The 70,715-nt window shown below is 34.3% G+C and overlaps 7 protein-coding genes and 2 pseudogenes across 10 annotated transcripts in view; 5 read left to right on the plus strand and 4 right to left on the minus strand.

Moving 5' to 3' along the window:
• LOC114757691 (ethylene-responsive transcription factor WRI1-like) overlaps positions 1–4,604 on the plus strand; it is a 7,706-nt gene extending 3,102 nt beyond the window's left edge. Inside the window, exon 7 of the mRNA XM_028946770.1 lies at positions 3,708–4,604. Within this exon, the coding sequence (XP_028802603.1) occupies positions 3,708–4,459 (752 nt within the window). The 3' untranslated portion in view covers positions 4,460–4,604. The remainder of the gene's footprint in view (positions 1–3,707) is intronic.
• Positions 4,605–8,203: 3,599 nt separating this feature from the next.
• Positions 8,204–15,797, plus strand: LOC114757689 (protein FAR1-RELATED SEQUENCE 3-like; annotated as a pseudogene).
• A 1,175-nt stretch (positions 15,798–16,972) lies between these two features.
• On the minus strand, positions 16,973–23,522 carry LOC114757686 (serrate RNA effector molecule). Its single transcript, XM_028946767.1, is given in 13 exon segments — positions 16,973–17,580; positions 17,987–18,172; positions 18,261–18,526; positions 18,770–18,792; positions 18,795–18,814; positions 18,893–19,696; positions 19,804–19,872; positions 20,245–20,292; positions 20,382–20,456; positions 20,561–20,635; positions 20,990–21,041; positions 21,597–21,721; positions 22,832–23,522. Coding segments are annotated over 13 exon segments (2,247 nt in total). The 5' UTR covers positions 23,275–23,522; the 3' UTR covers positions 16,973–17,519.
• Positions 23,523–26,158: 2,636 nt separating this feature from the next.
• Positions 26,159–30,728, minus strand: LOC114757687 (calcium and calcium/calmodulin-dependent serine/threonine-protein kinase-like). The gene is made up of 7 exons (XM_028946768.1): positions 29,927–30,728; positions 29,388–29,442; positions 29,030–29,140; positions 28,587–28,819; positions 27,941–28,148; positions 26,556–26,615; positions 26,159–26,478 (listed from the first exon to the last, which is right to left on the minus strand). Exons 1-7 carry the CDS (start codon positions 30,655–30,657, stop codon positions 26,302–26,304), a joined length of 1,575 nt encoding a protein of 524 aa, XP_028802601.1. The 5' UTR covers positions 30,658–30,728; the 3' UTR covers positions 26,159–26,301.
• Positions 30,729–39,874: 9,146 nt separating this feature from the next.
• Positions 39,875–44,578, plus strand: LOC114757688 (CTD small phosphatase-like protein 2). The gene is made up of 5 exons (XM_028946769.1): positions 39,875–40,045; positions 41,623–41,701; positions 42,156–42,683; positions 43,217–43,557; positions 44,077–44,578. Exons 2-5 carry the CDS (start codon positions 41,662–41,664, stop codon positions 44,236–44,238), a joined length of 1,071 nt encoding a protein of 356 aa, XP_028802602.1. The 5' UTR covers positions 39,875–40,045; positions 41,623–41,661; the 3' UTR covers positions 44,239–44,578.
• A 925-nt stretch (positions 44,579–45,503) lies between these two features.
• On the minus strand, positions 45,504–48,724 carry LOC114757682 (small nuclear ribonucleoprotein-associated proteins B and B' pseudogene; annotated as a pseudogene).
• A 745-nt stretch (positions 48,725–49,469) lies between these two features.
• Positions 49,470–55,517, minus strand: LOC114757683 (small nuclear ribonucleoprotein-associated proteins B and B'-like). 4 transcript variants are annotated; one of them, XM_028946763.1, is made up of 4 exons: positions 53,395–53,498; positions 52,217–52,296; positions 50,628–51,487; positions 49,470–49,823 (listed from the first exon to the last, which is right to left on the minus strand). In XM_028946763.1, the coding sequence occupies exon 3, from the start codon at positions 51,473–51,475 to the stop codon at positions 50,636–50,638; it is 840 nt and encodes a 279-aa protein (XP_028802596.1). In that variant the 5' UTR covers positions 51,476–51,487; positions 52,217–52,296; positions 53,395–53,498; the 3' UTR covers positions 49,470–49,823; positions 50,628–50,635. The 4 variants fall into 4 exon arrangements, with proteins under 4 accessions (XP_028802596.1, XP_028802597.1, XP_028802598.1 ...); XM_028946764.1 differs by lacking the exons at positions 52,217–52,296; positions 53,395–53,498 and adding an exon at positions 55,513–55,517 and having other exon boundaries at positions 50,628–51,509; XM_028946765.1 differs by lacking the exon at positions 52,217–52,296 and having other exon boundaries at positions 50,624–51,487; positions 53,395–53,500.
• A 1,698-nt stretch (positions 55,518–57,215) lies between these two features.
• Positions 57,216–63,877, plus strand: LOC114757692 (protein argonaute 4A-like). The gene is made up of 22 exons (XM_028946771.1): positions 57,216–57,353; positions 57,447–57,652; positions 57,827–58,012; positions 58,096–58,232; positions 58,316–58,413; positions 58,524–58,615; positions 58,712–58,877; positions 59,133–59,249; positions 59,362–59,469; positions 59,608–59,670; positions 59,755–59,868; positions 59,947–60,106; positions 60,212–60,339; positions 60,451–60,588; positions 61,145–61,275; positions 61,428–61,490; positions 62,078–62,141; positions 62,232–62,343; positions 62,510–62,583; positions 63,027–63,121; positions 63,503–63,534; positions 63,696–63,877. The coding sequence occupies exons 1-22, from the start codon at positions 57,216–57,218 to the stop codon at positions 63,875–63,877; spliced, it is 2,604 nt and encodes an 867-aa protein (XP_028802604.1).
• Positions 63,878–67,932: 4,055 nt separating this feature from the next.
• Positions 67,933–70,715, plus strand: part of LOC114757685 (protein argonaute 4A-like) — a 5,975-nt gene continuing 3,192 nt past the window's right edge. The window contains exons 1-11 of the mRNA XM_028946766.1: positions 67,933–68,175; positions 68,341–68,546; positions 68,717–68,932; positions 69,021–69,157; positions 69,241–69,338; positions 69,438–69,529; positions 69,626–69,791; positions 70,047–70,163; positions 70,287–70,394; positions 70,505–70,567; positions 70,651–70,715. The exon at positions 70,651–70,715 is cut by the window's right edge and continues 49 nt beyond it. Of these exons, the coding sequence (XP_028802599.1) occupies positions 67,933–68,175; positions 68,341–68,546; positions 68,717–68,932; positions 69,021–69,157; positions 69,241–69,338; positions 69,438–69,529; positions 69,626–69,791; positions 70,047–70,163; positions 70,287–70,394; positions 70,505–70,567; positions 70,651–70,715 (1,511 nt within the window). The remainder of the gene's footprint in view (positions 68,176–68,340; positions 68,547–68,716; positions 68,933–69,020; positions 69,158–69,240; positions 69,339–69,437; positions 69,530–69,625; positions 69,792–70,046; positions 70,164–70,286; positions 70,395–70,504; positions 70,568–70,650) is intronic.

Below are 70,715 nucleotides of genomic sequence, written 5' to 3' on the forward strand. Positions count from 1 at the left end.
CTTTTGTTTTTGCCCAACCACAAAGCTTCAAATTTTAATATTTTCTGATATCTCATTGAATCATACCTTCCTAGATTGGAATCCAACAATATCTTAGTTTATTAATAAGCATTTGGTCCCCCATCTCATTTAATAACATTTTCGACACAAATTAATGGAAACCTCAAACGCCATTAAATATTTTAGGTGCATGCACAGAATAACGCCTCAAGTCCGTTCCAATTATACTCCTCTAGTCTACTTATAAGGAGAATAGAAAATTTTTATTCCTATTTATAAGGTAATAAGAGACATTTTTTATATAAATATATAATTTTACTTTTTATTTATTATTATATTGACTTTGTTTTCATAAGATATACTATATATTAAATAGGTATAAAGTTGAAAAATTATTAAATTTTAAATGAGAGTTATAAAAGTTTAAAATTTTTCTTAATCCATATAAAACATATTGAAAGTGACTTATAGATTAGACAAGTACTATATATGAAACACAACATTTCAAAGACATTCACACAAAACACATTAACGACTCAAACTTTATTGCATCAATGTGTTGCACACACTATACAATCAATAATGTTTGGTGTATTAAAAATTTTGTGGGGACCACTTTGGTCCACATGCACAAATCTCTACTTTGACCAGATTGTAATTAATTTTTGGGGGGGGGGGTATGAGAGTTAATGCTGAAAGTAGCAAAATCATGTGCCTTCCCCCCCTTTTATTAATGGATCCAATGTGTTCAAAGTGGCCACCGCGAGGGAGTTATGTGTAGAGATCAGGATTTAATTAAAGCTATGGAATATTGATGCCAAATCTCAAATATTAAATTTTTTCTAAAGTATCTCTACATTTTTGGGTGTGAGATTAATCTTATTTGAGATATTAATACCTTCTTGCATGCAACCATTTTTTTTTTAAATTTTAATAAGCAGGTGAGAGTTTGGATTCTACTACTTCCGATTCTTAATATAAGAGTTAATTGAAGATTTAATTTAGTTCTAAATATAAAATTTCAATTTACTTTGTTTTCAATATTCATTCATTTTTCTTTTAAGTACTCTTTATGATAATTACTTTTCATCGGGTGGTAGTTCCATTATTGTAATACACATGATAAATAGGAGTTAAGAAAGGCAATATCAATTTATTACAAATAACTAAGTTTTTAATATCTATAAATTAGTTATTTAATTCTTATTTTTTACCCCCTTTGTCTTGGTGATTGGGTCATGGATCATTAGCACAAAAATAAAATTATTTATTGAATTTTTTTTGCTTCCCTATGATTCTATTGTCAATTGAGTTTTCTTGAAGACTTTTTTTCTATTATTTTGTTATTCGTAATTTTGATTTATTTGAATTTCATTAATATGTGCTTATTGAAATATTATATATTTTCCTTTGAATTTTAGAGCTACTGTTGCTGGTGTGAATTTTGTGATTCTTCCTACAAATTATTTCAAGCATGTAAAAGAAAATATGTTAAGTCGGTTCCCTTATTTATTTTCTTTCAAATAGTACCTTCTGAAAGATGAGTTTTTAAACTATTTTCTTCATATTTTAATCTTCAAATTATTTTCTGCAAAAATATATATTTATTTATGAAAACAATTTTTTATTAGAGTTAATCAAGATTGATGCCCTGTTAGTTGGCTTAACACCAACCCAACATTTGACAATTAGCCCTAAACCCATAAAAGCCGGTGGTTTTGCATATGTTGGAGGATACAACATATCCTTGACTTCTTACTTCTTTCTTGAAAATGCATGTTTCATAAAGATTGAGAAATGGATTATCTTCTTATTTTTTTTAATGGTGTTTATAATTCATAGCTATAATCTCTTATATTCGATAATTATATTGAGTATGATACAATTAAAAAAAATTAACTATTTAGTATGTATAGTTTTGATTTAATTACAACCCAATCCTTGATATTTAATCGAATCTTAACTACTAGTGACTAGATAATATTTTAAAGTTTAGGGATTAACAATTAACAAATTAACCATCAAAACTTGAAGGGTATGCTAAACTCCCAAAACTAAGTTATAACTTGTAATTGAATTAAAATTATAAAATTAAAAGACGATTTTTTTTTTAAAAAAATTAACAATATATGAAAGAAGAGAAATGTTGCGGAGCAAAATTTGAACTGGATTATACCCCATCCTCTCTCTCTCTCCCCCTCTATATATATGTGTGTGTGGGGCGGGGGAACAAGATCACAAGATTCAATTTTAATCTACACGCAGTCCACGGGGTGTTTGGAACACTCCATAATCACTTCTTAGAAGTACTTTTCCGTAAATCGAGACAAACTCCTTTACATATTTACTTCATATACTATAAAAACACTTCTGAAACTATGGTTTTGTTCTTACCTAAATATCCCTCTCTACGATATCCTTCCAAAGCGTCAGTCCAAAGGAATCTGTTCAGTATTTTTTTTTTGTAAAAAAAAGAAAATAATTGTGGGCCAGTCGGATCAATGGCGTATTTAACTGAAAGATACGGAGATTTTGAAGAAAAAGAGATTAGATCAACAACACTTGCCTCTAACAAACACACCCGGTGGGCACGTGATTTCTAATCCTTCCCATCGCACATAATGGTTTACTTTCTTTGATACTGCATCCTAAAGTCATCTTTTTTGTTCCTTTTTCTGTGCTTAATTTATTATATCAGTCTTTAACCACATATTTAATTACTACTTTTTGTTGCTGCTAATCTTTATCATTTTCTCTGCCATAGTACGTAAAGTTCAGCTTTCTCAGATACTTTTCTGTATATCTTATCTTTTTTCTTTAGTAGTTTATTTTTGGGTTTAACTAACTCATTAAATAGTCACAAATTATTATTTTTTTAAATTAATCTGTAAATTCCTATAGTTCCATATAATTTTTAATTAATTTTCTGTACTTTTTTTGTTAGATCCTCATACTAATATTTAATCAGGTCTATTCCTTTTAACGAGTTGCTTGATGGACCTGATTAAAAATCAAATAAAACTATACAAGAACCTCATAAAAAGAAGAAAAAATTATAAGAATTTGGGTAAAAATTAGTAAAATTATAAAACTTTGATAAAAAAAATAAAAACTATAGGGATCCAATTAAGAAATAAATAAAATTATAGAGATTTGCAGATTAAATTTTCTTTTTTTTCCCCTTCTTCTTTGATGTGTGACTTGATTGGAAAAAAACTATACATTAAAATGTAACGAAACTGTAAATACTTAGTTTAAAAAAACTCTATAAACTTGATTAAAAATTAGACAAAATTATAAAGACTTTCATATTAAACTTTAAAGGCTTTTTTTTCCCTCTTTTTCTTCTATTATATGTTGCCTTATTGTTACCCTCCCACGCTCACATACTGACCCACGCAGCTTTAACCCGTGACATCACAAAGGCCTTTTTATGAACCTTTGAGTTACTCCAAGAGTGATAATCACGTGACAGTGTATCAAAAATTGGCTAATCATGTGACATCTTTAGTAAACATGGAACATAAATTATGGGGTATAGATTCTGATGAGCTTTTCCCCCCTTAATTAATTATTTTGATACTGTTCATTGTTCATGAGGATATTGCATGTGATTAGCTAAGTTCATGTCCTAAATTAGGGAAAAAAAGAATTAATTAACTTAATCTAATTCTATTTAATTACTTTTGATTCCCAATAATCTTCAGGTACTCAAGAGGAAGCAGCCACAGCTTACGACTTGGCAGCTATCCAATACAGAGGCGCAAATGCGGTGACCAATTTCGACATTAGCAGATACATTGACAAGATCACCCTCATCAACCAGAACAACAATGGCGAATCCCAGCAAGTTCAAACTGTAATCACAATACCATCACAAGTGGAAGAAGATGAATATGAAGAAGAAGAAGAAGAAGAAGAAGCACCTCCCCATTCATCCTCTTCCCCCTGCTCCTCCTCCGAGTCAGAAAATCTGCAGAATCAGAAGCAACCACCACAACAGCAGCTACAAGACCAAGAAATCGAACCAGAAAATCCTCAAATTCACCCTATTCAGATCTCTCCACCGAACGAAGAATCCGTTCCGATTGCTCCTGTGGAGCCTACTACGACCACCGATGAACAGGAGCTTCCATGGATATTCATGGACGACGACGGATTCTCGCAGTTTAGGGTTCCAGATCTTCCTGACGTCGACCTACTGAGCGCGTTCGGTGATGGTGCACGAAGATTCGACGACGACATTGGATTTCTATTCAGGCCAGATCCCGAGGAGGCCGATTTCAACCTGGACGCGATTTTGAGCAGCCCGAGCTGTGGAGATCTGGCGATGGCGGATTCAAGGAGGATGATGGCGGAGGATTATGATTGTGGGCAAGAGAAGAAGTTGCTATGTTCCGCAAAATCTGCTTCTTGTTCACCAAACTCTTCGATTTCTTGTTCCGATTATACTTCATGATCGACCTTTGAGGTGGATGGATTGATGGAGACATTGTTGGATCTGCTTTGATTTGTTGTGTGCTTTTGTGATAGGTAGTTGGTGAATTGTGCAGCGTTCTTCATGGCTTTGCCTTAATCCATCCATACAAACTTTTTTTCGTTCTTTTTTTTTTTCTTTTTCCCTTTTTTTTAGTTTAAATTTTAAATTTATTGTCAACACAGGTAAACCAAATTAGTCATAAGAACTGTGAAGTTACTTACTTGAATGCAATGACATTCATTCATCTTTGGTTAACAACTTTGGTTTTGCTCTTATGGTTGCTTAATATTCGTGGGAAACTTTGAATTATTTAATTTGTGGAGATCTCAGTTTTTAAAAGAATAATTTTACCTTAACTGTCCTCAACCTGAAAAGATTAATCTTTTATTTTTTGGCCAAACAAACTCTTTTATTTAATAGATACTTTAAAAAATTAGGGGAAAAAAATCCTACTTTGATATAGAAGAATATAATAAATTAGCACTTTAATTTTAAAATTCTAAATAAAAAACCTACAAAAATGTTTTAAGTGTAGGTAATTGTTATTAAACTATAAAAAAAAAAAAACAAGACTCATTTGATGCTTTGAAATTTAAGTGGTGTGCAATTTTTCGAAATTTTCCCTAACTTTTATACTCTTCCAGTTCTTAATATAAGATGCAATTAAGAGTTGATGTTAGTCACATTTGTAAGTCCTATTCGACATATTTATCAATTTTTTTAAAACTAACCGTGTTAATATTTTTTCAACAATAATCAGGTAGGAGAAGAAAAAAAATTAAGGAAGATGTTTAGAATATTTTAGAAAAAATCTCATATTAACTAATTTAATTAACATTTAATTTACTTAAATTAATTAATTATGTTTTATATTAATAACTGAGGAATACTTGCCAATTACAGGTACTCCGCGAATTTTGTACACATATTTTGATGCAAATTTTTCCGCCAATATATATGCACACATATATATGAAAACTTTGAAAAACATGACAAAAAGACGCCAGATAACACGCACTACTGTTTTTGGATGACCATGCTCCCATAGGTGAGGAGAGACAAATAAGCCGCATAAAGAGAGAGAAGTCTGTTCCCCTCTGGTGGCGCTAGAGAGCAACTCATCATAGGCTGGTTTGTATTGAATAGAAAGTGATTTTGAAGAATGGATTTTCTCAAAAACTGATCAATCCAGTTTCTTTTCTCTCAAACTCATAATATTATTCTCATAATAGGGCTTGAGAAATAAAATGTTCTTTCATAAGGAGGAACTACGATGCCGATATAAATACCTTGTTGGTAAGCAATCTATAAAAAGTTTTATAAGTGCCATTTGAGCTTGGAAGCATGTTATGATCTTAATAAGCTTCCGGATCCCAACACATCTAAATTTTTTTATATAAAAAAAATCTTAAAATTATAGGTGCGATCGAATTCATGATCTCTTATTTATAAGAGTTTCTATATGGTTGGACTATAATGCCATTAACATCATTATTGTGTTTTGGACAAGTCTACAACCAAACTTAGCACATGGTTGGATCACCATCGGAGGGACCAAATGTGTCTTGAAATTGACAAAACTAAGATCCTGTTTGGTTCAATTACTAAGTGCTTATAGATGGTAACGTAATGCAATGGGATGTAATGTAATATTCCATACCATCAATATGTTTGATAAGTCATTAATAAGATTTGGCAAAGACAATTATCTTTCATATTTAATCAAATAAAAAAAAAATTAAAAGTCTAGAATACCCCCAATCACAAGTACAAATAGAGATGATGCTCCTACACCTCTTCTACAATTGTTGATCCCCCTTTGTCAAATCCTTGCAAGTCACAGCACCTCTTTAACAACTCGTAGCCCACCTCCATTTTTGCTTCAGCTTTGTCTTGAATTTTCCAATTTGAAACACTTTCAATTTTCTTCTCTCCATAATTAGACTATACTGAACAAGAAGGAAAGAACCAAATTAGCCTTGCTTTTCTCCATACAGATGCCTTCTTCGTTTTCAGCTCTTAGACGCAATGCCGTTCTCATATGTCATTTCAACATTCATTGTCACTCACTACGACGACCCTTGTGTATTGTCCATCTTCCACAACTTTGTGCTATGTTTACATTTGAGTTCTCTCACTGCCGACAACAATTCCCTTTCTTCATCAACTCTTTTAGCTATGGTCTACATGTGATGCACCCAAAACAGCACAGATCTGGAGAGAGGGGACAAGGATCGACATATTTGGAGGTAAAGGTGAAGTAGTATGAGGAGGTGATGATAATGGAGGAAAGAGACAAGGGAGAAGGAGAGGGAGTGATGATGGTAATGGAGTGAGGGAGATAAAAAGATAAAGTTTGGAGATGGATAACGTTTAAGAGCAAATATTGTGTTTTCACATTGATTACAGAGGATAAAATGGACATTTATGAGAGATTGCAACCCTGCAAAGATCATTCATAGCCCCTCGCATAGAAATAGATATTACAAAAAAATGTGCAATTGATATTACTGTTGTAATCTTTTTTACTGTTAGTAAGTTGAACCAAAATGTCATTTATGGTAATACAATAAGGATTATCATTGTAAACCTGCAATGGGGATGAACCAAACGGGCCCTAAAGTTTGCGGGTGAGTTAGAGTTTTTGAGTTGTTTGGATAAACTTTTTGTCCAACCAACTTTTGCTTGAAACGTTGAAATTTTGAGCTTTTGCAACTGTCATCATGGAGAGGGAAAGCAAATGAGAATGAAAAGAAAGATCAAGGCATTTAAGTGGGTCTACCTTAATCCAATAATTTAATTTGTTTTTACTAATAATTTAATTATTTTTGTTAAATTTATCAAATTATATATATGATATGTTGTCCAAGTTCTTAACATAAGGCTCAGTCGACTAATTTGAAAAGATTATAAAAGCTAAATAAATTACTTGATTACATTATATGTTATGTAATCCCTCTAAAATATTCATACATACTACTATATTATAAATAAATTTATAAGTTAGGTAAATTATCTTAGAAAAAATGATATTTTTTTCAGTCATTTTATATCTGAACTTACTTTCTATTACTAATCCAAACAAGTTTTAATTTATTAAACTAACTTTTATAAAAGTCAATCCAAACATAAATCACATTACACTAACTGACTTTTATCTTAACGTATGTTTGTAAAAGTCAGATGAAATAAAAACCACTTTTGCCATGCTAATTCAAACACACCCTTAAAGTTTTGCCGCCCAAAGAAAAAAACCTTGAGGCTTCTTGTTTTTTTGGGACTAAAGTATAGGTATCTTCTTATTGGAGACAATCCTATTTGAGGCATTGTCAGGTACTAAATATGAAAACTTCTCCCAATAAGAATTCAAATATTAATTTATTATGTTATGAGAGACTAACTCTTTCTATTAGATTTAACCTTCATTGGTCAAGCTTGAGGCTTCATGTCCACAAACCAATATGAAAAAATGGAAAAAGAAAACTCGAGGCTTGATCCAAACAGGCTCAATAAGGGGCCCATACTTGTGGTTATGTTTCGGCCCATGCTTATACAGGCCCAATTTGAAGACAAAAATTAAAAAAAAATCCATAATTTTTTTTTTTGGCCAACAAAAAAAAATCCATAATTATAAATCAGATTAAATTGACAAATATATGTCATCACTTTGATATTGTAAAACTAATCAATGAACGTGTCAACCCAAACGGAATTTATTTGACAGTAACAGACAAACCGAGTTGGTTTCTTCTGGCTCTTCGTTTCCGGTCTCGTACTCGTTCTGGTGACTCGGCCTCACTCAGCCTGTATCTCGCGTAATTCTAGCTTTTCCTTCTCTGAGCCAGGAAAACCCTAGCCATGAACGCGCGTGGATTCGCAAAACGTGCTTTTTGAAGGCGAAGTTGGTGCCAAAAGACACCGTTTTCGATAATTGAAAAATCTCAAGCTCTATGCCTGGTTCGACTCGACTCAGCTTGACTCTTGGCTCCAAGGTTGGTGAATTTTGCTCGCCGCATCTTGCTTCTGGTTTATTTTTTAACAACTAAATAGCACAACTTGGCGTTTTGAGAATGGAGGAGCATTTGTGTGTTATGACATTGCCTTTTATCCTTTTTCGGGGAAGTGTAGGACCTACTGATGAAATCATAATTTATAAGTTTTTAATTGTTGTGGTAACGTTATCTCTGGATTGTCAGGTATGAAACTATGCATGAGTTGGGTCAGTTGCGTTATGCCAAGTGTAGTTTTTGTGGGTTGTATTCTGAATGGTTTCTTTTGTCCAAAGAAAAGTTTGGTCCTCAAATTGAATTTTTGGTGCTTGTTTTTTGAAGCTACAATGGGCATGTATTGCTTTCAAAATTTCCTCTGAGGTCTATAAAAATAGGGTAGATCAATTACTTTGCATCCTGCAGATTGAGCACTGATTAGCATTTTCTTAGTACAATGTTGGTCTCAGCTTTCAACTCTTCCTGCATCTGTAATTAACGTTTTTCATTGTTTAAAAGAAATATTGTCATGAACTATCAGCAGTCAAGCTTTACCTATTGTGGCTCATTATTTTCGTTGATAACATTGTATTTTTTTAATATATTTTCTTAATTAGAAAATTGTTACCGGTGAGAAGGTTTACATGCCATTGAGCTCAGAACCTCCAAATTAAGCTTTCATGGGCCTGCCACGAAGGGTTTTTTTGTTTTTGTTCTAGTTGAACTTCAATTGTCTTTGGGAAATGCTCTTTTAATTAAAATTTCTGGATTTTTTACTTGTAAAATATTTGCTTCTTAAAGTTCTTGTTCAAGATTTTAATGGCATATTACTTGATTTTGTTTATTCCTTAGGTTTACTTATAAATTTGCCTATTAGACCACCTTTTTGTTGAGAAGAAAGGCTGCCCTTTTTGGGCTTGGAATACTTATAATATTAGGCTAATTTATGCATATATCATATATGTAATCCATGTCCGTTTTAGCCATAGGGCGGGAGACATATTGGTTTCCTAGCATTTAATACTTGTCAATTTATCAATCTACAATACTTCTGATGGCTCTCCCCATAGTCAATATTTGCTCTGCTTTCTTTCTTGTATTATATGAATGAAAAATAATCCGAGTTTTTAAGATAGTGATGTGCACTTCATCAATCTCCTGTACAGGCAAATAATTCAGGCAACTTCCATTATTCCTTCCGAAAGATGAGCATTAGGCCTATTTTGTAGTCCTCACAAGGAAAACCATAAAAGTGAGTTTATCATTCATTGTCTTGTCATGGATGTTGAAGCAGTGGATGATGGAGAAAGCAGTGATAGACTTGAACCTCATAGGGGCCGGAGACAGAACGCAACTGTAAATCTGGCTGGAAGAGAAATAATTAATCATAGTGGCGACGCAGATATGAAACCACAAGTGGGCATGTTGTTTGAAACAGAAGATGCTGCAAGATCATTTTATGATGCATATGCAAGGCGAGAGGGTTTTAGCACCCATGCAGGTCAGTTCAGCCGTACAAACCCTGATGGTCCAATTGTAACTTGGGACTTTTCTTGTACTAGGGAGGTATTTAAAAGGAAGAACATAGAAAGTTGCAATGCAATGCTTAGAATAGAGAGAAAAGATGCCAACAGCTGGATTGTCACAAAATTTGTTGAGGACCATAACCATTCCCTAGCCTCCCCTAGTAAGGTACGCCACCTTCGACCCCGTAGGCATTTTGCTGGTGCTACAAGGAATGCATCCGAGACATTCAATGCTACTAGTGATGCTTATATCTCAACAGATGGGAATCGTGTAGTTCATGAACCAACTCGTGTAGTCAGGAGTTCCTCTCCAGTAGATCTAAGTTACCGATCCAGAAACAATGGTCCTTTAACATATGTAAGACCTACTCGAAATAGGACCCTTGGAAGAGATGCTCAAAATCTTCTGAATTATTTTAAGAAAATGCAGGCAGAAAATCCTGGTTTTTATTATGCTATACAACTTGATGAGGAGAACCGTATGACGAATGTGTTTTGGGCTGATGCAAGGTCAAGAGCAGCCTATAACTACTTTGGTGATACTGTAGTTTTTGATACTATGTATAGACCAAATCAATACCAAGTCCCATTTGCTCCCTTTACAGGAATCAATCACCATGGTCAAATGGTTTTATTCGGTTGTGCATTACTTTTGGATGAATCTGAGTCTTCCTTTACCTGGCTATTCAAGACATGGCTATCTGCTATGAATGATCGACCTCCTGTTTCAATAACCACGGACCAAGATAGAGCTATTCAAGCTGCTGTTGCCCAGGCCTTTCCAGGAACTCGCCACTGTATTTGCAAGTGGCACATTTTGAGGGAAGGTCAAGAAAGATTAGCTCATGTTTACCTAGCTCATCCTTCTTTTTATGGAGAGCTGTATAGCTGCATCAATTTCTCCGAGACTGTTGAGGAATTTGAATCAACATGGAAATCTCTGCTAGATAAATATGAGCTTCAGAAAAATGAGTGGCTTCAGGCAGTGTTTAATGCTCGCAAACAGTGGGCCCCTGTTTATTTCCGTGGCACATTTTTTGCTGCTCTTATTTCAAGCCATGGGGTCAGTTCCTTTTTTGATGGCCATGTGAATCAACAGACAAACTTACCTTTATTCTTTAAGCAGTATGAAAGAGCTCTTGAACAGTCACTGGAAAAAGAAATAGAAGCCGATTATGATACAATTTGCACCACGCCTGTGTTGAAGACTCCATCACCAATGGAACAACAGGCTGCAAATCTATACACAAAGAAGATTTTCTTAAAGTTTCAAGAGGAACTGGTGGAAACTTTTGTGTATACTGCTGACAATATTGAGAGTGATGGTGTGGTCAGTAAATACAGGGTTGCAAAATATGAACATGATCACAAGGCATACATGGTAACTTTAGATGCTTCTGAATTGAAAGCAAATTGCAGCTGTCAGATGTTTGAATACTCGGGCCTTCTTTGCCGGCATATTTTGACTGTATTTACTGTCACAAATGTTCTTACGCTTCCACCGCACTACATATTGAAGCGATGGACAAGGAACGCTAAACTTAGTAGTCAATCAGATGATCAAATTGCAGATTCACACGCCATTGAAACTCTCACCCTGCGTTTCAACAGTATATTTCGTGAAGCCATTAAACTTGCTGAAGAAGGAGCAGTAGCAGCGGAAACTTATAATGCCGCAATGAATGCTCTAAGAGAGGGCGTGAAAAAGGTTTCTGGTGTGAAAAGAAACGTTGCAAAAGTCAGAACTCCAAGTGCTCAGGGTAATGGAAGTAGTCAGGAAGATTATAGCAAGAAGAGCCCTTTATCTATGTTGCAAGATCCAGTGTCGCATTGCTTTAACCTTAATGACATTGGGCTTCCTGTTGCTGATCTTAATCAACCTAGTATGGCTCCTGTTTCTATTTATCGCAATGGTGGTCCTCCTGATAACCCTGTATGAATCACTGGAGACCGTGATGCTTTAGTTTATTTACTTCAAAGATATACTGATATTTGCTATAACCGGATATCACTGGCTGATGTAGGTTGTTCTTATATATTTCAAATCTATGAGTTGGGTCATTGAAAATAAGATTCAATCTCAAGCAGTAAAGCAGCAATGATCAACTTGAAGGTACGCAAATAGGTGCTTTGTGTCCTCAATTGCAGTCTTTTCATATTTTCTATAGTGGCAGATACGAGAGACCTTAACTCATTTTCTGACGCTTTGACTACGTATAACATGGAATTAATGTATTTTATCGTTAGATGATAAGCATTTAGAACACAAAATTATGTTGTCGTTAGAAGATGATAAGCATTTGGAACACAAACTGGATTTTCATTAAGAAAACAGTCTACTAGAACTAGACAAGAATAAGAAAGAATCCCAGTTATCCACTTCTAATAGCCTGGGAGAATTTACAAACAATGCAAGGGAATTCAAAATACTTCATGAGCCACCGTAAACACCCAAGATGGCACTTTTATAAAACATGCGATAGATAATGGCTTAGTGGCTTGGGATTGTTGCTCCCTCTTCTTTTCAATTTTCCCCACTTCTGTAACTCAGTGGACTGATTGTAGTCCCCTTCCTTCACTCTCCTATTTGTATGCCTATTGTAAGTCATCAGTGGTCTTGGTCTCTTACCGAAAGAGGTTTTCACGTTCTAGATTCTCATTTAATGTTCATGCTCTCTGCATGAAGTCTTTTCCCTCTGTGGATCATCTCTATTAATATATGGCTTTCTATACCCATGTACCTGTAGTGGTTCTGTGAATATTCTTTTCTTGCTTATAATTTTTTTCCTACTGCAGCTACAAGATTATGGCAAGAACCCTCCAGCAGAGAATGAAGTACAATTCCGGGTAACAAGGGTCACTTTGGAGCCTATGATGAAATCTATGGCTTATATTGGTCAGCAACTCTCCACACCAGTCAATAAAGTTGCGGTCATCAATCTGAAGGTATACAAACTTGGATCCTGCCTCTTTCGAACCATTTTTACAATCTCAAGTTTTTTAGGCGCAATAATTTGCTCCTTTAGATGCTTTCACCTCCTATAAATTAAATCTCAAAATGGGAGATGGATGAGAATTCAAACTTTAGGGTTGAATTATGGTTGCCAGAACATAATTTAAGCATGTTTCAAAATATTGTAATTAAAGTAGCAGTCATTAAGCCGCTAGGGCATGGGTAGTTTCTTGGATGTCTCTTAAGTTCAAGCCTCCATGCTACATTGTGACGCAAACTTACATAATCATGAATAATAATTGGACATATGAAATTCAAAAACAAACCATATGTATGGATTGAATGATGCTGAATAATCAGGAACTCTCCCCCGCCCAACCAGGGGGGAAGAAAAAAAACCTCCCTCAAAAGGATTTGAACTGAATAATCTGTCTTGAACTTGATCATTACCTACTACAAGTTTAGAAACATACGTTCCTCTAGTAGAAGTCAAATGAATGTTTATTTGATCTTGATGCTTGTAGAGCCTTAAAAATTAAGGCCCTTTCTAAGGTAAAGGCTTTTGTTTGTACTTTGTACTGAACTACTGTGCTTGTTAACAGAATTAAATGTTACGTATGTACGTGTTGGTTAATTTGGTCGGGGAGTTATAGCTGTTGGAATCTGATGGAAACAAAATGAAAATGTGCTAAAATTGGAATAATTACACCAGTGTAAAGTCTGAACAGAATTCAACAAGGATGAAATTGAAAATGAAAAATAAACAGAAGACACTCTAGCACTTCAAGAGGCTAGTTTCTCGCAAATAACACTCACTAGTTGCTTACATTTCTCCTGTCCCCAAGACCTACATTATATGCTTCTCTCACGCACACATTCATCCCTCACAAGGCCCATGAGTTCGTTACCAGTCCAGCCATCAGTTACAGGTCCAACTGAATCAATATTTATTGTTTTGATATAATTGTTTGGAAGGAATAAAGATGACATAGTTCTGTGGTGATTTGCAGTTTTTGCTGTGTTCTTGTGTTTGGTTGAATGAGAGTGCTAGAATGTTTACTGGTGCTAGGCAACTCTAGATGACGTAGGGGGAAGTGTTACTTTTGCCTCTCTGTGACTTCTGGTCATGGTTGGTTAAATGGAATCCTTTTGACTGATAAATGTAAGATTGACCAGTATTGATATTTTCTTTCTTTTCTCCTTTCTCCTTCTCTGGCTTTATTCCTCTTTTAGGAGACTATGTTATCGTTCTCTCTTGTAAGTCTTGTCCTTCATAATAAAGCTTCTTTTTCTATCAAAAGCAAATATCCAACCATCCTATGTCCTATAATGGAGGCTTTTTTTTTTTTTTTTAATGATGTAAATAATTGTTCTTTTTATGCCCACACTTGGTCTTTCAATGTAAATAAAATTTGCAGATCATTTCTAATGAAGCAGATCCTTCTTTATCCTCTGCAACACGTTTAGTTTATTTTGTTACGAACTTGTACATGATAAGATGACCTTGATCTGAATTGGGAACGCTAGCAGTTTATAGGAGTAAAGGGCGGCTTGAAATGCTTTAATACATGGTTTCCCACTCAAACATCGTGGATGTGATCGAAATTTTTACAGTATAAGTACTTTAAGATGGTCGTTGTGCTTGTGTGTGACATGATCTTAGGCCTGTTTGAGATAGCACGAATTAGGATTAATTCTGTTCTTTTTCGTTTGTTTGAGACTCTGATCAATCCATAATGAAAGTAAGAAATTGGATTACATATTTCGAACATCTCCATTATTTCAGTAGTGATTTTTTATTTCTCATCTTTAGATAGTTAAATATGCTACTTAATAATGCAATCTGAACAAACATGTCTTTGGTGCAATTTAAGATTCTTGGCGTCTTAGCTTATGCATACTATTGTAGGCCCCCCGGAAAAAAAAAAAAAAAAAAGAAAGAGACTTACGCATACTATTGTCCTTTTTTCAGCTCCAGGACACAAAGACAACTACTGGGGAAACAGAAGTGAAATTCCAAGTTTCCAGGGATACACTAGGTTCCATGCTTAAATCTATGGCCTACATCCGCGACCAGCTATGAGAACTGTAAGAAGTATATTTTCAGCTTGTCATTTCTTGCCTCCTCCTTTCCCTTTTTCGGGGATTTTGAAACTCACAATCCCTGTGGCCAAAACCCAAAAAAAAAAAAAATGATAATAATAAGATAAAAAGAAAAAGAAAACAGCAAAAGATACAAACTTGCACCCCCACCTCCTCTAGTTTTTTCAAGTCATGGAAACTTCTTTCCGTAACGTAATTGACAACCTGATTCTATATCCTGTGAACTTCCTTGGAAATTCCTCGTAGCCAATTGAATGTAGTATATATTAAAGCTAGAGGAGTTGAATGCAAATTTTCATTTTTGAAAATCTTGGGGAGGCGAATGTAATTTACTCTAAAGATAATAATTGAATGTAATTTACTCTAAACCCTACAGGATTCTTTGTGCTGGTGGTTGTCTACAATTTTGATTCCTCTTTTTTTGGGAAAATACCACTTACGGACCTATGTGACTTTCCTTGCTATTTTCATTGCAGCAAATGAGTAATTTGGAAGATTGAATGGGAGACGAAGTGTCCAAATGGGATGGATGAAGGATACTCTCAGATCCATATGCTAAAAAACATGGTATTATTTGAGGGATTGCTGGTTGATCATCACTTCGCTGACCATTCAACATAATTATTAGGTGTAGTTTATGACTTACTGCATCCATTCCCATCAACCATGTCTATACTAGAATTAGGGGGTGTTTGGGTAAGAACAAAATTATGGTTTCAGAAATGCTTTTACGGTATACGAAGTAAATATGTGGAGGAATTTGTCTCGATTTGCAGAAAAGTACTTCTGAAAAGTGATTATGGGGTTATCCAAACACCCTTTTAGTTTTTTTCTTCTTTTTCTTCTTTTTTTTTCTGTTCCACCTGTCCATCCTTACGCACTTCCCTCTAAGCTTCCACATGTAGTACATTTGTAGATGAAATTCTGAAGATCTTGTATCCACTGCGGAGCTTTGTATATATCTCATTTTCTGGCTAAAGATGGCTACTTTTTGTCCCCTTGAGAATGAGGCCTTCCCACGTGTCAATGGCCAACGTTGACGCAATTACTACAGTAATCTTCTGTTTATATATTTTTTTTTGGGGGTTGGGAATACTGTTTATTTCTGGAGTTGTGATACCCTGCTTCGGTCATATAGATATTTCCCCTGTTTGAGAGTAGTGGTCAAAGAAGCAACCATTGAAAGAAGAGACAGCATATTCCATGCTCGAGGAATTGGCACGTTTGTAGTGTAATATTACAGTTATATCCATCCCTTATGTTGTTGGTTCCACGTAGGAGGGGCAAATTGGTGGATTTTGTAGATATGACAGTAATAGATGGCATATTCATTGATATTGTTTAAGATGATGCACATAATAAGTGCAAAACCAGAAAAGCAAGCTGTAAGTGATCTTTAACCCCTTGACACTGTGGAGTGAAGTATTCTATAATAAAAGAAGATGAGATAGTATTTTTGCCGTTGAAGTATTCCTCCGAAGCATTATTTATAATTCCATATAATGTCCTTGTTGAACTACAAAAGTTGTAGCACCGTGGTTCGTGCGGTAAACTTGAGTTGAATCTTAGGGACCAATAAAAGCTATAATTTTAAGTTCTCCTGAAAATAGCATAACTATTGTTGATAAAATTAGAGTTAATATAATTTTTAATTCCTAAAATTTACCTCCTAACTCTGATTTTCATCCTTAAATTTCAAACCATAAATTTTTATCTCTTAGTCAACAAAATAATCCAAGTTTCATTAAATTATAAGAATCAATGTTTTATTTTTTTAAAATTAAGGAGTAAAAAACTTTCGGTTTAAAACTTGAAAAATATAAACTTAAAGAATCAAAAATTAAATTAACCTATAAAATTGAGTAATTAACTATCAATCAACAAACCAAAACATTGAAACTGAGATGAAGACAGGATAATATAGTAGGAAAGCTAAAACCTTCACAGTATAACTGATGAGACAAATATAATCATAATAAACAAGTCCATGGGTCTATAATTGAACATCCCTACAACCGAAAAATGATTTCTTGAAGCATAGTGCTAATCGTACATAACAGGTCCCCATAGGCACCGCGCATGGTGTCAACAGAAAATAACATTTTATCCCTGCGATTTCTGCTTACAAATACAACCGCTCAGTCAATAAATGTGTGATGAAGATCAAACAAAGAGCCCACCAGGATTACACGTCAACTATCCTAATAAGACCAAAATGATGGCGTTTTCTCAAGAAATCTACAAACCTAAACTGGGAAAACAGTAAAGTAACCTCCTGAGGTCAAATTCCTCATATAAGATTCTTGAAACAGACCCAGAAAAAGAAAGTAGAGCAGACCAGGCCCCTCACTGAAAAGGCAAAAATATATTTGACAGGATCTTGCACTTCTGTGCTAAATGCCCCCATCTCGCCCTGAACAGCCTTCTACTGGCCAAATACGTTGAACTGTCAATCCAAAAGGAGATATGCTCTATAAACTCCGATAATCTATCACAGTGACTTCATCCTCTGGGGCATCTAGATCTTGATAACTGCACCACAATGACAAATTGGCAACCGTAAATACAAGACAAAGGTCAATCACAGACAACAAACCGTTGTATGCATATATACCCAAGCATATCATGATTTATTTGCGTTAATCAAATCTTAAGGCACAATCTTTTCCTCACTGGTCTACTTCCGACTAATGCTAAAACCCTCCCTCTCCCTCTCTATGTGGATATCTAAAACCTTCTCTCTTTTAAACGAGTTCCCTGATGATGGACAAATCCGGAGCCAAATAAGCATACTCAGGCCACTAAACTAGAAAGGGAAAAAAGGGCATAAAACATGGGAGGACTGAGGAAGTTCATAACAAGGATCATGGAAACAGAAGAATGTATAAAAAAATGCTATAAGCAAACATCTGAACAAGGTCCATCCAGGATATTTTACCTACGCATCCGCCGAGGATCTGGTCTAAAAGCTGGGGGAACGGCAATTATTGGTGCAGGACCACCCCCACCCATGTGAGGACCAGATCGCATCTTTCTTCCAGAGTTATCATATGATGATGGTCCTTGATCTCTTAACATCTGCATTGCAACTTCTGGGGGAGCAGGTACGAAAGGTCCTAAAGGTCTGTGAGTTACAAATACAGTAAGTCCTGCACTAAATCAAAATAAATACAAAGAGCATCAGAAATAAAAGAATAGGAAGAGCAACCAACCCTGCACCAGGTACAGGCATCAAGACTGGTGGAGGAGGGGGCATGTCTGCAGTAAATGGAGCAACAGCGGATCCTGGGTATGCATCATACATTGTTTCATCATGGTTTCCCATGTCAAGAGCTTTAGACTGCCGATCACGAGATGGGGAGTTCTCAGATCTATCCCCATCATTTATTCTGTCACTCCGATCATGGTCTCTTCGATTGCCACGATCATCTCTTAATCGACCTTCAAGGCCTAATCTACGCTTTAGTGGTTTGTCTCTCTACAAAAACATAGTTACCATAAGAAAATAAAAATATATCCATCATGACAAAGCTTGTTAATAAGAAATAAATTACTATGCTTAAGCTATAATTCCTCAGGTTTCACATCAGACATGCCCTCAAGAGAAAAAGTAGCAGATAATTAAAATTAAAAAATTTCACAAAATTTGTAAGTTGCTCATAAACTTTAGTCATACTTTCCCTCTTGGCATATAACCATGCGCAGAAAATATGATCAATACCTGAGGTTGCTGCATGACAGGTACCCGCCGGGAGCATTTGGATCGCTACAAACACAGGAAAGCCACTATAAGTAAATATTCCCAGCAACAATGGGTGGGAGAAAGAACCAAAAAAATGCTTACTTCATGTAGTTCTGAAAATAGAGATCCTCACGAACTTTTGAAGTTAATTCCATCACGAGGTCTGGGTGTTTAAGCTTGAGATGTTTGTGCACAAACTCAGCCGCATGAAAAAGCTTTGTGCAGCCCTTGGCCCCACAACCATACTTCCATCCATACTTTTCATCTCTAATTTTTCTAACATGTGGATCCAACACTTCAACTGCCGCAGCATCTATCTTCTCCTTAGCAGTCATAATTTCCAATGGATCCTGACCATTCAACCTTTGCTGCCAAAATGAGTCAACTTTCTTTTCCCACTCGGACCCAGACCCAGATTTATTTGTATCATCATGCCCTCCTTCAGGCCTCACATGCCTAAAACCCTTAGCCTCATTAGTCTCAATCATGCCATAATAATCCACGCCATGAATCCGCCAAAGATATGTAAGAAGCGTGTCCAGGAGTTCAATGCCTTCTAAGCCCTTGACAGATGTCAGGCCCCGTATGATTATTATGGGGCCAACAGATCCACTGTGACCCTTATCATCACTTCTATTGTGATCACTTGTGGATAAAATATTATCTTCGATTCCCTTTTCAGCATCAAGCTTGCGTACAAGGGCCTGAGCCTGTTCAATATCCATTTGTATCCGCCTAGGATCAGAACTGATTGGATGAGCTTTTGGAGCAGCTGAAAAATCATTATCTTTATTAGGTCCCCGGACATGTCTTCTTCGTTTACCGCCAGTGTCTGCTTCCTCCTCTGAATTGGGCTCACTTGCTTGACCTGATTTGCTGGCTGAAGTGGCATTCAGACCAGGATTTCTAAATTGGTAGTAATACAATGCATGCAACATTAGAAGATTAACAAAAACGGAAGAAAGGGCAGATACACAGGTGTGCATACAAAGAGTATGGGATCAAGAACATACAGATCTAGAGTTCCACTTTGCAAATCAAGCAAAAAATCCTTGGCCAGCCGTCGGGCATTTTCATTCCTCCTGAAAGATGCACCAGATAGGATTTTAACACATGAAATAAATAAGAGCAAAGTTTTTAATCACATCACCTTTGCCCTCTTTTTCTCTCTTTCAGAACTATCTGGGGGGGGGCGGGGGGGAAGACGCCCACATACAAAGGAAATAGCAATGCTCTTTAAATCATCAAGTCATGAAAATTATTGGCAAGTGTTTTTTATTTCTCATACGAAGTGAAAAATGTTAATTTAATAATGACCGGTTCTACTTTCATTGGACCAACAAACCTTGAAGCAATGCCTCCATAGGTTCATTGACTGGCCTAATCTTTCATGCACTTGTTGAAAAATACCAAGTTCAACTCCTCATAAGACAGTAAAGTCATTACAGTCTTACCTGTCGATCACTGTTAGTAAATTCATGGGATGATATTTATCTTTCAACCTGGAACAAAAATGAATACATAAATAAAATAAGATTTCTTGCACTTGTTGAGAAATATCAGCAAAATTTTGCTAGTCATAAAGCTGTACCATTCCTCATCCTTGTGAGCATTGAAATAAGCCCGTTTCTGTGTAGTGATGTACTCAGATTTGTACTCTTGATACCTAAAACAATGAAAAAGTAAATGCTAGTTAGTCAATGAATGTCCCATGAATTCTTCAGTAACAAAACAATTACAAATGAGGCAAAGGATATTCCAGAAACATACCTCCGCTCAGCTTCAGCTGGCAGTATATCATCCTCAAGCTCCTGAATGAATTGCTTATAAGACATCAAACCCTCCCTGGAAGAACTCACAGAATCATCATATGGACAGACTGAACTCTGTGTGTGTGTGTGTGTGTGTGTGTTTACGTATACACTGTCAAATAAACAGTAATCTGCAAGCAGTGCCCGCATTTGAAATCATCATTTCACAGTATAAAAATAAAATTCTTATACCAGATTATTTAAAAAATCCTCAACACTATAAGCTTTTGACATAAATTCCCAAGTCCTCAATGATTAATATACAAGTATATTTGCATGTTTGATGTGTTTCTTACCTAACCTACATTTCCATTGACAATATTCCTTAATCTCTCCGTGATGAAAAGTGTATAATAAGATGCATGACATGCAATGATATGAAGCTCACCTTTGTGCACTGCCACCTGGCAAATCTGCAAAACCGCGATTTGGTTCCATGTCTGCAGAAATCAGGCGTGCAAAACATATGAAAACAAACAATAATGAGTAGACTGTTTATGACCAACTAGCATAAGACAACAACCCTTATTCTAATTAAATTGGTCATACTTCATTGTGCAGTTAAATGTATAAAAGCCTACAAAGTAATTGAAAGTTAGAAAGAGAAAACCTTCAGTTGAAACATATATAACAGAGGAAAGAAAAGGAATATTAAAATTCCTCAGAAAGAGATATCAAATTTTTGTTTAGCAGAATGTTATGTAATCATAGAATATTGGATTGGGGTTATGGGGTGGTCACTAATTCAATAAGCCACGTGGTTATTAATGTGCTAACTAATCCAAATCACAGCATGATACATGTAGACATTGATTGTCACTTGAGTGCTTGGATATTACGTGTAACATGAGTTATTATGCTTGATGTGATATTGTATTCAGAGTGGACAGAATGATCAGCATAACTAAGCTAGATTCAGAACGAAGCAAGATACTTGATTAAAAATCATTTACATTACACAACATGAAAACCATGATTCAGTTCTGGTAACATACCTGACATCCCATTTTGATACCCTGGTACCGATCGGTGACCAAATCTGCCATAAGGCCTCTCATCAGCATAACCAGGTCTTCCACCTATTCCACGTTCATAGCCACTAAAATAATCATAGCCAAATCTGCTTTGTCCAAATAATAAGGTAATGTGAGGAAAATATCAAAACTTCAAAACTAAGTGTGATGAATAGCATAGGGTAGTAAAAGGTGGGAAGAGGATTCAGAAGGGCACAAATTTAAACAGGAGAAAGGAAACACAAAGAAGTCAAACATACTTGTACACACTTTTCTAAAGCAACAAACACGAAGGACAAAACCCTACCATCCAGTGCATCTACTGAATAAAAATATAACAGAGATAAAACAAAATCAATATAATGGTACATTGTTTCTTGTCATATACAACCCATGCTTTCGAAAAGCAAGATATTAGAAACGCGAGACTAGAGAAGTAGGCAGACACAAAGAGTCACCACAACTTTAGATGTAAATGACCGAGAAAACTCTGCAATTTCTTTAGGCAACTTACATGACTTATTGTGAAACATTCCAGAGAGAAACACTCAGTTGAAAAAAAAAAAAAAATCCCTGGTTACCACCTTGAAAAAAACACAATGAACTTTTTCTTTCCTCTTTCTAAATGACGACAACATATACACACATGCATAATTTTTAATGGAAATAACATGTGGCTAAAATAAGTCATGTAAGGCTGTAATAATAGCCTCATAAGGGCCACCAAAATGACCAAGGTATCGATGCATCTTGCTCCTACCCTAGTTAGCATGGCTAAGGAATTGATTAATTACTCAATAAATAAATGAGCAGCAAATTCAAACTAATAAACTCGAACAGCAACTGCAGGGGGAACTAAATAGAAGAGATATATCATAGCATTTCTTTTTCTCTTTTGAACCAGATTTGAAGTATAATTGATTTCCCACAATTGGCACTCTTTAGAAATGAGATAGAGAATACCTATTATATAGAGTTCAAACTTGTAGGAATGATTTACAATAATTTCTCTAGTTTTCAGTTCCATGCATTTATTTTAAACTTAACGACATAAGCAAATTGCTGTCTATGCCTGGAAGTAGACACCCATCAGCTCCATCAAGTACATTAGCAAGTAGCTCATTATTTCAATCCAATTCGCCTACTTACTAATCAATAAAACTACAGCAGTTTCAATTAAGTGTAGAAGCAATTAAACAGGCTAAAGCTCCCTTAACCTGTCATCAGGTCCATATCCGCCACGGGGACTCCCCCTTCGGGATCGCTTATAGGGTGGAGGGGAGCGCCGAGAAGGAGAATAACGTCGGTCACGATACGGGCTGGGGCTTCGACGGCGTTTGAAGTCCCTATCTCTGTCTCTCGGAGGCGGCGGGGGCGACATATTCCTGTCATAGAAATCACCCCCACGTCGATTCGGATGTCGATCATAATCCCTATCATCCCTTCTATCCCTGGGATCCCTATCCCTTCTCCGGGGCGCCGCTTGTGGAGGGGGATGCGACTGTGCTGAGGTGGTCGGCGGAGGCGGGGGTAGGTCATCATCCCCGGCCGCAGTGGCAGAAGGCGCCGGTGCCAAAGCAGTAGCCGGAGTAGCGGATGGCGAAGCCGAGGAAGGGGATTTGTCGAGAGAATCGGGAGGAATGTTCATTACATCCGCCATGTGAAGATAAGGAAGAGGAGAATGATAGCTCTAAAGGGATGAGCCCTAGAATACCCTAGAATACAGGGAAAGAGAGCGGAGAACAAGAATTGGAGAAAATTGGCAGAGAAAAGGGAGCTTCGAAACCCTAGAGAGAAAGGAGGACAGTATCCTTGTGGCAATCGTCGCCGTCGTCGTCGTCTTCTTATTCCTCTACGGTCCAGGGGGGTCACGTTGGAGCTTCGGACTTTGCCTTTCTAGCATATCCAGCGCATCAGGGTGCATAATAATAAGGATGATAAGTTAACATGTACGGGTTGATTTGATGTCACATCAATTGTTTATATTTATAGTTTTTTTAATTTATTTATATTTATATTTTCTTAATCATAATTATAATTAAGTAGGAAAGGAAAAATATTAAGAAAGATAAATATAATATTTTAAAAAATATCATAATTTTTATAATTAATTAATAATTTATTATTTAACTCTTTTTAATATAATTAAATTAATTAAATATGTCTTACATTAAAAATCGGAGAAGTATGTACATACAGACACACTGTGTTACATATGTGTGTGTATATATTTTGCCAACACACGGTATGTATATACACCATAGAAAAATAATGCTCTTTTTTTTAAAAAAATTAATTCCTTAGTTTTACTCAATATTTATAGTTCATGTTCCTTTTGGGTAGGTTGAAAAGATGAGAGAGAGAGAAAATGTGAAACAGAAAACTAGACATAAAATATTATCACCCTTTCTAATTAGATATACGAGAGAAAATATATTAAAAAAAAAGAGTAAACATCTAAATAATTAAAATACCCTTCTGTGTAAGCATATATCATCTTTAAAATTAAATCAGACATCACAATGCATCGTTCTAACCTTACTATCATCATGTCAATTTAAAACCAGATTATTTGGTAAAGATATATTTTCATGATATTCTATTTTAAAACCTAATTTTTCAAGATAAAAATAAAAAGAGATAATATTTTGAAATTAAATATAATAAAAGAAATAAACAAATTATATCTCATCTAACATTATTAACAAATATTAAAAATATAATATTAAAATGAATGGGTTAAAATGGACATGATAGCGTGAGTAATTGATTTGATGAAAAGTGTTAATTTTTTAAAGTAAAAATAAAATGTTGATAATTTTTTAAAATTAATTATAACAAAAATAAATTAATTAATTAATTAATAAAAAGGGGACAAAGACGGAAAAAGGAGAAAAATTATGAGGAACGAACATATCCCTGAAAGTATTTGAAGTTTTGATGAAAGCACACAGGAGAAAAATGAACAAGTAAGAAAAAGAATGCGTTCACACCGAAAAAAATAAAAAAGCAGAATATGATTGTGCCTCTGAGGGCCGATAATCCAAAACAACTTTTCATCCAATTTTCTACGAAAAAGTAAAAGAGAAAATGCGATAGCTCTTGTACTTTATTTTTTTCTCAATTTTTTTTCTCTCATCCAAATAAGAGAAAATACACATCTCCCCTCATTTTTTTTCTGCTTAGTTTTCTTTCCTTCTCCTTTTTCTCTTCATCCAAATAAGGTGTAAATTTTTGTAATTTTTATTGGTTTTGTATTTTTTAAGAGAAGAAGGGGTCAAGTTGTTTATATTTATTGGTTTAAGTTTTTGGAACAACATGGCAACACTTATTATTTTGACACTGTAAAACGTTAAAATACGTGTATGTGCTTGTAAGTTTACTTGTGATATTTTGAAAATTTTTGTATAAGTTTTTGTAATGTAAATTTTTATATAAACACTTACTACTTCGTTATTGTTAGTTATTAAAATGCGTAGATAGACTTGTAAATTTGATACAATGAATATAAATAATTTAACGTAAATTTTGACTGCTATTTTATTATATCCATTAATCTCTACGGCTAAAATCTGTTACTTTGAGCTCTCGTATTGAAAATGAGAGATTGAAATTGAGATTGTAATTAAAAAATTATGAAAATAGTATTTAGCATAAGTAATTGCTTATTATATGGATTAGACAAACCATGAAAATTGGACTGGGGAATATCACATCTCCCCATAGTATTCTCCAATCTACGTACATGGGTTTGGCTAATCCCACGTAATAAACAATCTCTTATAATAAACATTCTTTTAATATTTTTCTCAATTACAGTACAATCTCAATCCCTTATTTTTAATGCTTCTTACCAAACGCAACCTGAGAGTAAACAATGTTACCGGCTGCCGAGATAACTAACAAATTTAACTCTTGCGTATATTATAATAGCCACATATAGATTTTTTTTTCTGGAAAAAAAAAACATCAGAAGCTTTTAAAGGCGCCAAAGAAGGGAGAAGAACCAAATTGTTGCAGAAAAGCAAAAGCTTTCGAATAATAAGTTGAAGCAAAGAAAAATAATTTTTCCCCAAAAAAATTTAGATAATATGTTCAATGCATGATACATATTCTGCATGTTCAGCCTCTCACATATTAATATTTCTTCAAGCTGGAAACAAATATTTAGTCTCAATTTTTTCTGCATGCACTGAATTGTGCTGTCTGTTAGCTTGATAGGCACAGTAATTAAGATGGACTTGTAACTAGCTTTCAGCTACCACATAAGCGTTACAGCTAGGTCGCTTTAGTATGACATGTAGAGGTATAAGTTCCTAATTGTCATTTAAGAAATTGGGTTAAAATTATCTCTAATTTTTCAAGTTTGTCTTCGTTTTTTGTTTCACAAATTTTAAATTATAGGTTTTGGTTCCTCAAAAGACAAAATAGTCTTGATTTATAAGAATCAATATTTTAAATAAAAAGAAATTTAAAAAAAAACCAAAATCAAAATAAAAGCAATTTTGAGTAACTAAAAATTGTATTAACCCTTAAAAATTTCGTGGCACGAATTCTCCTAGTTTAGCAGTCGACTTTGTTTGCTCCTACGCTATGAAATCTAAAGAAAGCTTCTATCTTCCGTTCTAAATATAAGAACTAGTTTACTGTAAAGTATTACAAAAGCAGAACATGATTGTAGGGGAAACTACGATGGGCGGAGAGAGGAAAGGACTACGTCCTGCAGAGAGCTGTCTCTCTGCATGGCAGCTTTGAATTCTTCAAAGGTGACTTTTCCGTCACTGTTGGCATCCATGAGGTCAAATATCTCATCTAATTTGCCTGGTTCGAAGATGTCAGCTGGCAGGCAATCATCTGGCAAAGCCTGTTCGATAAAGTCAAATGTTAAAAAGAAGCAAGCTACAAAGGGAATATAGTTTTATTGAATGGAAGGTTCATTACCGTTAGCATGGATGCTACTTCTTCCTTGGTAATGCACCCGGATCGGTCTGCGTCATACATCTGTTGTCCAAAAGACAATGGGCAAATTACCACAAGAAAAGAAAAAAGAAGAAGAAGCAAGAGGCAAATTAAATCAGCTAGTTCAGTTCTTCTTCTTGTGCTATATAGGTTCTGTGAGGGCTTTTCAGTGATAGAAAGGTTTCTTTACTTTTTCATGTTATTTCAGGATGCATTTCCTGCGGAAAGCGGGTGTTAACTAACTCAAAATTAATGCTATAAACAGAATTTGACCACTATGTGGCCTCTAGTATTTTCAAAGAAAAGATTGCAATGAAATTTCAAGTAAAAAACATAATTACTAAAATGTTCTGTTAATAGCAAAATAACCTGTAATGACTAGTTTTATATTAGTAAATGTCAACCGTTCACTTTTTATTGAGACTTACTAATAATTATTTATTTTTTGTGGGGACCTCATTGTCATGGGGTATGTTAGAGGTTACAATGAAAACTACTCATAATCATTCCCTTTAGCATAAACTTTTTAGCTGAAATGGACTTTGACAACTATGAAATTGGTCAATGCGAAATCAAACTACTACCTCCGGTCTTAATTATAAGAGCCAGTTGACTAATTTGAGAAGATTAAGGAAGTAAGTTGAGTTAGTTATTTGCCCTAAATAGGTGTTGTTTTTCCTAAAATATCCTTATTAATCAAATGTATTGACTAAAACTATTATTGTTAGAAGGGCTACTTTGAAAAAAAAAATATAAATATAAAAGACAAAGTGGATTGGGGTCTTATATTTAGGACCAAAATAAAAGTCAAACAAAGTCTTATGTTAAGAGCCGAAGGTAGTACTTGTTTTTACTTGTTATAAAATTTATATGACTAGTTGAAACTAGGACAAGAGAACCTCAGCATGGTTAAGTAATGACAGAGCAAACAGTATAAGAGCTAGCGGTCAATTAGGATACCCCCTTATCTTTATTTGCGTGAAGCCGAAGTGGTTAATTAGGATATTCCCTTTTCCCTTTTCATCAAAAGTTTCACGTCATCATTGCATCTTATTAAAGATCACACTAACTCTGGTCCTAAATATAAGAGTTAGCTGACTAATTTGAGGAGATAAAAGAAGTTGCTACATTACTTAATTATAGCAATTTTTACATAATCTCTCTAAAATACTTATATGTATTATTAGATTATATATCAATTTATAAATAAAGCAAATTAGTCTGAGAAAAAATTATAAATATAAATACTTTAAAATAATTTAATAACTTTCTTGACCTCCTCAAATTAGTTAATTGGGTCTTACATTAAGGATCCAAGGTAGTATTTGCTACATGTATTTGAATTAGATAGAGCATGAAAGGGTCACCTGGAAGCAGAGACGGAGAGCATCATCACCCTTTGAATTCTTAAGGCTGGAAAATCCACAGAGTATTTCACGCATGTCAACTGTTCCATCTTGATTGTTGTCAAATATGTCAAATATGCGTGGTGCCAGAGGGATGAGTGATGGCATATTCATTGCTTTTAGCACCTCCTCAAATTCTGGGAGAGTGGCATGGTCTCTATCTGCACAACTACCAAATACCAAAACCATTTGAAAAAAAAATGTCAAATAGCAGTTAGACTATTGGAGGGCTCATGTCAGCTTCATCAATAGCAGGTTAAGCATTATAGTTCAGAAATCTAAAATCCTATTTGGTACAAAGCATTGAGAATTAGAAATGAGAATTGAGTTGGCAATTGAGAAAACTCATTAAAAAAGTGTTTCATATGAGTGATTGCTTATTACTTGAGATTTGGCAAACCCATTCCCCTATGTAGGTTTGTCCAATCCTAAGTAGTAAGTAGTCTTTAATATTAAACACTCTTTTGATATGTCTTTTCAATCTCAGTCCTAATTTTTACTTATCATTCTCAATGCTTCGTACCTAAGTAGTAAGCAGTCTCTAAGGGTCCTTTCCAAAGTGCTGGGCTATATCAGGGAAATCCTATTTCCAATTCTGAGTACTTACATTTTCTTGAAGTGTATCTTGAGATTTTCAATTTCCTCTTGTGTAAGATCATAGGTTCCCAACAAGGATTTCAAATTTTTAATTCTCAAGAATACTGTACTGCTCCATAAACTAGCAATTGCAGCAGCACGGAGTTTGCGGCGAGCATTAAATTTTTGCAATCTGTCAACAATCTCAGGATCCATCTGGTCACCTTTAGCTATTTCTCCTCTGACCCATGGATGAGTGAGAAGCTGTTCAAAGAAATAGCACAGGAGGCATGCAGTGTTTAGAATTCTCATCCACTCTGTTAATGAACTGTTATAAGTTTAATGGCATGTCAGATTTATTTACTTATGATGTTTGAAATTGATTGTGGGGAGCAAAATTGGCTTGTCTACGACAATCATTTGAGATAAAAACATGGAGAAACTACTGCTTTGTTGAATAGGAAAAAAGATTACCTCCAGAGCACTAGGTCTCTTATGAGGATCAACGGCTAGGAGACTTGAAATCAAATGCTTTGCTGATGAGGAAATGGTCTTCCAAGTCTTCTCATAGAAACTGAAACTCCCCTGATGGAATATATATACATATATATAAATATACATATATATATATTTCATTTTTAATCACAATGAACTATGAAGGAACAAGAAGCAAGGTGTATGCATATGGATGATGTCTCTGATAAGGCCACAAAAGAGCAAAATTCAAGAATGTACTTTGACATGTATGTCTTGATATATTGCTAATTATTTTTTATTCTTCTGGTTTCCTGGAAATTACGCTCTTAATCTTGCTGAGATGTATCTTACTTACAGTCATGATCATTTGTTGCTTTTGGCGATTGGACTGAGCGATGAAAGGCGGATACCTGCAACATTAAAGAAGGTTATGTGCTGCATTTTGATGTCTTATATTAGGAATTGAAGAATTGCTTTGAAGTCCTAAATAAGAAACATAATTACTTAAAAAGTCTCAATGATAACAGAGCAGTCTACAATGACAACTTTTAGTATAGAAAATAACGATTGCTCACTTATTATTAGGACTTATTAGTAATTATTTCTTTTTCTGGAGACTTCATCATGATTCTCCCTTGAGCATGTAGTAACTCAGAATCGATCTTTTCTGGGCAGGGTACAGGGGGATGGGACTGACACAACTGGAAAATTCTTTAGGTGTCTAGTCTTAGATCAAGCCAGTAATGAATAGATACACAAGCATGTTAGCCATATTTTCTCTGACATGCTTACATGTCTCTTTATGGTTGGTTCACCTACAAGTATTCTGTAGGGTTGGATCTACTCAAGAGTCTCTTGGCAAAACTATAACATTTAGGAAAACAAAATGCTTACCCAGAGAGTAAGATATAAAGAATCACTCCCACAGACCACATGTCACTCTTATTAGTAATCTTTCCTTGAGAAAGAGCCTCTGGTGAAACATAATCAATGGATCCAAACAAACCAACAACTGGGTCAGTAAATTCCTCCACAGAACTCAACCCAAAGTCCATGATCTTCAGAGGAGAATCCTTTCTACTGTCCAGGAACAAGCAATTCTCAGGCTTCAGGTCCCTGTGCACAATATTTGCTTTGTGAATAGCCTCCAGTCCTCCTGCAATCTGATGAATTACAGCTGCAGCTTCTGCTTCTGAGTACTTCTCTTGAGCCACAATCCGATCAAACAGCTCGCCGCCTGAACAAAGCTCAAGAACAAGATGAACTCCATTTGAGTCCTCAAAAACATCATAGAGGTCAATCACATTTGGATGAGGTGAAACGTTCTCTACTATCTTCCTCATGACCAAGATCTCATTGGTGAGTAAAGCATCTGATATTGAAACTTGTCTCCATGTTGGGAACCCCATGGCCATGGCAGCTATGCTAGTCTTATTACCTTTCTGAGTTTTTGGAAATCCAAAAGGATCAGAAGATGTACCTACTCTTCTGAGTGTTTTTATGGCTACCTGGGTTTTTTCACTGCCTGATATTTTAATGCCTTTTCTGACAACAGAAAATCCTCCTCTTCCTAAGATCTCTGAAACTTCATATTCATCTGACAGCTTTCTGGTTTCCATCCCCATGATAACGGTTGGTGCTCTTGAAGCCTCAGAAAGAAATTGCAGGGAGAAGAAAGGAAGGAACCAGAAGAGAATATTAAAGAACTGGTACGTTCAATGATGAAAGAGAGGATTTGAAAACGCGTTTTGGTTGAGATTGACATTAGCCTGTAAGAGTTCTTGTGTTGGTTTGTAACATAAAATATGAAGGAAATTCAGATAGGTCCATAGAATAAAGCCTAGAGGTTAGTAGTTGTTTTAGAATAGACAAAGGGAGAGTCAACTGCCTTTGCAATTATAATTTAATATTCCATGGGCCAAAAGAACAAAAATTATAGTAATATTTAGAAGTTTATGCATTCAGCAATCAGCCAAAAGGAAACAAGAAAAGAAAGTATGAAAGGGCAAAAAAAAAAAAAAAAAAAACCAATGCAAAAAAATTTTGCTAATAATTTTTTTTTCTTTTATGCACATTTTAAAAAGTAAGTTGCAGAATTTGTGGTTTGGAAAGAGTGTGATTCCTCTTATAAATTTGAACTGAATGGTGATAGCTAGATTAATAATTGGTTTGAAAATTCAAATCCATTTTGTCAAGAATCAGGTTGGCGCAAATAAAATTAATTCCAAGGTAAAAGGGAAATTTTCAGCAAATGAAAAAAAAAATTAATTGAATTGAGTTAACGTTACCCCATGTTTGATATGAGGAAATAAGAAGAGAAGAGAGGAAAGGAAAATTTTTAATAAACTCGAATTAAAAAATTAGAAAAGTGGGGTTATAAAATTTTGGCAAAAAATAAGATATAAGATAAAAAAAAAGCAAGCAAAATTAACTTAAAGTTCTTAACCCCACTTCTCTAATTTTTTAAATTGAGCTCATTAAAATTTTCTCTCTCCTTCTATTTCCTGCATTTTTCTCATATCAAACAAACCCTTAAAGATCAACAGTAAAATTTTTCCACCGAAAAAGGGGAAATATCAATCGTGAAATTTCAACGCATCAAATAAGTATTGCTGAACTATTAAATCAGAAATAAATTTCAGTAAGTTATAAGGATTTTCTCAAAATTTTGTTAAAATTATGTGAGTTCTATCATATGGGTTCTCTATTTATGTTCCAACATATGTAAGCTTTTCTTCAAACTCAAAAGACAATGGTAACTTATATCTTTGTCTACTTTAAAATTTCTTATTAAAGAATACTTTCATAAGAAGTTTAAAATAATGTTAAAGTTACTGGTAACTTTTTTATTTCAAAGAAAGTTTATACATATCCTTAAAAATAAATAAAATATTGTAACTTTGCTAAATTTTTATTCAAAAAATTGTACTTCTCTAGTCTTTAATATAAGACCTAATTGTTAAGTTCATTTTGGTCCTAAATATAAGACATATTTCTCATATTTATCAGTTTTTTCTAAATTATCCTTATGGATACTCTTTCAACCATACTTAAGTGAAAGGGGAAATATTAAGAAAGATAATTATGTTGTCTTAGGAAAAACATGTCATATTTTTTATAATTAACTAACTTACCTAATTTTCTTAATCTAATAAAATTAGTTAAATAAGTCTTATATTAAGGATCGGGTAAGTATAATTTATTCTAACGTATTAACACATACCATGTATAAGTTGTCTTTTTCTCTTGCCGAGGAGGCATATTCCAGATGAATAGTTAGCTAGGCATGAATTATAGATGTTAATAAAAAATGGGTAAAGATTGTGTGTAGAAAGCGATTGAAGTTTGAGATGTGTTGGTTCAAATTTTATCAAATAATGACAAAATAAATGAAGAGAAGAATATAATCCTAAAAATTATAGAAGAGAGAATTTTAATTGAATTATATAAACTCAAAATATAAAAAGCAAAATAATTATATATAAATTTTACATTTTTATTATTATTTTTAATTAAGACAAAATAAGCATATAACTCTCACTAGAAAATGTAATAAAAAATAAAAAACAAAAGGGGTTGAGTCAAGTAAAATATACTTGATTCCTCTTAAATAAATTTAAGGTTAGTGGTTGATATTTTAGGGATAAAAAATTATATTAGTAGAATTACTCCAAATTGGAGCTAATAATAATCAAATATAACTCCAGTAATTTCACCCAAAAAAATATAACTCCGATAATATTAAATATCAAATAATTGTATACAAAAATTAATAACATTCCTTTTGATTTCAAATGTAAGAGTTAATTAGGAGTTGGTTTTGTTATAAATATAAGACTCAATCTATTTTATCACTCCAAATTTATAATGTTTCCCTCAAATTATTCATATTATTCATATATATTAAAGAAAAAATTTATCAGAATAGTTTAAATGTATATGATAGAAAGGGAAACTTTAAGAAAATTAACACATATTTTCTAAAAGTAATTAACTTAATTTTTCTTAATTTTTATGAATTAACTCTCTAACTTTTATGTTTAGGACCAAATGGAGTTAAAATATGAGAAACTATACAAAAGATGTTCTTAAATTGCAGTTATGAAAATAATAAAGACCTTATCAGATTAATGATCCTTGGCTTGACAATAAATTATTAGTTTCAAAGTTAAAAAAAATAAAAAATAAAATGTGAATGAACCACAGTCAAAATTAAAAGAACAAACAAGGACCTAACCAGGCCTAAATAGAAGGGGAAGATACAGATAGTCCAAAGTCGTGAGTAAAACAAACACGGGAGAATGTTACGTCAACATTTTGGAGATAAGATAATTAAGTACTTGTTCAGTCCTTAATATAGGATTTAATTATTAAGTTAATTTTGGTTCTAAATATAAAACATATTTCTCATATTTATTAAATTTTTTCTAAATTATCTTTCTGTATACTCTTTCAACCATAATCAAGTAAGTAAGGAAGAAAGGATATTAAGAAAGATGATTATGGTGTTTTAGGAAAAACATGTCATATTTCTTATAATTAACTAACTTACTTAATTTTTTTAATCTAATCAAATTAATTATATAAGTTTTACACTACCTCCGGTCCTTAATATAAGACCCCGTTTGACTTTTAGTTTGGTCCTAATTATAAGACCCCAATCCATTTTGTCTCTCATATTTATGCATTTTTTCCCAAGATAGTCCTTCTAATAATGATAGTTCTAACCAACACACTTAATTAGCAAGGATATTTTAGGAATGACAATACTTATTTGTTACAAATAACTAACTTAACTTAATTCCTTAATCTCCTCAAATTAGTCAACTGAGTCTTATAATTAGGACCGGAGGTAGTATTAAAGACCGGAGAAGTATATTATTTTTTTGGGGACAAACTGCGTTATAAATCAATATATCGGTATCAAAGGGGAATGGGTACACATATTATTATTTTACTGATTATTTATTTCTTATCAATGTGATATCTTTTAAATAATTAATTAATTTTCAAATTTCATATGTTTTGGAGAAAATTTTTAATAAAGAGGAAATTGCGAATAGAGAGAGTAAGAAAGTTTAACTAACAACAAGAATACTAAAATTTTCTCAAATTTTCTCTTTTTTAAAAAAAATTTCTCTTCTCCAATTTTTTTATCTCAACTTTTTTCCATCGAACGGAGGGTTAGAATATGATTCTCCAGTCATATGATAACAAATATACCAGTATCGCTCTCCATTAATTTACCCTCTAATTCTAATTTATCTAATATATTTTAATTTTTTTTGGGCTTTCAAATTTTAGATATCCTCAAAATCTTTAATTCCCATCTAGTTACTAATCAATGCCAAATATAAACTATTCTAGTTGTTAAATAGTTGAGACTAGCATATTAATGAACTGTTTTAAAATTAATAGTATACCGACGGCCATTTGGTCGAGTGATACTTGTATGTATGTGTATTGTAATGTGGGTTCGAGCCCGCCTTGTATCATAAAAAAGAAATTAACTAATGTCATAAAATATTAATAGTGTTAATTGAGGGTCAATGACTAATAAAAATTGTTCTCAATTATGACAGAGTTTTATAAATGATTAGATTTTCATTTTGTTTGCAAGAGGTTGTATGATTATGGAGAACATGGTGTGCTTTAAGGTCAGCTTAATCTCATGCTTACTCATTGATAAGAGAGAACAATTAAAAAACTTTAAAAATTCAACACTTAGTTGTATAAAGAATAATGAGGTCAAAAAGATTCATTCAATGCAGACGCAACCAATGATTGTTTTTCTCGTTGACGAATTTGATTACTACCTTAAATTTCAGTATTTAATTTCTGGCAGTGTGATAAAATACATTTGTTACTCGTAACTCATGATTGGAGAGTGAAGACTATGAAATATGCGCACTGTTTTATCTGATTAAAATGGTTCCACATCTACTTATAACTAAAATGATAGGGTGAAATGTGTTGATTGAATTTTTAATGCGTATAAAGTAATAACTTGTAGAGTAAAATAATTGATTTACTTTTTTAGGTATGAATATGAGTAACGATTTTTTTTAAAAAAGGTTATTATCTATAAAATTATGAAATAGCAAAATGTGAAATAAAATAAGTTGTTGTTTAGATTTTTATTTCTATGGGATGAACTCTAGTTAGTATCTAATGAAATCTAGCTATTAAATGTTGTGAATGGATAGAATTGTTGCTTGCTAAACAAAAATTATTATTATTTTTAGTAGAGTCTAATCAATACTGGTCTAGGTGTTGTAATTTGTAAATGAGTGGTCTTGTCACTTGATAAATAAAAGTTGTTAATTTCTTATGAAGTCTAGTTAATACCCATATAAGTATTGTAAATGATCTGTAGTTTAGGTAAACAAGTTAATTTATATATTTATAGGATAATATCAACAAAGTTTACTAGCTCAATAGTCATCTTTAATTTCGGGATGCAAGTGATGAAAGGATTAAATACCACCAGCACCATTTACCAAAAAAAAAAAAATTCACAGAGATGCCGGCCAGGAGTTGTTTAATTTTTTTTCCCCACAAATCAGGATATACTTGTTTTTTTTTTTGAATTCCAAAATGTCAATTTGGAGTTGGTTCTCTTATTAGAATTTATATTAATTGCAGTACCTTTTCTGGAATTATAAAATTTGCAGGTTTTTATTGCCATTTTCCCCCATTAATTATTTAAGTGTGCTTTCACCTACTTGGACAAAGAGGCTAATACATAGACTAAAACAAAAAAAAAAAGAAATTAAAATATAAATGGCAGAAATTAGTGTTGGAAAAAAATCTAATTGAATTCAAAATTTTGAAATTAATCTCATTTTTTAGCAAAGAAGTTAAGGGGAAAAACATTCAAATACTCCCAAAAATGCTAAAGGATAAATTAGAATAGGTGAATTTCAAAATTCAAGTAAAACCCCTTGTACTATTTTGAAAATTTAAAATATTATGAAATAACTTTATTTCAGTAACTATTTCATATAGTTATTGACTACTCTAGTATAACTATTAACTATTTTGTTTTCAAAGTTTTAGTGACTTCTTTTGTATTGTTATTGACTATAAAAGAATAGTAAATAACTAAATAACAAATAGTCACTAGATTTCCGACAACACTTAATACATTTTTTGAATTTTTGAAACAAAAAAGTCAATAGTAAACTAGAATAGTCAATAGCTAAATAGGAGTAGTCACAAAATTTTGAAAATGAAAGTAGTCAATTACAATATTAGAGTAATTAGTAGCTAAACAAAAGTAGTTATCAGAGTTCTAAAAATAAATATAGTCAATAACTAAAAAAAGTAATCAGTATGTAAGAAAGAGTAGTTATCCGAGCTTCATTGATCGGTCACCGAAGTTCCGGTGACATGTCGCTGGAGCTCTGACAGCTGGCCACCTGTAGGGTCATTAGCGTTGGAGTTTCGACAACCAGAAGTAATGAGGTGGCAATATTTTTTTTTAAAAAAAGTAAAGACTATTTGTGTAATTTTACAAGATTTAAAAATTTCAAAATAGTACAAAGAGTCTGAATTGGAATTTTAAAATTCACCCACATTGATTCATTCATTAGCAATTTCTAGGTTATTGTATTATCTTTTTCCCAAGAAGTAATCTCTGCATAACAAATTAATTATATGAATGACACTTCTTAAATTTCAAGATCATAAAAAAAAACTTAATTGAAAATAACATAGATCATATTGATTGATTTGAAATAAGCATCCAATAATTAATTTCAGAAATTTAAATTGAACAAGTCAACTTTAAAACGAATTGATCATTAATTGGTATCTTATCCATTATTAACCCATTATTTATTCCATTTAACTAATTTGAGTAGATTAAGAGAATAAATTAAGTTAGTTATTTGCAATAAATAGGATTTGTCTTTCTTAAAATATCCTTGCTAATCAAGTTTATTAGCTAGAATCACCATTATTAGAAGGACTATCTTAAAAAAATAAATAAATATAAGAGGCAAAGTGAATTAGAAAATATTTAAGACCAAAATAAAAGTCAAACGAGTTTATATTAAGGACCAGGAGGTAGTACTCTTCCGATCCTTAATATAGAACCTAATTGTTAAGGTAATTTTAGTTTAAATATAAGACTTATTTATCATATTTATCATTTTTTTAAATTACCCCTATTAATATCCCTCAAGTATAATTAAGTAAAAAAAAGATATTAAGAAAGATGATTATGGTGTATATAAAAAATATGTCATATTTATCATAATTAACTAATTTACCTAACTTTCTTAATCTAATCAAATTAGTTAAATAGGTCTTATATTAAGAACCGGAGGAATAGTTAGTTAACATCAATTTCTAGTTTTTTTTTTAAATTATAACTTACACACCCATTATATTTTGAACTATAACTTCAAGTTTAAGAAGGAAGGTGTTCGATATCAGTTTAGACTATAAGTTTACACGTTTTTCAATATACTACCTCTGGTCTTAATAGAATATTCTGTTTGACTTTTATTTTGTATTAAATATAAGACCTTAATTCACTTTGTCTCTCGTATTTATTAATTTTTTAAGACAATCCTTCTAATAATTATAGTTCTAGTTAATACACTTGATTAGCAAGGATATTTTGGGAAAGAAAACACCTATTTAGGATAAATAACTAACTCAATTTATTCTTTAATCTTTCAAATTAGTCAACTGGCTTTTATAATTAGGACCGGAGGTAGTACTCTAGTAACCTGAATTCTTATCAGAGTATTAATTTAAAATAAACTAAATGTGATGCACATGACCTGAGTTCATGTTTTAATTTTTTATAGATTGATATGCATATTAATAGTAAGTTCATGAATTATATACTTTATATACACACACGTCTGTGTATTTGTATGGGTGTCTTGGTAACATGCTGGCTTAAGCCGAAAACTCAATTATTCAATAATTTTGGGCCAATTATAGCACTTGAAAAGTTGGATGCCCAAGCCCTTGGTGAGAGGATAGATGATGTAAATATTTATAGGAAGCGTGTAACAAGAAAAATAATCATAGGAAGCTAATGATTTATCGCTAATGGCACTCCCTTCTAAACTCTTAATTTGGATGCAAAGGGAAAAATAAATAAAAAATTTACTATTTTTTAAAGTTTTTTCTAGTGTTTTCTCATCCTTATTTTTCTTCCATTTTCCCCTCCATTTAAATCCAGCCTAAATGTATGAATTAGTTGATCATTTTATTTTGGTTCTTAAAGTAAGGCATCGTTTCACTTTTAATCTTCTAAGTTGACTTGTATTTTCTGTTTATTTGTATTAATTTTTTGAAAAATTCATTTTATTAATAAATAATATTTTTTACTTATGATAAATGTTGACTTTTATACTTATTGAATTATACAAGCAAATGTTTGAAAATCAATCACACAATGCATAATTCTGTGGAAAACTTCGCAACCAATTAAAGAAGAAACTCTTTCGTATTATATGATATAAAATTTAGGATTAATGTGCAAATTTATCTAAGAATTTTTTTTTACTCAAAAACAATATTGTGTTAAAAGTTTTTTAAATTTAAGATTATTATAAAAGTATTAAAATAGAGCAATATTAGTTCTTAACGTTAAAAATGTTAACAATTCCATATCAATATTTAATACTCTTTCGATTCTTAATATAGGACCTAATTGTTAAGTTAATTTTGATTCTAAATATATGACATATTTTTCATATTTATCAATTTTTTCTAAATTGCCCCTATAGATACTTCCTTAATTATAATCAAATAAGTGAGAGAGGAAGGATGTTAAGAAATATGATCTTATATCAAGGACCGGGGAGTAGTTAACACTAATTTTTTTTAACTGACAACACTAATTTTTTTAATGAGAGAGGACAATGTGAGATATTTTAATTATAAATTTTATATTATATTATATTATTTTGTTTTAATTAAAATATCCTGAGTGTGGCTCGTTAATCAGTTAGGCCTAATTTAGGTAGGTTTTAGACTTAGTGCTTTTTAGTCATTTCTTAACCTTGATTGTGGGTTGAGTTTTGACTGCTGACTAAGTGAGCATTTGAAGAAAACCTAATACATGGTTCTTGAGGTTCCTTGACTGGTAGCGGCTCTTTCCCAATTCCATTACTGTGTCCACTTCTTAGTTAGAAGAGATCCTGACATCTTTTCTATTAATAATATTTTATGATTTCAGTATCTAATCCCGATAAAAACGTGAGTATTATGGATTGCTTCTTTGAATTATCTAGCATGGCGAGAGATATTTATAAGCCTTCTGCTACTACTCTGATGATTATAGAATTTCATGTGACTATTTAGATAAATATATGTGTTTATATGGATTGTTCTAATAGATAATATTCTGACATTTTAAAATTTTCACAGTGACATTAAATCTAAAAAATCTTATAAGGCATCAATGGTTTTAATTGAAAACTTCTAAAAATAAATTTGCAGTTTGTATTACATATTTATATTTATTTTGTAGAACATAAAATCATCTAAAATAAATTAATTCAGGTCCTCTCCCTAAGTCAAAAGAGTTTATATGCGATAAATACACACGTGTGACGTGGATAAAGATTTTTTCTGTGAAAAATTTGAAAAAAATTCGGATTTTTGTGAGTTGAACATACGACCCTTCCTGGTTCCTGCTGTCACTGCCAGTTGCGTCCACACACACGGGACTTCCAAATGCTGACGTGTAACATGCCATCACTTCGTGTTCCATTATCCACCGTTGGATTTCCAAATCAAGTTTAAATCTTTAGCCGTTCGTTGATCTTCGTCTTTGAGCTCGTCAATTTCGCCTTTTTCGGAACCTCTTCGCTGCATTTGAACTTCCATGTATATATACTATCACAAGCTCATCGGAGACATCCTTTGACGCTTTCTTTCTTCTCTGCCTCAGTTCTCTGCCTTCGGAGGACGAGAGAGAGAAGGAGGTGCAGAATTGGGTGGGAAAGAGAGAAAGGAAGGCAAGGATCGTCGGAGCTTAGGGTAAGGGTCCTTCTTTTGCTAGTTTGCGCTTGTATGTGAAAGCTCTGGTGAATTCTTTGTTTAGTCTCTATATGTGGGGTTTTTCGAGATAGCTTCTGCGTTACTGGGTTGCTGCTAGTTATGGTTTCGGTGAATTGGGGTTTTCTTGTTTTTAAGTATTCCATACTTGAGGTTACTGAAATTCGATATATATTTTTTTGTGTATGAAAGTTCAAGACGCGCTTTATTTCGCAGAAGAAGTTGGTTTGGTTTCGATTCAAATTTGATTTTGATTCTGTTGTGGTGTGTTTTAACTTTACTGTTAATTAGGAATCGGGGCCTAGCCTCGCAGGGAGAATAGAGCCGACATGAAGTTTGTCGTTTTTAATTTTTGCCGGTCGATGTTTTTTGGCCTGAGCGGGTTAAGTTGAATCGCCTCTTTGATCTTATGATTTAGAGGTTTTCGTGACTTGTTTGTGTGTTGGGCTTATGCTGAAGAAACAGAAAATCGTCAAATAAGGATGCTGGATGAATGAAATACGAAAGAAGTAATTTCATACAAGCATTAAGATATACGTTTCCCCCCTCTTTTAATCTTTATACAATTATTTTCTTCAAGGTTAGTATAAGGCGTCGTGCTCAAATTTGTTCTTATGTGTTACAATCGAGTTTGGTACATGCGGGGGTTGCCTGGAAGTAACTTAATACGGGAATTCAAATAGTTCTGTGCTGGGATGCTGAGTTCTAGTAAGTGGTGAACTTGAATGACCCCCTTCATTGTCCGTGAATTGCGAGTACTCATTAGACTAGATGCCATTCACTGAACTGCCATATTAATGATGTGTAGCTGATTGTGATGAATAACAGAAACTGTAAAGGGTCCCAATGGGCTTCTCGTTGAAATGTTTTTGAGTTAACTAAATCTTGGGCCATCATTAGTTCCCAGTGATTGCAAACTATAATTGGGCATGATTTTAATATTTTTCTGGAAAGGGTGGTGGTTAAGGATGGACATTAGTAGCAAGGAAAAAGTGAGAAAGTAGTAAATATTTGACTGTATTGGCTGGTCCCCTGGACCTATATCAATGTTTGGGCATGGTTTCATAAGCGCCTTCAATGCAAGTTTTAGTCCAAGACTAGTTTATCATGTGTGTATAAATTTCCTGCATTGTTTATTTGTGTTGTTGTATAAAGTGCTTTGGTTTGTGGAACTTATGCGATCTCTCTTTCTCATATGCTGTTACTTGGTCTTCTTTGCATAACCGAAGTTTCTTACCAAGTATGAGCAAGAAAACTACAAACTTTAACTGGAGTTCATTTTATCTACTGATATCATTTGAGTGTTGTGCTTAGGAAAATGGGTTTGGATATATAGGCTTGTTCTGTCACCTTAAAATCCTTTTCTTGTGGGAATTTAGTGAGAAATTCAGTTGTGTAGGAATTGATTATTTGAAACTGGTCACTTTTCCTTTGTAATTCACAATTCACAGGCTGAGATAAACCTGGAGTTTTCAATTCAAGAAGTTTGACCTGTTTTATTTCTATGATAGAATATTCTGTATTTGGCTGTGCGTATTGTGATGGTTTGTTGGTGGCAGGATTCCTTCCTATCATATCTTACTGCTGGCTCGGGAATAATGTCTTCTCCTTCAGCTGACTGCGACCCTTTTGATGCAGGTACTGACCTTGAACCCTATTGCTTCATTTTTTTTCACATTGAGTCTTTTCCTTTTGGTTGGGTGATTCGGTGAATGAAAGAATAAACTTTATCAAAGAGGATGAAAAAATTGCGAAGCTTCCTAGATGGACAACCAAAAATAACTAGATACTGTTAGTGATGGAAGTTGGAAAATACCTCTATGCCAGATAAACGATATAACTCATGGGTTGAGAACCACAATACAAAGACAATTTCAATTCAATACTTTCAGCAAGATATTTTTCAGGGTTTCAGGAGAATTTTCAAAATGTAGATTTGGCCCATATGCTTATTTCTGGCATGTCCCAGGCCACCTAGTGCCGTCTGTTGATAGTTATTGCAAGCCTTAATTTTGCATTATTATCAATGATTTATTTATTGTATTGCTTTTCTATTTGTAACAAGTGTGCCTGCTTTGGTTTCATATTGCAGTAGTTAGAGAGCGAATCAATGTGGCACCTCAAGTGGATGACAATAGCTCCTCAGATTGGCAAACACCTGATGTCTTAGATGCCTTAGACCCATATATAAATGATCTGTGCTTCACTGAAATTCCTACTGAGAGGATAAGTTTATTTGGCAATAATGTCAATTATAGTATCTTTTCTGATCATGAATTTTCTGGGACAAATTTGATGTATGATGCCACAGAGGCATTCATGCTTTTTCCCTCCTTTGAGAAAACAATGGAGGCAACAGACTCCCAATATGGGGCTTCTTGTGAAGAGTCTCAGCAGATGTCTGATAATGCATGGTTTCAGCACATGTGCCTTCAGACTAAGTCAGCTCAAGATTTTGAAGTCAGCCACTGTCCGATTGATTCCAATGAAGTAGATTATTCTGATCCAGAGTCCTTCATTAAAACTTTTTTTGATCTGTCAGATGAATCTAATTCATTGCCTGCGCTAGTAAGCAAGGAAACAAGCAAAAAGAAGCATACCCTTGTTCTTGATTTGGATGGTAAAGCTTCTTCCATCTTCGTATTCATGAAGGCTTTCTTTTAGTTCAGTGCCCCTTCAATGCTTGGATAAATTTTTGCAGAATTTTTTGTTCTTGTCTTTTTCCCCCCCTTGTAACATGATCTATGAGCTTCATTACCATAAAAGATCATTATTACTGCGCATTTTGATGCATGATTAGGCTTTAGATCATATTGGATGCTGTATATTCGGATGCAGATGATATTTTACACACATTAGTTTTTACATTTTATAGTGGAATTGCCACTTGAGTGTTTTAAGGTTTTATATAGTTTCCTTTTGATTGGAATTATTCATATTTCTTCCTTAAATATGGAAGGCCTCTTTATTATAAAATTGCTTTTGTAAATTACCAGTATAAGATAGGTTTTTCTATCTGAGTTAGAATGTGCACTAGCACATAAGTCAAACACTTGTTGCTTTCTGCTGCATGTTTGATGTTTTGATATGTGTATTTAATATATATGTATATCTTAAATAACTTGTCACTCTTATATTTTGTTGGTTCAATAGAAACGCTAGTCCATTCTACATGGGAGCCATGTTATGGTGTTGACTTCACAATCCATTTCGCTGATAATGATAACAAGGACCAAACTGTATATGTACGAAAAAGGCCCTTCCTTGAAGTGTTTTTGAAAAGAGTATCAGAGATTTTTGAAGTCATCATTTTCACAGCTAGTCAAAGGTGTTACGCAGAAAAGCTGCTGGATGTTCTGGATCCGGACGGAAAATTTTTCTCTGGTAGAAGATACCGAGACTCATGCATCTTATTGGATGAAGTGTACACTAAAGATTTGACAGTTCTTGGCCTTGACCTTGCAAAAGTATTTATAATTGACAATTCTCCTCAGGTACATCTCTTCGTCTTGATTCTTTGAGCCTTTTTATGCTTTTCAATATATTTATTAATTAATTACTTATTGTTAACTTATTTCATTAAAAGATATTATAACGTCAGATACTACAGCATAATACATAAGCTGGCCTAATGGTTATGCATGGGGTTCATTTAGCTTCATTACATTTATCCGTTCTTACTCTCTCCCAATGTATATCACGTATCTAATCAGTTTTTTGACTTCAATAAATCCTGGTTGTAATCCAGTGTGCTATTTGCCAAAATACTTTGTCTAACAGATTCACTTCAAATCTAATGTTTTCTACATTCATGAGCTCCTCTAGATTCTTTGATTGAGCAAAAACTTCTCAGTTTTATTTTTTACTATTCTATTGGGCATTTCTTTCTCATTATAATTAGCGATTACAGTTTCATCCAGACGTGTTGTAAAGTTTTGACCAGGTGTCGTACACCATTGTTGCTTTGATGACTGCATAAGATACTAAAACTTTCTCTGTCTTCATGTTTTTAGGTATTCAGGTTGCAGCCTGATAATGGGATCCCCATTGAAAGTTGGTTTGACGACGCTTCTGATTCTTCTCTGATGTCCTTGCTTCCGTTTCTCGAGACATTTGTTGACGTGGATGATGTTCGACCTGTCATTGCAAATAAATTCAGGGCTTGGAGGTATTAGTGGTTTTAACTCAGTTCCACTTCTATTGGATTGGTGGATCTCTTGGTCTTCTATTTGAAGCAGTAGCTGGAATCTTAGTCCTAGGATTACCTGTCCAATTGTCCATATTCTGTGAGTTCAAATAACCCCACTCAAGTATATATGCCTTTAGTACGTGTAGAAAATAGTTTTGCCTAGAAGTAAATTTTTTCAAAAAAATAATTTAGCTACGTTTCCTGGCTTTTTTTAGTTGTTCTCTATAGGGAGTTTTCATAAACGGCTTAGCGCCCAGTTTGCCAGATTTTTGTAAGTAAAAATTTTGCTTATAATGAAGTTATTTGGTTTTTTTTTTTTGGGTTAAGTTTCTCTCCAAGCGTCAAATTTATAGGCCTCTCATTTTTTTTTCCTTCTTTCTTTTTTCTATTTTCGTTCCTTATTTCCTGTGTTTTATGTAATATGATATGACTTCAGAAAATCAGAGGTTTTGAATTTTATTAATAGTAATCTCTTTTCTTCCAAGTGCTGACAATGAAAGGTGGGAATCCTTTGAATCCTCAGAGAAAGCAACAATGTCATACCTCAACGCAATCAAAGGGAACTTTATCATATTCGCACTTACATTAAAATTATACGGGTGATTGTTACTTGCTATTATTAACGGCGTTAATTTGATATTTTCTTTATTAAGTAAGTTTACTCAGTTTTCTATAAACATTTGCTTGCATGATAGTGAAAAGATGCAATGCATCCTTATGGCTTTAAAGTGTTACTGTCAAAAACTAACGCGACTGCTAAACAACTGCGAACGATGGGGTTTATTTTAAACGCACACGTGAAGAGATTTAATAGCTTATTTTAAATTAACTTAAAATAATTATATAAATTAAGAAGTTTAATTTATTTTGAAAATAACAAAGTAAAGTAAATCTAAATTGTTTAAATAATTTTATCAAGATGACGAATATTGTGCCAATATATTAAGAACCTAACTCGACTGGCCAATTTAACTGGAATCCGATGAACGAATATTTAGTTCGTTCGGTATGAAGGGAAAATCGACCAATAAATTAGCTGGTCAAAATACTTTATAGGGATATGATGATAGGTCTCCATATGATATCTATAGTTAGAGAAAAGAAGAATAAAACCTAAAATAAAATTATAAATTTAATTATGTATATATCGCCAATTTATTGATAATCTTTTCATCACCACTTACTAAGTCTAAACCTAGATAAATCATGTATCAGAGGGATACGATGATAGGCAATGACAAAAATGATTTCTTGACAAGATTTAATAAAGATAGGATTGCTCCAATCCTATCCCATCCTACACAATCTCAAATAATTCAACTTCTTTGGGAATTATGGCAAAAATTTGCCTCCAAATCTACAACGTCATCAAGTGTGTCTAGTTCTCAGATTGCATTTACACATTTGTTTTCCTCTCAAATGGTGATACTATTCTAACATAACATCATCAACAAATCCTCACAAGACAACAAAGTGTCCAAGAAACAATTGATTCCCATATAAAAGCTAGATTTGAAGTGATCGCAAGAAATTCGATGCCCTGCTTCCTCACCGTACCAGCTAAAAGACCTGCGACAATGATTTGACTTTGAGCCTTCCAATCAGTACAGAAAATAATATGGAAAGAAAACGAACAACGTCAAACGCATGGATAAGAGCAATTAAAAGATGATTAAATAAACCCCATTTCTGCAGCAAAATTTTGAAGTCTACACAGTTTTCAAGGTCCTGACAGAACTTATTTCTTCATTGGGTAATCCTTCATTTTGATTTCTAACATTACATATTTCTTCATTGGGTAATCCTTCATTTTGATTTCTAACATTACATATTTCTTCACTGGGTAATCCTTCATTTTGATTAAAAAGGCAATCTTTCAAACAAGACGTTATTTTCTAAACCAGAAGAAATGCCAGTAACCTGGAAGCCACATGCACATGAAGTCTCCCAACAGCCCAAATTCTTAAACTTCAAGAAAATAATGATGATGATGAACCATAGAACAAAGAGATGCAAACAGAGACAGACCTACTCAAACCCATTACTGTTGCTGATTCTGAGGGTTTGGTGGAGGCGGCATGCCTGGTCGAGGTGGTCCATATACAGGAACAGCACCACCAGGAGGAGGGGGCATGCCAGGTCGAGGAGGAGGTGGAGCTGGCATTCCAGGCCGCGGTGGAGCAGGTGGCCCTCTCACCATCTGTCCAGGAGGGGGTGGTCCCATGGGTCTCTGTCCAAACTGAGGTGGAGGCATTGGGAACGGCTGTGGTGGACCACCTGGTCGAGAAGGAAACTGCCCAGGTGGCATTGGTGGAGGTGGACCTCTGGCCATTTGCGGTGGAGCTTGCCCAGGATACCCTGGCATTTGCCCAGGCGGGCGCATCAGAGGTGGCCCAGCTGGGTATGACACTGGCGGAGCAGACAGCTGCGGAGGCCGGGAGATCTGGGGCTGCATCATGCCAGGAGCAGGACCCCCAACACCGCGAACAGGGCCAGCAAGGCCAGGCTGAGCCTGAACAACAGGAGCTGTGGGAACACCCCTACCAGCAGCACGCCCAATACCAGGGCCAGCTAAAGCGGCTGCATTAACAGCCTTAGCTCGGGACTCCTCAGGAGGCGGGGGGCCCTCAACAGTCATGGAGATGACCTCTTCACCGCGGAGAAGAACAAGGCCAAGGGTTCTGCGATCCTCACGTTCTTCATTGGTCTTCTTGCCCTTGCCAGGGGGTAGCTTGCGGAATTCTTCACAGTCACCAATGACAAGATTCATGTGGCGATCAAATGCCATGAACTTACCCACAAGCTGGCGGCCATCTTGAATGGTGACCCGCATGCGGTAGTTTATGTATTGAAGCATCTTCGAACTCTTAGACATCGACATGGTGCCTTCCTGAAGAATCAATAAATGATCACTTGAGACTGAACTTAATTGCGTAAAAAGTATGTAAAGCCAACCGCTAGTAGATTATAAATAACATTTTGCTAGCTTCTGATATAAAGTAGTAGATTTGAATATTGAATATTTTATAAGAAAAAATTGAAACAGTATGATAAGCATCTATATATTAACGAATTCCAAGCAATATACAAATATGAAACAATTCACAATCAACTGTCAGCCTCTTCTTGCTATCCCATAATATTTTGATCCTTTCAGAACAATTCAACTAAGCCTGAACTTTTTTTACGAAAAATAAACCAAGACTGAATCTAGTAAAAATACAGTGAAGTCCATTTTTTTTAATTTTGCATCTAGAATTACTGAAGTATTAAACCACAGAATGACAAAACAAATATAAAGAAAAAACATAATAAAATTAATCATCATCTATAGTAAAATTAAGTTAAACTCGTAAACTTAATTATCATTAAAAACAGGATAAAACAGAATATTATCACCGGTTATCACCAGAAGATAAACACAGATATTTAGAAAACACTCTCGTACATTGGAGATTACGGAATATCTTACGCATTAAAGGGGTGCTTCCTAGGATGTATTAAGACACAAGATATAGTGAACAACTTCCAAGCTTTTGTCAAAAGATGAAAAGTAGAGGAAACAAAATAAACTAAAACTATTTATTATAGATTACTATTTATATAAACAGCTTCCCCTTATGAGTAAATGAGCATAATGTTTTGGCTTAAAGCAATGACATTTGTCATTCTACTCACACCTCATTACACCTTATTAAGCATCTTTTAAGTTAGATAGGATCTAAATCTCAGTAGTTGTCAACACCCACCTATCTATGAATTTAAAATACATCTTCAGTATTTGAATAGAAAAATCAAAGGCCTTTCAGCTTTTGTAGAAGTATACGTTTGTTGAAATTCCAAAGATTTAACTAAAATGCCACAATCACCGAGTTATCTCTGATAAGCATAAAGCCAGCTAAAAAAACTGCCCCCACTTCAAATAGCCAAGACTAACTCAAATTCTGGAAAAAGCAATAGAAATAGTATGACAATGTAAAGACTGCAACTACAGTATTATCAGAAACATATCATTATATAATTAGAAACGTATTATCAAACATTCAAACTCTCATTCACATAAAAACAGAACCACACCAGACACCCGACATCCATTTTTCTTAACATTTACAGCTAATTTTTTAAATTTAATGACCAGGAGTCCAGGATTTAAAACCGAGAATCAGACTCCATTTGTCTTGACAAAATTTTTTTGAGCTTTATTCAGTCAGATCCACTACATTAGAACTTCGAAGGCAGAAGGAAACACACACCGCAATAGTGACCAATTGAGCTTAGTGGATTCGAAGAAGAACAAGAATGCGACTTGCCTGCTGTCGACGCTGAGAAAAGTGGTGCCTGCCGTCGAATAGTTCACTTACTGTGGAGGAGAGAGCGAGTAAGTGAGTAGCGTAGCCAAAGAGGAATGTGTAGTGACGACGTCGCCGTCGACGCTGAGGAACTGAGAGGAGCGTCGGACCACCAGCGTCGTGCTCGTGGACTGCGTCTGGTTTTAGGGTTCAAGGAAATTTTATTTTTCAACTTCTCAAGCCCATGACCCGAAAACCCAAATAAGAGGTGGGGGCCCGGATACTGTTATTCACCGGCGGAAGAAACCCACACCGATTTATTCTAATTTTTTTTTTGGAAAAACCATATTGAAGGCACCTATACTTTCTCTCAATTTTTAATTTGGTACCTATGTATTTTTTTCTCTTTAATTAAACATTTAATTTTATCTTTTTAATAACATTAGCTCTTATAACTTTATTCTATTGATATTTTTAGTCTCTACATAAGGATTAATGATGTTAATAGAGGAAAAATAAAGATTTAGTTAAGAACAAAAAACACATAGGTACCAAATTGAAAATTGAAAAAAAGTATAAGTACCTCCAATATGGTTTTCCTTTTTTTTTTTCAAGAAGTTATTTTCTGGATATTAGAAAACAGTCATATTTTTGCCAGCCAAAAAATTAATAAATTAATATTCATAAATTAATTTGCACCTATTTTGAATCAGATAATAATAGTATTAAATTAACAGTATTAACTCATGTCAAGTGAATCCTATTCAGAAATCGGTTCATTGAGATCATCAATACGACATAAATGTTGGATTTATCATTAACTATTCCTCCATTCCTAAATATAAGAACTTTATTTTAGTATGTATAAAGATTTTATATTTAGGACTGGAGGAGTATAAACATATTGTGATTATTTGTCATGATAAGATTAAGAGGAAAAAAAAATTATAACTGTCTTTTCAAATAAATAATCCAATGGGGAAACAAAAACACTCCATAAGAACTAATGTCAAAGTCCTACACAGAATCGATCATTTCTCTTTTGCAATCTGGCAAAATTTATCCTACATTGTATTTGGTCCGTCCATTGCTCAGATTGCATTTGCATATTTGTTCTCCTCTCAAATGGTGATACTGTTATAACATAACACGTTCTCATCATCAACAAACCCTAATAAGATAGCAAAGTTTCCAAGAAACCACTGCTTCCCTTGAAAAGCTGGATTTGAAGTGATCACAAGAAATTCAGTGTCCAGATTCCTCATCGCACCAGCTAAAAGACCTGCAATCATGATTTGAAGCCTTCTAATCAGTACAAATAACAAATGTACTACTTTTAGTCTTTAATATAAGATCCAGGCATATAGTATATGGGAAGATAATTAACGTGAAACGCAAAGCATGGATGAGAGCAATTAAAAAAAAAAAATTAAATAAAACATCATCCCCACACCAAAATTGAGAAGTCGACAGAAGGGCACAAAAGTTTAAAGGTCCAGTACATTATGAAACTAATTAAAAACATCAAAACTACAAAGTCCAAGTGAAATGGTCGAAAGAGTATACACTTTCTGAAGAATCTTGCTTAGTTTAACTATGTCTAGATACTGCGGAACAAGAGAATTTAGGTTTAGGACATCAAATATATGGGTAATAAATTATTCCGAGTTAGATCTCCACAAGACTAGGAGAAGGTAAGCAAAATACTATTATGAACACAGTTTATCTCAACCTAGAGGTTACAAATTGTTTCCAACCAAAACTCTAGTATCAGAATTTGATGCTTAATAATGGATTAGGACCATCTTCAGGGATGCTAATGGGTCAGAGATATGTTGGCCGTAGCAATATTTCATTTATAGAGGAAATTTCGCTTCTTTGTACAATACAAACTGCCATCTTCAATCATGTAAACTCGTGAACAAAGCCTTATATATGACATTATTATTTTCTAAACCAGAAAAAATGCCAGAAATCTGGAAGCCCCATGCGCATGAAGTCCCCTGACAACCAAATTCTTAAACTTTAAGAAAATAATAACAATGAACCACAGAGCAGGGAGACAAGAAAACAGAGACAAACCTACTTGAACCATTACTGTTGCTGATTCTGGGGGTTTGGCGGAGGAGGCATGCCTGGCCGAGGTGGTCCATATACAGGAACAGCACCACCAGGCGGAGGGGGCATCCCAGGTCGAGGAGGGGGTGGAGCTGGCATTCCAGGCCGAGGCGGAGCAGGTGGTCCTCTCATCATCTGTCCAGGAGGGGGTGGTCCCATGGGTCTCTGTCCAAACTGAGGTGGAGGCATTGGGAACGACTGTGGCGGACCACCTGGTCGAGAAGGAAACTGCCCAGGTGGCATTGGTGGAGGTGGACCTCTGGCCATTTGTGGTGGAGCTTGCCCAGGATACCCTGGCATTTGCCCAGGCGGGCGCATCAGAGGTGGCCCAGCTGGGTATGACACTGGCGGAGCAGACAGCTGCGGAGGCCGGGAGATCTGGGGCTGCATCATGCCAGGAGCAGGACCCCCAACACCGCGAACAGGGCCAGCAAGGCCAGGCTGAGCCTGAACAACAGGAGCTGTGGGAACACCCCGACCGGCAGCACGCCCAATACCAGGGCCAGCTAAAGCGGCTGCATTAACAGCCTTAGCTCGGGACTCCTCAGGAGGCGGGGGGCCCTCGACAGTCATGGAGATGACCTCTTCGCCACGCAGAAGAACAAGGCCAAGGGTTCTGCGATCCTCACGCTCTTCATTGGTCTTCTTGCCCTTGCCAGGGGGTAGCTTGCGAAACTCTTCACAGTCACCAATGACAAGGTTCATGTGGCGATCGAATGCCATGAACTTACCCACAAGCTGGCGGCCATCTTGAATGGTGACCCGCATGCGGTAGTTTATGTATTGAAGCATCTTTGAACTCTTAGACATCGACATGGTGCCTCCTTCCTGAAGAATCAACAAGTGATGACTTGAGACTGAACTTAATCGTATATTAAGTATATAAAACCAATAACTAGTGGATTATGAATAACATTTAGATAGCATATAATATAAAGCAGTAGATTTGAATTTTGAATATATTACAGTCCTATAAGTGATATAAAAACAGATAAAAAGAAGTGCCAAATTCATGTAAAGTACCAATCAATATATTCAGTGCACCGCAAATAATGGAAACTTCAAAATTATCACGAGATTTGTTGTTAAACTTCAAACTTTAAGTTAGTGCACCTCATATGTATTGATGCATGTTTTTGTGGAACATTAGAATATGCGGCAAAAACAGCTAGGAATGGTGATCTCTTGGGTCTTTTACTTATCCACAGATTTAACTAATCCATTTACTAAAACATTAAATATAGCCACTTGCAAGACATTATGGATAATGATCAAAACATAAGATTATTTATGTGAGTTTGTATATTCAGGGAGAGACAGAGTCAAATTAGGCAGCTCCGTCTCATAAGTATGGACATGTTTAGGTGCACACAATACACACTGAAAAACGACTAACAGAGAGACATGAAGTGGGGAGATAGTTTTTGCGACTATGAAGAATGAGCACAACTCCATACGCCTTTGTTACTATATGACTTTGAGAGATCTCGCATGGTCTAATCTCTTCTCTTTATATATATAGAGAAAAGCATCACTAACGATAGTTGAAGGTAATACATTTAAATAGATGTTTTGTCCAGGCTAACTTGAAAACTGAAGTCTACGGTATCAAGTGGGAACCAATGTACTCCAGAGGACTACAAAAAAGAACAAAAATAAGAAACAAATCAAATTGTCATAAAAAAGACAGACTAAGATTTAAAGACAGGAAGTATTATGATGAGGAGCATCCCGTGCACGAGAGAGACATACTAAGAAGGCGTGTGGGATGTTGAAACCCAAAGAAAAGGCAGCAGCATTGTAAGTGCAAGAAACCAAAAGCAAAGTGATAAAAAAGAGAAGTCAAGAGGTAAGACAAATTTCTGAAGCTGAGATTAGAAATCAGAGAATTGCAAGAGTTAATTAGATGAATATATATTTTTCTTGTCAATAGTGCCGTCAATATCCTACTTATTATCCAAGAAGTATGAAAGAAGACCCAAATCTTGCGTTATCTGCTGAATTTATATACATTTTTTTTTTCCTTATTTTGATGTAGAATAAGCGGATATGGAACGAGTGAACGCTTGATCGAAGATTAATTTTCTTAAGCTGGATTCGGGGAAGAGGAATTAACGTAACAAGCGCGTGTGTGTGTAAAAGTTTCGTTTGTGAGACTATTAGGTTGGTTGATAGCATTGAATACGAATGATTGTTTCTAAACTAAATTAGTAAAGATTGGTGACGTCAAACATTATTGTTAGAGCAGAACACTGCCAGAATCACACGAAAGATCCATGGTTTTATTTAGATTTAACTAGTTTATTGGAAAATAAAAAAAAATCACCACAGATTCTTTCATAGGAACAGAGTACTACAGACAGCAACTGATGGGGGTTGTAGATAATGGAAACAAAATTATTATCGAAGAGCCGTGACGAATAAAACTGAAAGCACAATTCAGAAAATTCCCCAAAAATTAACTTAAAATTGGAACCCATAAACAATAGGAAAATAGGAACTTGATGACATAGGCGTAACCTTGCAACGTTCCCAAAGCCCACTGGCAAATGGAAATTTCATCTACAGCAGATAAATAGCAACAAAAGTGGCAGAGAAATTTCACGATGCAACAAAAGAATAGCTATAGATCGAAACACCTTGACAAGAACCCAGAGAAATTTCACGATGAAACAGAGAGAAATAGCAAGAACTTGCGGTAAACACATAAAAGAGGAGGAGGAGCAGGAGAATACCTCGACTTAGTGGGCTAGAGACACGACGCTAGAAAAGACACCCACGACGAGTCGGCTATGAAAATTTTGCGTATCGAGAGGAGGACGGTGTTGATTGAAGTTTCTGAGGGCGAGGAGTGAGCAAGCGAGCGTACGAACTGAAAAAGAAAATAGGGATTGAAGTTTCAGAAGGCGGGTGTTTTAATTTTATTTTGAAGTTAAATTTGGTCAATGAATTTAAAAAAAATAAAAATTAATGACAGACTTTTGTGCTAAAGTCAATGATTTGCTTATCTAGGTACAAATTTTTATCTCTTCCAAATTTTTGTTACTGAATTCAATGAATATTTCTAGAAGTGTTTGCCCATCCTTTATTCTCCTAGTTCCAACTTCAAAAAGAGTTGGCGACCTTTTTCTTAGCCAATAGGATCGTATTACTAAAGGAAAAATTAGTTTATAAGGTACAAACACACTTCAAACAAAATCAAACCAAATCAAGAATTAAATAAGACAATAGTGCCATGAGAACACAATAAAACTAAAAGAAAAGAACTCAAGGCTAGGACCTCCTCTTTTCCATTCTTATTATTTATCTCCAACATATTCTATAATATAATATATTTTGATTAAAACCATTAGTTTTTTTTATCTTATATCTCTGATTAATTATAAAACTTCTTAATTGGCTAGCCAAGCTCTTCTTTCTAATGAATTTTATTGAGCATAATTTTAATTTTAATATAAAATAGTATTTACAACAAGTTTCTTACCACTTTGTTTCTATTTATAGGTCACATATATCCGAGGCTCACAAATAAAAAATGTGTTAAACATATAAAATTTTTCTCATTTATCCCTATTAAAGAAATGATATTAAAAATATGTTTTATATTTTCTTTCACCTATGTACTTTATCTCTTTTTGTATTTATTAGGTCAATAGGCATAAAATTAAAAAAAAACTCATTAATTACTTTACAAGTGACTTATATTTAGAAATAAATTTTTTTTCTATAAATGATCTATAAATGGAAACAAAATAGTTATATCTCTTATGTCCTATTCTCTATAGTCATATGTCTTTTTGTTAAATATTATCATTTAATTATGAATTTATATGAAAAAAACAGGATACATGAATACGTGTAATTGGAAAACTTAATATAATATATACATAAATTTTGATCCTTAACATAATAGATACATAAATTTTGATCTAAGTATTTTTCTTTAATATATTACAAAAAAATAACTAATTTTAACTACTTTCATCAATTTATGTAAAATTTATTATTATGTAATTATAGAAAAAAGGATGAAGCATATAAGATCTTACTGTTATGTTATTCTAAATTTTTGTTTGCTTATTTTTGTAGGCAAAGCTGGTCTCCTAATTCAAGCTACCCTGACCTTCTCAACCAGGTCCAAACACTGCAAGATTTGAAAGCCAGATTTTGATAAAAATCAAATAATCTGACACTGTACATTATAGATAATGAAGATAGTAAAATAACAATAATTATAATGATGCTCAGGAAACTTCCTTTTTGATAATGAGGAAACATGATAGGAAAATTATTTCCTAGGATCAAATTTATAAAGTAATTATTTCTAAAAGACTTCCAACTTAAATTATTTCCAAGCACCCTGGCTCTATGATTTTGTTCAAATTATTATGTACAAGAACTATCTCAGTTTCTTTTGAAGCAGAAGAAGCTCTACCAACAATCCAGCAACAATGGTGAGAAGGGAGGAGAGAACAAAAGCCAAAACCAAAGAGGACAGATGAGTCATCTGGTGAAGCACGATGTCTGACAAATAATAGAAAGCCATGGAAGAGGAATGAACAGCAAGCAATTAGAGGAAACGACCTAGTCTTAAAGACCTGATGAATGAAGATCGAAGTTGAGGCTGGCGAATAATCGAAAGCCATGGAAGAGGAATAACAGCAAGCAATCAGAGACGATGAGCTAGTCTTAAAGACCTGATGAATGAAGATCGAAATCGAAAGCCATGGAAGAGGAATTAACAGCAAGCAATCAGAGACGATGAGCTAGTCTTAAAGACCTGATGAATGAAGATCGAAGTTGAGGCTGGCGAATAATCGAAAGCCATGGAAGAGAAATTAACAGCAAGCAACTAGAGGCGGCGGCGAGCCAATCTTGAAGACCTGAGGAATGAAGATCGAAGTTGAAGAACGGAGAGTCGTCGGAGATGGAGAGCCGTCGCACCTCGGCTTGTGAAATCCATCCATTATGCAATTCAGATAGCCTAAACTAAGCATGTTCCGTAGAAAAATTAGCGGACATTGCCGATTTCTTACAGTAAAAGAAGCTTGAGATAAGCGGAAGACGCGGGAAACAATAAGAAATACCGAGTAATTAAGCATTAATTAAAAAGCTTAAAAATTCATCTGCTGTTTAAATAATTCTGTCTTTTCAATACGGCTTGGCCCCACTCACTAAGCATCACTTGCCACGTGTTGATTTGTTACTGGCCCAGGTCGGTGACCCCCTTGCGGGACCCACATAGTGAGCGCACCGGGATGTCGCTGGTCTGCTCTCACGTTGCATCACGCCTTTCAGAGGTTCAGTTAGTTAGTAGTAGCATCTCCTTCTTGGGTAGCGTGTTATATATACAGGTGTTGAAGGACTCCTCCTTCTTCCCCACGCAAAATCCATTTTGGCTATTACCACAGTAAGCTCTCTGGTTTCATATACTTTCTTCAGCTCTCTCCGTTTACATCATTTATGTTTACGCTTTTTTTCTTGGTTTTCTGCGATTTTTGTCTTTGCTATTCCTGATCTTTTCATTTCTTCCCTTTTTTTTGGCTTGATTAAATGCCTCTGCTAGGTGCCACATTGTAGAGTTTTCCTTGTACTCTATTCTGGAATTATTCTGTGTGTTATCTCCGGTACAGTCGCCATGTTGTGTACTCTGTTTTCTGTTCTTTGGCTTCTCGTTCTCTTGTTTATATCGCTTATTTCTATTTCAAAGTTTTCTTGTTTGGATTTTGGATCCGTGAAGTAAATATTGGGAAGGATTTTTCGGATTTCTTTTTCACCTCTTTGAAAGACGTATGAGCTTTGGAGCAGGAGTTCTACTTTTCTCAGCCTCCACATGCCTTTTTTGCTTGCATTTCTGGTTTCTGTCGTGTATGTCTTCGTTTTCTTCTTCTTCTTCTTCATCTGTTGCAGGCCTTATTTAGTTCTTTGGTTGATTTCCTGTGGTGCTGGCTGCTACATTGTACAGTTGTATCGTATTCTGGATATATTCTGTGTGTGCTGTCTCTGGTAACGTCGCTGTTAGATACTCTGTTTTCTGCTCTTTCGCTTCCGGTTCTCTTGTTCCTGTTGCTTATATATAATATACATTGGTTTTGTACTCCTGAGGTAAATATTGCCGAAGTATCATTCGGATTTGTGTTTCCCCTCTTTTATCATAAGCCGTGTTAAGAGCTTTTGACACGATTACAGGACCTTTCCATTCTGAGCCAGTTCATGCCTTTCGCATGCTTATTCTGGTTTCTCTCACATGCTTGCAGCTACGGTTTCTTTTTCTAGCCTAATCTGATTCTTTGTGTCCTTAAACACATGCATTGCAAGTATTTTATAGCTAAGTATGGTTTGGTTTGACAGTTCAGGATTCACTTGTAATTATAATCTTCGTTGATTGTTTTGTTATGATTCACATGCATACTTGATAATTTTTATCTTATACTTGAACAGATCTTAAGGAATGGCTTCTTCAAGTCGTAACAAGGGAATTGATAAGTATGAATCGCATTCATCTCTTCCACCTATGCTCCGTTCACATGCAGAATCCGAAAAAGATTACTTGCCTATGAAGAAAACATCAGATAGAAAACTCTTGCCCATGGCCAGGCGTGGTCTTGGATCCAAGGGACGAAAGATTCAGCTTATCACTAACCATTTTAAAGTTAGCCTGGCCAAGAAAGATGGCTGCTTCTATCACTATACTGTATTTCCGCTCTCTCTCTCTTTCTCTCTCTCTCACACCACACACACAAAAATTACTCGACTGTATATGACAATGTAAGTTTTGTTGGTGTAGGTTGCTGTCTTTTATAAAGATGGGCGCCCTGTGGAAGCCAGGGGTATCGGAAGGAGAGTCATAGACAAAGTTTATGAGACCTATGCTTCTGAGCTGCCAGGCAAGGACTTTGCATATGATGGAGAGAAAGCCTTATTCACTCTTGGTTCACTTCCACGTGACAAGCTTGAATACATGGTCTTGCTAGATCAAATTTCATCAAACAAGTAAGTACCAATTGCTGATCGTACAATATTAAACTTAACATGCAGATGCAGATTTTCGTACAACTCGGTGCTACATGATCTGCTTTTTCTAATCAAAACTTGATAGCAAATAAACAACTTCACGAAAGTTGTGTGTTCCGATTTATTTCCTCACTTTGTGCATTTTATTTTCAGGGTTGGAAGGAATGGAAGCCCTGACAACACAGACGGAAATCAATCCAAGACATTCAAGGTGGAGATCACTTATGCTAAAAAAATCCGTATGCAAGAAATTGTTGATGCATTGCTCGGTCAAGAATCTGACCACCAAGAAGCAATAAGGGTTCTGGACATCATATTAAGGCAGCATGCAGCAAAGCGGTATGTTAAAATCAGAAACAAAGTGCAATTGTTTTTATTGCTTGAATGTTTCCGTTTACCTTTCCTTCATTTTGATTTTCAAGGGGCTGTCTACTTGTGCGTCAATCATTCTTCCATGACAAAGTAGAAAATTACAGAGACATTGGAGGTGGTGTTCAAGGTTGCCGAGGCTTCCATTCGAGTTTCCGAGCCACTCAAGGGGGTCTGTCTCTAAACGTTGGTAAGTTTTTCACTTGAAATGCCTGAGAAATTATGTTCATATGTTATGTTTCTCTTTTTCTGATATTTGGTATTGCTTTTAAGATATGTCAACAACATTGCTTCTAAAGCCTGGTCCATTGTTGGAGTTCCTCCGCATGAACGAAAATGTTAATCGTACTAATTTGATTGATTGGACTAAGGTAAATTTATTGGCATATGAACTTTCATACACACACACACACACATAGATATTTATGTTGAATTTAAAAGTTTCATGAATAATATCTGATTAATTTTGCATTCTTTTCAGGCGAAAAGGATGTTGAAGAACTTGCGAATCAAGGCTAACAATATGGAGTACAAAATCACCGGATTGAGTGATAAGCCCTGCAAAGATCAGACGTAAGCTTTCCTGTAGTTTCTTTTTTTCAACATTTGCATGGTATTTTTAGTTATTTCCACGCACCGCTGATAAGATTTCCTTGGTTCCTATTGCAGGTTTTCCTGGAAGCGAGGAAGAGACGCAAATGGTGAGGTGAAATCAATTGAAATAACAGTTGCTGCATATTTTGAACGCTATAAAGGCATCAGATTGCGTGATTCAGCTAATTTACCATGCATCAATGTTGGCAAACCAAAGAAACCTTGTTATTTTCCAATAGAGGTACTAATATATTCTACTAACTGGGGGCATAAGGAAACCGTTTTAGCCTCTCTTTTTTTTCCATACCATAATAAGCCTGGTTGATCTTGACCTGTACAAAAAAGGTATATTGAGTTTAAAGGTGGGGATGTGTCCTACCCACTGTCACTTTTTTTTTCCTTGATTTAATTCTTTCTTTAAATGTATGAATGCACATAGATGATTGAATTTTATTGTCATATATGGAAGCAAGTTATGAGGCTTTTTCTTTTGTAGCTCTGTACTTTGGTTTCATTGCAACGCTACACTAAGGCCCTTACCAGTTCGCAAAGAGCTTCACTAGTGAGAGTGTCAAGACAAGAGCCCCATGAACGAAAGGCGTCTGTATCAAATGTATGTTTTGACTTTTGCATTTCTTCTTCTAGTTTTTTTTATATTTTTTGCATGACTTTTCATATTTCACCATCTAACACCTTACACAATTCTGATGATGCTCTTCTTTCAGTCACTGAGAAACTGCAGATATAACGATGATCATATGCTTCGTTCTTCTGGTATTACCATTGGCTCCGAGTTTACAAAAGTTGAAGGTCGTATTCTGCAAGCTCCAACGGTACGTGTATTGATCAATCAGAACGTACGCAATTCGCTCATAATTTGTTTTTGATACAATCATTTCATTGATAATTATTACGTTGCTTATCTCTTATTCTAACAAAACAAAATCTCTTCAATATGTTGCTGCATGCAGCTTAGGGTTGGGAATGACAAGGACTTCACTCCTGAAAATGGGAGGTGGAATTTCATTGATAAGGTTTGGCCATAATATTTTCACTTTAAATTTTAATTTAGCCAAATTCAATTTCATTGGTCTCACAGACTAACCATTATGTGTTAGCAACTTTATCAATCTGCGGTGGTTGAACGTTGGGCTATAGTCAACTTCTCTGCTCATTATGATATTGATATCCTTGTCAAAGGATTGCAACGAAGTGCAAAATCGAAGGGAATGGTGAGTTTTTCATAGTGCCATTGGAAGTTAAATCTGAAAGTTCATATGCATCTTACTGAATTTCTTCCTTTTTGGTAGACCTTGGGTAAGCCAAAAGTGTTTAAAGAGGATAAACAAATGAGCCGTGAGCCGGCCGTCGTCAGGGTTGAACAATTGTATGCAACTGTGATGGATCAGATGGGTTGGCATCCCCAGTTTCTATTGTGCATTCTACCAGAAAAGAATTCGGATATTTATGGTATTAATGTTTACCTAGGTTTCCTTTTATATATACTTATGTTTTAGATTTATATAAGCATTGAATAGACATGATTTTTAACTCTCTGATTACTGTATTATGAAGGTCCTTGGAAAAGAATAAATCTTGCAGATGATGGGAAAGGGGAAGGGGTTGTTACACAGTGTCTTGTCCCAACAAAACTGAAAAATGATCAGTACTTTACTAATCTTCTGTTGAAGATTAATGCCAAGGTACATAAGATCGAACATTAAAAAAAAAAAAAACTGTTTGAGTCTTTTATTTAAACTAATATCTATCATCGCATGGTTACATATTATTCTCACATTTTTTCTTCCATGCAGCTTGGTGGGATGAATTCCCTTTTGGCAACAGAGCATTTATGTTCTATACCTATGGTTTCAAAGGTGCCTACCTTAATTCTTGGTATGGACGTCTCACATGGCTCTCCTGGTCGATCATATGTACCATCTATTGCTGCGGTAATAATTTGTTTAGGTTTAATTTAGTCAGTCTTTTCTACTTCAGATCTGGAAATGCATGTCGGTCTTCGTTTGTGTTTAGTCACATCCAACATGAGGCCTTTACCATTATCACTAGAATGATTGTAAGCATTGTAAGCACGGAAAGAAAAAATTGAAGAGACAATAGATGGAAAGAGGGAGGTGGACCCCAAAGAAATAGTTTTTTGGTATCATTTTATTATACCGTAATAGCATGACCATGGAAGATTAAATTTGGCCATAGTCTCTTGTACAAACCGGATAATGTTTTTGACGAAAAAGGCATAAATTGTTGTACGTTGGGTCTGCTTCATATATCCCTAACTCTTGATAAATACAATATTTGCAGTCATTTTGGTGACTAAAGAGGATTCAAACGGGAATTCCTCCTTTATCTATCGCCTTAGAATGCATGATATGCAGTCATTCAAGGGGATTAGCGTCTAATAGTGCAACAGCAGGATAGAGTTAATTTCTTTTCTTTTGTTTTGTTTAGTTCGTATTTCTAACTGATTTTATCCTTGAGAATATTTAGGTTGTCAGCTCAAGGTGCTGGCCTCAAATTTCACGTTACAGAGCATCAGTTCGTGCTCAGTCACCAAAGGTTGAGATGATTACCGACCTGTTCAAACCTGTTTCTGATTCTAAGGATGATGGTATTATGAGGTGAGAATTCTTTATCTGATTCTAAGGATGATGGTATTATTACTTCGTGCTCAGTCACCAAAAGAGTTTGCTCTTGTTTCTTTTTTCTTTTTTTAATTTGTGTGCTTAATTCAATCCCATGATTTAAAATTTTACAATGTTTTTCTTTCCAGAGAGCTGCTTGATGACTTCATTAATACTTCAGGAAGGCGGCCTGAGCATATTGTCATATTCAGGTACAATTTAAATGTGTTTGAGGATATTGATTTTTATTAGCTGGAATATTTTCTAACGTGATGATAGATACCGTTTTATTTGTTTGAATTGATGGTATATACGTACTTCAAGAATTTTGAAAACTTCTTGAGCTTCTCTGGTTTTCTATTGTTCTGCTTCAATGGACTATGTCGGAAAAGTTATTCATTAAAAATGATACTGCCTCCAACCTTAAAAGTTAGTTGAGGGGTTGCACTTAGTTTTAAATACAAGATTTCAATCCTTTTGGTCTCTCAAATTTAAAATTTTTTCCTAAAATATCTTTATTAATTATAAAGGACTCACATTAAGGGAAGTTCTAATGAACATGATTAAAAAAGATAGTTTAGAAAAGTTAATACACATTTATTATAAATAACCAATTTAACTAATTTATTTAATCTTTCTAAATTAGTTATATAACTCTTATATTACAGACCGGTAGTAATACATTTTAAAAAGTAAACATGAAAATTGTTGAGTAGAAAATTTTGGTTTCTTTAGAAAAATAGAACCATTGCGCAAATTTTTCAGTTCCATAATACATTTTTCCTTTATTTGGAACTAGGGATGGGGTCAGTGAATCACAATTCAATCAGGTGCTGAACGTTGAGTTGGACCAAATCATTCAGGTAAGCCATATTTGGCAATATTCTTGATTTTTATACTCTATTTATTTATGGTTGAAATTCAATTGAACGCCATTCAAATTGAATTTTCAGGCATGCAAGCATTTTCAAGAAACATGGGATCCAAAGTTTACTGTGATTATTGCCCAAAAAAATCATCACACTAGGTTCTTCCAGGCCAATGCTCAAAAAAATGTTCCTCCAGGTTTGTTCCTTGAACTGCTTACTCTCAATTTATGCAGGGAGATGTTAGATTCCATTCATTACAACGATTCCACGCGTCAAACCTATTCGCTTTTTGTACTCACAACTTACTATAAATTTGATATATATTTTTTTAATCTGACCCGCCGTCTTGTTGTTTTCCGCAGGAACTACCATCGATAATAGAGTCTGTCACCCTAAGAACAACGATTTCTACATGTGTGCTCATGCTGGAATGATTGTACGCATTCGCATCAAAATAGATTCAATTGACTTTTGAGCTGATCATTTCTTTTTTCACATATCAGTCTTGAAAAATAACAGTTTAATGGCTAAAACACTTGGGTATTTTAGATGCCGTAAAGTTTTTTTCCCCATAACACAAGACACGGAGGAAATTATATAATACTCTTCCATGTAAGATTGAAAATTAATTAATTTGAGTAGATTAAAAATATTAATTATATTAGTTAATATAATATATTTTTTCTAAAACATCTTAAGTATCTTTTTTAATTCTCTTCCTTTCTTTTCTACTTGATTATTATTTAAAAATATCATTAAGATTAATTTTTAAAAAAATGATAAATTTATAAAATAAGTCTTGCATATAAAAGTAATATCAACTCTTTAGAGTAACATTCACTTATCACTGTGTTGCTAATTGTCCTATTGTTTGCATAGGGAACAACTCGGCCTACGCATTACCACGTACTGCACGACGAGATTGGCTTCTCTGCTGATGATCTGCAAGAACTTGTACATTCTCTTTGTTATGTGTAAGTTGATCATTGTTTTCACTTTAAGACTGTTTGGCACCGGGGAAATGGAAGGGTTGGAAAGGAAAATTTTAGTGAGTTCAATTTTAAAAAATTAGGAAATAAAGTTAAAAGCTTTTAATTACTATTTTTCGCTTTTTATTTTACATCTCTTTATAAAATTTTATAATCCTATTTTTTATTTTTTTTGAAATTAAACTTATTAAACCCCCCCCCATACTAACAACCTCAAATTAGCCTTCATGCATGTGAACATGTTAGATATTGCAATAAAATCAGCCATTAGATTTCGTTTGAAAGGTCATGAATGGTGCACAATAACCTGAATAATTCTTCCTTGGAAATATGTGACTGACAAACTCCGGCTTTTTTTATTTACAGGTTTCAGAGGAGCACAACAGCTATATCAGAAGGTAAAACTTCCTGAGAAATCCATATTTCTTGGTCTGTAAAATTCCCATTAACACACTCTAGCCAGGTGGATTATGGTCAAAGGTTGAAATATTTTCTCCGCACAATTTGTTTCATCAAATGCTGAAATCTGAGTCTTCGCTGTATTATCATCTTATTGCAGTTGCTCCAGTCCGCTATGCTCACTTGGCAGCAGCACAATTGGCACAGTTTATCAAGTTTGATGAAATCCCAGAGTCCTCTTCCTCTTCAAGCCATGGCGGATTCACTTCTGTTGGCACACCTCAAGTCCAAGAGTTGCCTCGTCTTCATGAACGAGTCCGCAACTCCATGTTCTTCTGTTAGAAGTTTCGGCCAGTGGAGTTAACAAGCTATGGGGAGGTTGTTTTACCAGGCAGTTTTTGAATGGGTTCTTGACTGCATTTACCTTAATATGAGGTTCTTATCAATATATATATATATTAGTTTTGAATTAAGGTCTGGGAGAGTTTTAAAGCAGAGAAATCTGAAATACTATGAAACAATTTTGTGGACTTAATGCACAAATCTTGACCCTTTGGGCTCCCTATCACATGTCCAAATTATTTTCCGGTTAGTTTGACATATTGCTGTGATTTGTATAATTGTATATACTCATAATCTATTCATGGTTTTTTAATCAAATTAAATCACGTGGATTTTTTCCATGTCAAGTTAAAATGTTCATTGCACTTGAAAAATACCCTTTTTTGACAAAAAAAAAACCTTTATTTTGAAGTTTTCAATTTTCATATCTTGAACATTTATAAGGTAGAGGAATTTTTTTAAACATATTTATATGCTGCTTCATTAAACTTTTTAACAGGAATATAATATTTAATTATTTATTTATTATTGTGTAGAATATTATGGTGGTTAATATATTAAAGACCATGCACCTTTTTCTCTTTTTATCAAAACCTTCCATTTTTATGATAATACTGCCTTCCTTTGGTGCGCTTTATTATTTTTGCCGTTGACCGTTTTTTCCCTTAAAAGTTTAGCCCAAAAAAAGGCCGTAAAGCCATTGAACAATCATTCCATCTCCTGTCTCATGTTGTTTTCCATCATCATTTCCCCCAAAAGTCTGCAATAGCTCATTTCTACTTTTTCGCCTCAAATAAAAGTTCCATATATTCCGGTTTTCCAATTAATAAGTTTACCACCTCAAGTTATTGTGAAAAATAGTACTACTTCCGAATTAATTTGAGTAGATTAAAAAAATTAGTTAAGTTAGTTATTTATAATACATATGTATTGTTTTTTTTTTAATATTCTTATTGATTAAATATATTGGCTAGAACTGCTATTATAAATTATCTTGAGAAAAAATAAATAAATATAAGAGATAAAGTAAACCGGAATCTTATATTTAAGACCAATATAAAAAGTAGATGAGCTCGGAGGTAGTATTGTATTTTGTCTAGGTTTTTAATAAAAATAAAAAATTCATGACAATATAAAAATTAAAAATTAAAAATAAATAGCAATAAAAGTACAAATTTCAATTTATTTATGTCTGATTTAACTTTCTTAAAAAAAATCATAAGAAACAAACAAACAAAAGACAATATATTTATTATCTTATGCACTTTAAGTTTAAATTCAAATAACTCTTTAAATAATTCTGTTAGAAAATGAACCAGTCAGCTTTGTGATTATATCGGACCGGGAGATTATTTAAACAAAAATAATTGAGAGCCTGAATTAATTTTCATTTCTAATTGTTTGAAAGCCCTCTTGTTTTGGATCCATAATTCTGTTTCATTTCCGCACATTATTTGGGTTGAAAAAATCTCCCTTAATACCACAGCTGCTTAATAACATCAAGCTTCATCAATTATATGATAGGAAGTTCTTGCTCTTCTTCATGATTTTTATGTTCTTCCTTTTAAGCAAATATCTCTTAATGTAATTTCTTGTTTTGTAAGATATAGCTTAAGCCCATTATGTTTTACTACTCTGTAAATTTTAAAGCTTTATATGTATATATATAATTTTGTCTTTTATAAAAAAAATTAAACAAAAATAATTAGAATTATTTATTTAAAATTAAAATGTGTCCAAGCCCCATGGTTGAATTACGATAATGTTTTTTTTAAAAAAAATAACCAATAGAATCACAAATAATTTATTGTTTTTTTTTGCCAAAATTGATTATATATACCTTAATGAAGCGACTCAATAAAATTGTTGCTATAAGATTTAAATTAGATTACATATGTTGATTGATATTGATGATTGATTACGTTGGCAGAAAAAAATGATGATTGATTGGATAATGATTAATTGATGATATATGCATATTAAACATTGATAACGTATGGATAAATTTATGAAAGAAGTTTTGGGATAATGTTTATTAAAAAAATTAAAAATATAAACTATAAATCCCATATCGATTTATCAACATTAATATTAATATCAATTCAATGTAAAATCTAAAATTTAAATCAAATCAACCTAGGTGAACTCCATGTATAAAATCTATATATAATATATACACAGAAAAAGACACAGAATTAGGAAGGTCGTCAACTTCCTTGCGGGACCCACTTAACGCCCGCGGCCGCGCAGCTCTGCTCTGCTGAGTGACTTACGTTCGGCCTTTCAGTAGTACTATCTGTTTCTTGGTCGCTTGTTATATATGTATTTGGGTGTTGAAGCCTGACGAACTTCTTGCTCTTCTTCCCCACGCAAGACCCTTTTTGGCTAATAGCATAGTAAGCTTTCTGCTTCATATGGTTTCTCTGGCCTTCTCAGTTTACATTTTTTATGTTTGTAGCTTTTTTGTCCTGGTCGTCTGCCACTTTTGTCTTTGCTATTTCTGTTCTTGTTTTTTTTTCCTTCCCCTTTTCCCTTTGTTCTGTTTGGTTAAATGCCTCTGCTAGTTGCTACATTGTAGAGCATTCTGGAAATATTCTGTGTGTTTTATCTCTGGTAGCGTGGGTATGTTATATCCTCTGTTTTCCGCTCTTTGGCTTCTGGTTCTCTTGTTCATGTTCGCTTATATCTGTTTCAGAGTTTTCTTGTTTGGATTTCGTAGCCATGAAGTAAATATTGGGAAGGTTTTTTCGGATTTCTTTTTCACTTCTTTAAAAGATAAGAGCTTTTGAACAGGACTTATACTCTTCTCAGCCTCTCCATGCGTTTTTACGTGCTTTTCTGGTTTCTTCTCGTGTTTGTAGCTACGTTCTTTTGTTTGGTTCTTGGATAACCAAGAACACTTCTTGAATTTGTCTCATTTAATGATTTTTTTTTTCTGCATTGTAGAGTTTGTATATTCTGGAAATATCATGTGTGTTATCTCTGGTAACGTTGATATTTATACATACTCTGTTATCTCTTGTTCCTTCAAGTAAATACTGGGAAGGATTTTTCGGATCTTTTTCAGAAAAGACGCAAGAGCTTTGAACAGGATTTTCACTTTTCTCATGTTTATATACTCTGTTATCCCGTGCTTTTCTGGTTTCTCTCATGTTTATGACTATGTTTTCTTCTTCTTCTTCTTCTTCCTCCCTTCTCGCAGGCCTTATATTTTGTTTTTTGGGTTTATTTCTTGTAATGCTGATTGTTACATTGTAGAGCTTATATTCTGAAAATATTCTGCATGTGTTATCTCTGGTAGCGGCGTTATATGCTTATATATACTCTGTTTTCTGTTCTTCGACTAGTGGTTGCTTATTCTCTTGTTCCTATTGCTTTAAAGTTTTCTTTTTGGATTCTGTAAGTAAGCTGCAAGAGCTTTAGAACAGGGCTTTTATTCTTCTCAGCCTCTTCATGGCTTTTTGCTTGCTTTTCTGGTTTCCCTTTCGTGTTTATAGTTATGTTCTCTTTATTTGGTTCTTCGATAGCTAGTAGCCTTTCTTGGATTTATTTCCTGTAATGCTGGTTGGTACATTGTAGAGTTCGTATATTCTGAAATACTATGTGTGTTGTCTGTGGTAACGTTAATACTTGTATATATTCTGTTATCTGCTCTTGGGCTTGTGGTTGTTTGTTCTCTTGTTCCTGTTTCTGGTATCTATTTCAATGATTTCTTGTTTGGCTTTTGTATCCATGAAGTAAATATTGTGAAAGTATCTTTCTGAGCTTCTTCGTGCCCTTTGCTTGCTTTTTCTGGTTTCTCTTACGTTTACACCTACGGTTTCTTATTATTCTCCACTTGTTTCAGGCCTTATTTTGTTCAAAGCTTTTATTTTTCTTGCCTCGTTTGATTCTTTGCGTCCTTAAACATCTGTATTGCAAATATTTATAGTAAATAAGGTTTTGTATGACTATTGAGGATTCATTTATGATTATAATCTCAGTTGATTGTTTGTTTTGATTCACATGGATACTTAATTTTTTATCTTATGCTTGAGCAGCACTTCGTTTAAGGAATGGCTTCTTCAAGTCCTAACAAGGGAACTAATAAGTATGAATCACTTTCACCTCTTCCACCTACCATCCGTCCGCATGTGGAATCAGAAAAAGCATACTTGCCTATCAAGAAAACATCAGATAGAAAACTCTTGCCTATGGCCAGGCGTGGTCTTGGATCCAAGGGACAAAAGATCCAGCTTACCACTAACCATTTTAAAGTTAGCCTGGCCAAGAAAGATGGCTTCTTCTATCACTATACTGTATTTCCTCCTCCTCCTCTCTCTCTCTCACGCGCACACACACCCACCAATTACTCGACTGTATATTAACGTTAAAGATCTACCTTGATCTTTATCCTTCACTTTTGCTTATGCACTTATGTAGATTCTATATTCTTGATTCCTGATAAAGTTTTGCTGGTGTAGGTTGCTCTCTTTTATGAAGATGGACGCCCTGTGGAAGCCAGGGGTTTTGGGAGAAGGGTCATAGATAAAGTTTATGAGACCTATGCTTCTGAGCTGCAAAGCAAGGGCTTTGCATATGATGGAGAGAAAGCATTATTTACTCTTGGTTCGCTCCCACGTAATAAGCTTGAATTCGTGGTGGTGCTAGATGAAATTTCATCAAACAAGTAAGTACCCATTGCTGGTAATACAATATTAAAAGTAACATGTGCAGATTTTCTCACAACTCTTACTACATGATCTTGTCTTTATAATCAAAACTTGGTAGCAAATAAACAACTTCAACAAAGTGCTGTGTTGTAACTTATTGCCTCATTTTGTGCCATTTTTTTTTCAGGGTTGGAAGGAATGGAAGCCCTGACAACACAGAGGGAACTGATAAGAAGAGAATGAGGCGTCCGTATCAATCCAAGACAATCAAGGTGGAGATCAGTTATGCCAGAAAAATCCCTATGCAGGAAATTGTTGATGTATTAAGCGGTCTAGAATCTGATCATCATCAAGAAGGATTAAGGGTTCTGGATATCATACCAAGGCAGCATGCAGCAAAGCAGTATGTTAAAATCAGGGAAAAAAAAAAAGTTCAATTGTTTTCATTGCTTGAATGGTTCCGTTTACCTTTCCTTCATTTGATTTTCAAGGGGCTGCCTACTTGTGCGTCAATCATTCTTCCATGATAGAGTAGAAAATTACAGAGACATTGGAGGTGGTGTTCAAGGTTGCCGAGGCTTCCATTCGAGTTTCCGAGCCACTCAAGGGGGTCTGTCTCTAAACGTTGGTAAGTTTTTCACTTGAAATGCCTGGGAAATTATGTTCATATGTCATGTTTCTCTTTTTCTGATATTTGGTATCGCTTTCAAGATATGTCAACAACATTGCTTCTAAAGCCTGGTCCAGTGTTGGAGTTCCTCTGCATGAATCAAAATGTTAATCGTACCAATTTGATTGATTGGACCAAGGTAAATTTATATATGAACTTTCATATATATATATATATATATATATTGAAAATTTAAAAGTTCCATGAATAATATCTGTATAATTTGCATTTTTTTAAGGCAAAAAGGATGTTGAAGAACCTGCGAATCAAGGCTAACAATATGGAGTACAAAATCACCGGATTGAGTGATAAGCCCTGTAGAGATCAGACGTAAGCTTTCTTGTGCTTCGTATTGTTCAACATTTGCCTGATATTTTTAGTTAGTTACATGCATAACTGATAAGATTTCCCTGGTTCCTATTGCAGGTTTTCCTTGAAGCAAGGAAGAGACGCAAATGGTGAGGTGAAGTCAATTGAAATAACAGTTGCTGCATATTTTGAACGCTATAAAGGCATCAGATTGCGTGACTCAGCTAATTTACCATGCATCAATGTTGGCAAACCAAAGAAACCTTCTTATTTTCCAATAGAGGTACTAATATATTTCACTAAACTGGGTGCATGAGGAAACCTTTCCAGCCCCCCGTTTTTTTTTTCATACTATAATGCCTGGTTGATCTTGACCTGTATAAAAAAGCTATATTGAGTTTAAAAATGGGGATGTATCCTACCCACTGTCACATGTTTTTTCTTGATCTGATTCTTTCTTTAAATGTATGAAGGCATATAGATGATTCAATCATATTGTCATATATGGAAGCATGTTATGAGACTTGTTCTTTTGTAGTTCTGTACTTTGGTTTCATTGCAACGCTACACTAAGGCCCTTACCAGTTTGCAAAGAGCTTCACTTGTGGAAGTGTCAAGGCAAAAGCCCCATGAACGAAAGGCATCTCTATCAAATGTATGCTTTGACTTGTCACATTTCTTCTTCTAGTTTTTTTTTTTTTTTTTTGGTTTTTTTGCCTGACTTGTCATATTTCACCATCTAACACCTTACACAATTCTGATAATGCTCTTCTTTCAGTCACTGAAAAACTGCAGATATAATGATGATCCTATGCTTCGTTCTTCTGGAATCACCATTGACTCTGAGTTTACAAAAGTTGAAGGTCGTCTTCTACCAGCTCCAAAGGTAGAAAGACATGATTAAAAATTGTTTTTATACAGTCGATTCATTCATAATTATTACATTGCTTATCTCTTATTCTAATATAATCTCTAGCAATATGTTGCTGCATGCAGCTTAAACTTGGGAATGGGGAGGACTTCACTCCTAGAAATGGGAGGTGGAATTTTAATAATAAGGTTTGGCCACAATATTTTCACTTTAAATTTTAATTTAGCCAAATTCAACATAATTGGTCTCACAGATAACCATTATGTGTTAGAAACTTTATCAACCTGTGGTGATTGAACGTTGGGCCATAGTCAACTTCTCTGCTCGTTGTAATAT

This window comes from Neltuma alba, unplaced genomic scaffold (genome assembly GCF_004799145.2).
Source record: "Neltuma alba isolate B1F8T4 unplaced genomic scaffold, ASM479914v2 tig00010616_pilon, whole genome shotgun sequence".
Lineage (NCBI taxonomy): Eukaryota > Viridiplantae > Streptophyta > Magnoliopsida > Fabales > Fabaceae > Neltuma > Neltuma alba.

What these genes read in the sequence shown, in the direction of transcription:
- LOC114757687 (XM_028946768.1), bottom strand. Translation starts at nt 30,657, where the DNA reads ATGGGGATGGAAACCAGAAAGCTGTCAGATGAATATGAAGTTTCAGAG. An exon ending in AGCAACAAATGATCATGACT is followed by an intron (nt 29,141 to 29,387) that starts GTAAGTAAGATA and finishes ATATTCCATCAG; the next exon opens with GGGAGTTTCAGTTTCTATGA. An exon ending in CTCTCCGTCTCTGCTTCCAG is followed by an intron (nt 26,616 to 27,940) that starts GTGACCCTTTCA and finishes TTTGGACAACAG; the next exon opens with ATGTATGACGCAGACCGATC.
- LOC114757692 (XM_028946771.1), top strand. Translation starts at nt 57,216, where the DNA reads ATGAAGAAAACATCAGATAGAAAACTCTTGCCCATGGCCAGGCGTGGT. An exon ending in GCTGCTTCTATCACTATACT is followed by an intron (nt 57,354 to 57,446) that starts GTATTTCCGCTC and finishes TTGTTGGTGTAG; the next exon opens with GTTGCTGTCTTTTATAAAGA. An exon ending in AGTTGGACCAAATCATTCAG is followed by an intron (nt 62,142 to 62,231) that starts GTAAGCCATATT and finishes TTGAATTTTCAG; the next exon opens with GCATGCAAGCATTTTCAAGA.
- LOC114757688 (XM_028946769.1), top strand. Translation starts at nt 41,662, where the DNA reads ATGTCTTCTCCTTCAGCTGACTGCGACCCTTTTGATGCAG. An exon ending in CTGCGACCCTTTTGATGCAG is followed by an intron (nt 41,702 to 42,155) that starts GTACTGACCTTG and finishes TTCATATTGCAG; the next exon opens with TAGTTAGAGAGCGAATCAAT. An exon ending in CCTTGTTCTTGATTTGGATG is followed by an intron (nt 42,684 to 43,216) that starts GTAAAGCTTCTT and finishes TTGGTTCAATAG; the next exon opens with AAACGCTAGTCCATTCTACA.
- LOC114757683 (XM_028946764.1), bottom strand. Translation starts at nt 51,475, where the DNA reads ATGTCGATGTCTAAGAGTTCAAAGATGCTTCAATACATAAACTACCGC.